The sequence below is a fragment of the Mytilus edulis genome, chromosome 14 (assembly GCF_963676685.1).
Source record: "Mytilus edulis chromosome 14, xbMytEdul2.2, whole genome shotgun sequence".
Lineage (NCBI taxonomy): Eukaryota > Metazoa > Mollusca > Bivalvia > Mytilida > Mytilidae > Mytilus > Mytilus edulis.
The window spans coordinates 27,841,391-27,913,479 of NC_092357.1; the positions used below are offsets into that span (position 1 = coordinate 27,841,391).

General features: G+C 31.9%; 1 protein-coding gene across 2 annotated transcripts; it reads left to right on the forward strand.

Annotated features, from left to right (window-relative positions):
- The first annotated feature begins 26,711 nt into the window (after nt 1-26,711).
- On the forward strand, nt 26,712-39,478 carry LOC139502712 (methyltransferase-like protein 27). Of its 2 annotated transcripts, none has more exons than XM_071292276.1 (6): nt 26,712-26,806; nt 33,750-33,897; nt 34,330-34,458; nt 35,629-35,764; nt 37,047-37,139; nt 39,297-39,478. In XM_071292276.1, the coding sequence occupies exons 2-6, from the start codon at nt 33,787-33,789 to the stop codon at nt 39,464-39,466; spliced, it is 639 nt and encodes a 212-aa protein (XP_071148377.1). In that variant the 5' UTR covers nt 26,712-26,806; nt 33,750-33,786; the 3' UTR covers nt 39,467-39,478. The 2 variants fall into 2 exon arrangements, with proteins under 2 accessions (XP_071148377.1, XP_071148375.1); XM_071292274.1 differs by lacking the exon at nt 26,712-26,806 and adding an exon at nt 32,529-32,614.
- Nucleotides 39,479-72,089: the final 32,611 nt, after the last annotated feature.

Here is a 72,089-nt window from a genome sequence, read left to right on the forward strand (position 1 = left end):
ATTAGAATCGAAATAATTCATGGAAGCCATAGATTTGTTGTAAATTTACACATGGCCTGGGCCGTGATATTCGTTAATTTTATCCCTCGCTAACGCTCAGGATAAAATTCGAATATCACGGCCCAGGCCATGTGTAAATTTCCAACAAATCTATGGCTTCCATGAATTATTTCTTAAATAAAAATTTGTCTTGTACTTTTATTCATATGAGGTAATTGATATCTTCAAAGGCACCATTGCCTTTTTGATATACTAACAGTTGTTTTTGTTTTCAAAACTTCACTGGAAGCATAACTATCTTCGGTATCACCAGCCCAGTAGCCAGTACTTCGGTGCTGGCATGAAAATACGGATTTTTTGTGTTATTAAAATTTGCTGTTTCAAAATGATAGAAATTATTATAAATTAAGGAATGTATCTCCCTCATGCAAAGCTCTGATTCCTTTCACGGATTTAGCTATACTTTTTGGACCTTTTGGATTATAGCTCTTCATCTTTTATTTAAGCTTTGGATTTCAAATATTTTGGCCACGAGCATCACTGAAGAGACATGTATTGTCGAAATGCGCATCTGGTGCAAGAAAATTGGTACCGTTGATTTTATTATTATTTCATCTACAGAGTACATTAATGATAAAGTGAAAAACTCCGAATAGCTTAAAAATAAGAGAATGTAATGTGATCCATCAATGTTACAGTTATTTTTCGATATGACCTGGATATATAAAGATAATATGCTGAGTGCGATTGTTAAATTAGAAAAAAAGGGATTTCCCCCTCAGTAATCACGGATAAAGAAATAAACATTACAATACATTAAAAACTATACTTTGTTATTCATTATACTTTAATGAAGTACATTGTACATTCATTAAATAAAAAAAAAATAGAAAAAATATTGAATAATTGAAAGAAAATTTTATTTGATGTTTTTCCTAATTACAGAGAAAGAAAATATCATGAAAATATATCAAAGATATTTTACTTTGTCATTTTGTTTTAATTTGATGGACATATAACGTAATGAACAATCAGCTTTTCATCGACAGATTTACAACCAACACTATAATTATTCATTTGCTTTTCAATGCTTTCAACTTCAGACCAGATTGGTATAAAAGTCTTGAGAAACTCATTTGTAACGGTTGTACTCCAAGGTGTTTTCAGGTTTCGAGGTAAGTGGTGTTTGAATTTTATGATTTGGTTTAGAGTACATGATGACAATTCGCATTTTGTTAGACAAAGTATACCAAATCAATGTTAAGTAGTGTAGGATAGTGTCAATTCAGTAATTTTCATAGGATACCAATTTTTATTGATCTTGTAGAACAGGTGAACAACTAATTAAAATATTAAAGTGAATACAAAGGAATAGGGGCAATAAGGCCTGGTTTTGGCCCAAGAAAATAAATTGTTTAATAACTTTTTTCAAATTGGCACATAATGTTTAAAAATGAATAGGGTCAAGACATATCAATGAAAAACATAAAGATTTTTATGTGATGACGTCACAATTACGTCATAATATGTACTGTTTTCACAAAAACGATGAAAATTACAGAATGTATGCAGTTTTCTATCTTTATTTCTGTAGTGGAAACATCGTGCGCAGCCAGAGAAACAACAAAATAATTTAACAGAAGCTTTATTATAACTATTTAAACAATCTCACCAAATATAAAGTTGGTCTTTGGTGTCCACCTATGGTCATTGGTCCGTTTAAAATATGTAGACACTATATGTGTATTAGAAAAGTAAATAGTGAGACACAGCCGTTGATTTTTTTGTAAAACAGAGTTAGGAAAACATGCAATGTATTCAAAATATTTCGCTATATTAAACATATACAAATGATATATGTTTTTTTAAATAATGTATTCGTCCCTTATTATGAGTTTTTTTATTTTGTTGATCCGTTTGCTGACACTGATAGGTTTTTAAAAATCAACAACAGTTATAACGGTATAATTCTTATCACACACATCTTCAAATTTTCTTAAATAAAAAACTGCTCGCCCGAGCAGTTGACATACCATTGGTAATATATATATAGTAATAACAAAATAAGCGTGAACGGTATACGCCTGATCGTCTTTTTTATCCTTAACATTTAAGTTTCATATATAAAGTTTTTCCATTTATAAAACTACTTAATTTAATGAATAAATAAAAAGTAAAATCACAAAAATACTGAACTCCGAAGAAAAATCCAATCGGAAAGTCCGTAATCACATAGCAAAATCAAATGACAAAACACATCAAACGAATGGACAACAACTGTCATATTCCTGACTTGGTACAGGCATTTTAAATGGTAGAAAATGGTGGATTGAACCTGGTTGTATAGCGATAAACTTAACCTCTCACTTTTACAACGGTCTAATTAAATTCCGTGATATTTACAACGAGGCATGAACAAAACAAACATAATAAATAAAGCCGCACTATTTTCCTTTTTTCTTCCTCCATGCCATCCGATGTTATGTCTACATTTGTTCATCACTTATAATTTTCTCGAATATCAATGAAGAGAAATAATTTGTCGAAAGGCCAATCAAGTGCAGTAATTTGGTAGTGTTAAAGCTATCATAATCATAAATTATGTTAAATAATGTTATTGTAATCTAAATTCTGTTGAGAATATTAAAATCTTCACTCTATTTATTACTTACAATCTTAACTCTGATTATTGCCGATTCATAGTAATAGCCCAATAAAACAAAGACAACAAACGATAGCAAGGCAAATCACTATTCAAATACTTTGTTTGATCAATTTAAAAATAAATGTATCGCACATTATAAAACATGAAGCCATATCAAGAAAATTGTTTTGGAATTATGCAACTCCGACATTTTCAGGATATAAAAAAATCGCTGGAAAAAAGGAAGAGTCTTTTGAAGTTATTAAGACAAATTTGAGTAGAATTTAAGGAAATAATTGAGACAAATTAGAATGTTACGAATATGCTTATACAGATTAGGAATCTAAAAAAGGTAAAATAAGGAAATGCAAAATCAGGTATGATTCATGCTTTTCTAATGGTAAACGCATATTTTAAAAAAAATAAGACTAGGTCCAATTGTCGTCAAGTCAGAAGCTTGTCGCTTTTATGGAGGTGGATAATATATTCGCAATAAATTTAGAAATAAGTAATTTACCAATTTCAATACATATTGGACGTTATAAGTCGAGGACAATTTCTCCTTTTGAGTAACGTAAACTACAAGATACTAAATTTTTGTGTTTGCGACACCTGTCGAGTTTGTTTGACAGCAGATATCTCAACAAAAAGTATGTACATTAATGCAAATCTATAGAATACCTTCTGAAAGAAAAAAGGAATAAGACCTATCAGAATCATGATGGTTTTACACTTCACACTGTCAAGTTACAATTTGTTGAATATAACATACGAATTTTGTATATCGTCTAATTATTACTAATTAGAGAACAATTACTCTGATAACATATGTTATTTCTCCTTAACACGTGAGTTATCTGATCATGTAGTCAGTATTTTGAAAAACATAAATACCAATTGGAAAGGTATTTGGCTATACTGTTCGATCATTTTAATTTGTATGATCTGCAATTTTGTATTTTATTTAGCCTTCCTACTCCCCGTAGATAAAATGTATATCTTTGTTGTGTTTAATAGTTATTTTCAGTACTATTCTAATGCCAGCGTTAGACATTGGCATATTGACAGGCGTGCACCAGACGTACAGAGAAAATTGAGTCCGTATACGTTAGTTGCACGCTAGAGGAACGCTAAGCAATCGTTAAACGTGCGCTGCATAAGTTTGAAGTACAATGCAAAGATATACGCTTGGTGAACGCTATAACTCCAAGATTTTTTTATGCAGCATAACAATTCTAATCCAGCTCAAGCCTTTGCCAAGCTTATACCTGTACGCTACACGCACGTAACACATACGCTACAAGCGCGTTGAAAACGATACAGATAAGTTTGAGATACTTTTAGAACACGTTGTATACGCTTCAAGATCGTTCGACTATAACTAAAACGTATGCGGGTATGTTTGTAACAAACACCCCATAACTAAACGTCCCAGACACGCCGAAAGCACCGATTATTGTCCCAGATACGTCCGGGACGCATCTCAAACACGTTCAAGAGACTTTTCCTTCGTAGCGTGCATTCCATCTACGTTAGACAAACGCCAGACATATGCCAACATACGTAACTGGAACGCCCGATAAACGCTTAGGTTCGCTTATCGTACGTTCAATAAGCGCTTAAAACTCTCTGTGAACACGATACAGATATGATTGACAGGTTGAATGCTTCCAAAATTACTAACGTATTGGCAGCGTACATGGTTTTGTTACCACGCCCGGCGTACGTCGGAGCTATACGCTAATGTGTGACGCCGGTATTAGACTGCAATCAAAATGTGTAATATACTAGTATACAGAAGATACAAAAATTAAAGCAACAGTAATAAAAAGAAAATATAAGTCTTAATGATAATATGTATACATTTTAACATGTTTAAGTTGTTGTAAAGTTAATTCTGTTTTATTTGCAGGTTTGAAAAAGCAGAAATGTATCCGTTAATTGGAGAAGCACTCTATGTTCTTATCATTAAACCGGTCCTGTTAATTGCAGTTTTAAGCACAAACATTATTGTAGTAGTAGCCTGGTTGTCGCCGAAAAACAGATCACCCGTTTCCATTATTCTTTCTGTCATTGCATTCTATGATACATCTACGATATTGTTCAGCACTATTTATACCATTTCAACTTACGTCGCAGGGAATCTTGTAAGTGTAAGTGGTTGCTATATTAACCATTTAGCCGGTTCTTTAGCATTTATTTTTCATTCTATGTCGATTTTAACAACAACGTATCTTGCGTGTCAAAGATGTGTTATTTGTCTTTTCCCATTCTCAGGACCACGTATATGCGGACAGAAAACCACGGTAGTATTTTCAATTGTATCGTTTGTATTGATCACAAGCATGGAGATGCCTTTTCTTTTAGTTCGTAGTATAGAAGGTAAGATGAAAATGTCGGATGACAATAGCTCGGTCTTATATTGCAAAGCCCCTTATATCATTAACAAAGATATTATGAATGACATTCCAGATATTATTTGGTTAATTCGACTGTTTACACTTCATCTTATGCCAGCATTTGTTGTGACTTTTTCTATGATTGCATGTGTGCTAACTGTAAACAGAAGAAAGATGGTTTCCGGACGGTCATCTGACCAGCGAAGCAAAAAGAAAACGACGGTAATGCTTGTCCTTGTAATGCTTATATTTGTCCTGGGAGAATTTCCGACAACATTTGGCATTTTCCTTGATGCGTTTTTGCCTGCAGTACCAAACTGGTTTTCAACAGAAGATGGGATACATTTTGGAAATTTCGTACTTGTTATTTCCTTTTTGTTGAATATATTGGTATATGTAGGTATGTCTAAACAGTTCCGAGATAGTTTGAAGGAATTGCTCTGTAGGTCATCGACAGAACCAAAATCACAGCAGACATTCATTACAGGAGTCAGCATATGTATTGAACGATGAAAAGGAACTTCATGCGATAAACAAAAACCTCGATACATGTATGCTTGAGAGAAAAAAACAAGAACTTATATATTTATTTTATTGTTTTGATAGTTGATTAACAATTCAGGACTCGTAAAATACAAACTGTTCTTAAAATAGCCATGTTCAACCACATAAGTATAAACATACAAAAAAATGTTATTTATGTGAAGACAACTGTATACATAAATAAATACTGGCTGTTAAAGGGGAGTAACTAGGTCAGAATATTTTTTTGGAGTAGAAATAATTATAACATTTACTGGTGTCTTTGTTGATTTATTCACATCTCAAATGTGTTACTAAATGATAAATACATTTGTAAGTTGTATTAAATTCATGTCAATGCGCAGTTTTACCTTTATCTTGAACCAGACATATCATCTCTTTTTATTTGAAACAGTGAGCCTATGGTTGCATTTGAAATTCAGCACTTTATTAAAATACGATGAAGTAAGATTGCTAATTAAACAATCTTTGGAACTAGGCATACCCGTACTACCATCAACAATGGGTGAAATCAATACCGTGCAGTAAGGTATGAAAGACCTGAAATCTAAATGTAGAACATTTCAAATGAAAAAATGTACAGACCAATAAACACATAAACAAAATTATATACAGCATCGAAAGCTAACCACAAGTTAGATGAAGGTATAGTTTTGACATGAAAGGCTAAAATGATTTCATTTAACACAGAAAGCAAACGAACCATGAATATATACTGTTATTTTCGCCCTTGCATTTTATTTAATGAATTTTTCGAGTAGTGTCAGTATCAGAACATTGGTATAGTCATCATGCAGCATTGTCAGTACATATAATACCTGTTTGTATATATATGTTGTATTATGCCTTTCTAGCACTGGGATCCCATTTCGATATTCAAGAAACCATGGAATCACCCATATTTGTCATACATTAGTCTACTCCCTAATGTATACAAAAATTGAATGGACGCAAAGTGTTAACCTTCTTGTAAACAAAACCTCATTCTGATTCGAATTGGAAGAACGGACGGAATCACAGGGCTGAAAAAAGGTCATACATTTGGTGGGTTTGAAGCACTGTTTGCTATAAATCTTTATCAGGAAAACTCAAGCATATAATAACAGGAGCCAAGAATGTATAGGCTTGTAGCCGTGATATATATATATATAACGTAAACACATATTAAACGAATAGCTACACTAAAAAGTATAAAAGAGGGACGAAAGATACCAAAGGGACAGTCAAACTCATAAATCTAAAATAAACTGACAACGCCATGGCTAAAAATGACGGAGTCTAAACTGTAGTTTCTGAATAATTTATTTATACGAAAACGGAACATGTTATATTTGTGTTTTTCGTTCATTTTTTGTACATAAAGTAGGCCGTAAGTTTTTTCGTTTGAATTGTTTTACATTGTCATTTCGGAGCATTTTATCATTTTTTGATACGATATTTCCGTGCTTGCATTTCCTATCATGATTTTCTTGATAGAGTGTTGCTGCTCACAAGGAAGCTATTAAACAAAGAGTTGAAGTTGAAATCATCCCTTCGTAAATTTTACGGACGCCATCACGAGTTGGTTGACCGTTATGGAATAACTCTTTCACAAATGATATCATATATGTTCCTTACGTCGTAACTACAATCCCTTCCCTTTCATGAATGTGACCTACCGAATTAGACTATTTACCGGATTTGTTATTATATAAGCAACACGACGAGTGCCACATGTAGAGCAGGATCTGCTTACCCTTCCGGAGCACCTGAGATCACCCCTATTTTTTGTCGGGGTTCGTGTTGCTTATTCTTTAGTTTTCTATGTTGTGTCGTGTGTACTATTGTTTGTCTATTTGTCTTTTTCAATTTTAGCCATGGCGTTGTCAGTTTATTTTCGATTTATGAGTTTGACTGTCCCTCTGGTATCTTTCGTCCCTCTTTTTTAGCTGACTATGCGGTATTGGCTATGCTCATTGTTGAAGGCTGTACTGTGATATATAGTTGTTTATTTCTGTGTTATTGTGGTCTCTTTGCAATCATACCACATTTTCTTTTTCATATGAAAAGAAGTACCGTCACATTCGGTGCTCATAATAAAGAAAAAAAAACATTAAGATGATAGCCGTTGACTTCTGATTGGGTTGCTGACCTTGAACATGTACTTCAAGACGTGGTAAAGATGTTTTGTGATTTGAATCTCTTTTTTGTGATAATTGCGTTCAATTGATATACCAACTCATAGCAATATAAACAAAATACAATAAAAAAAATGCTCACTAAACAATTGAAAGTTTTTCTTTGAATCGTTCCCCATCGTCATATGATTGTTATATTCCTACTTATTTCGCAATTTATATGGTTTTCATGATCTCTGCATGATATATGAGAGAAAGTTGGCTTCTTCTGATTCATAGTGTCACCTCTGGTTTCATTAGAGAACCGATTCAAAGAATTTATAGTTTCTAAATTCAATCGAAATAAGAATGATTATACCAGGGCACATCCGTTTCCAAAGATAGCTTACTTTACACTTTACAAACAAATAATGTTTATATGTACTGATCTTTTCAAATGAGTGACAATTAGCTACTTCCAGTTTACAAAAAGGTAATTTTCAGTGTCGCTAAAATACTTGTTTACTGTGTGCGTACTTACTTTCCTATTTTTTTTCCCTTGAAAAGTGAAACAATAAACAATGCGCTATAAAACCAGGTTTAATCTACCATTTTCTACATTTGAAAATGCCTGTACCAAGTCAGGAATATGACAGTTCTTGTCCATTCGTTTTTGATGCGTTTTGTTATTTGATTTTACCATGTGATTATGGACTTTCCGAATTGATTTTCCTTTAAGTTCAGTATTTTTGTGGTTTTACTTTTTGCTACTTCTAGTTTTCAGAAGGTCGTTAACGATTAATATTTTTTAAAGGTCATTTGTCATCCTATCCTTTGCAACTTTAGACGTTTTAGGGGTAAGAACGTCTTTTAACTGTCACCAGATCGCTGTATAATGAATGTTATTTGAACATCGCAAATCATAGACACCAGTCTAACTTTTGTAGTTTGGGAGGAGATGCACATTCCGAACTAAAAGACAACTTGAAATGTTTAGTTCTACTTTGTTTCATAAATGAAATGGCTAACGTAAAACATGCATCATCTGTTAAGAAGATATATATTCTACTTTGTAAACAATCAGTCTGAATCAAACAAAAAATTCCTTGAAACTGACATAAACAAACCCGCTGTATTTGTTTGCACCTGTCCTAAGTCAATAAACTGATTGTCGATTGTTGATGTGGTTCATAATTGTTTCCCCGTTTCTCTATCATGTCTATGTTGACATAGATTAGATCGTTGGTTTTCTTTTAGAACAGAATAACACTTGTCACTTTTGGGCCCCTTTTAGCTTGCTGTTCGATCTGAGCAAAGGCTCCGTGTTGAAGACCGTACATTGACTATAATGGTTTACTTTTACAAATTGTCACTTTGATGGAGAGTTGTCACATTGGCTCTAATACCAATCTAAAAAAAATCAACATTCGGTTACAATGTTGAATGCCGCTTTTTCTCCGAACTGGAGATTATAGATAAAACAGATACAGTAAAGTCTGCCTCATATCTTAACATTATTTCACAAATTGACAATAAGGGTCTATTGAAAACAACACGTTACGAAAAAAGAAAAGATTTCAGCTTCAAAATTGGGAATTTTTTGTATCTATGTGGCAACATTCATGCAACTCCTGCAAGTTGATATGATATCCCTGGGCTAATTTTTAATCGTGCATTAACTGATAGAGGATTGCCGTTCACAATGAGTCATAATTACAATCCCTTCTGCTTTTCACAAAGGTGACCTACCGAATTTTTCTTATTATCAGTTTTGTACTACCATGAGCAACACGATTGGTGCTACATGTGGAGCAGGATTATTAGACCTTTCCGACATTTTCTGTTCACCCTAAGTTTTACTTGGGTGTAGTTTGTGTTTTGTGTACTATTTCTTGTCTTTTGTTTTCTTTTTAACCATGTCGTTGACAGCTTATTTTCGACGTTTGCCTCTAATTTACACAATATTTAGAACAGGTTTTTTTTAACAATGGCTTTACCATTTTATATTATTTTAAGTAGAGTGTATAACTGATCCTACCTTCATTAATTTGTTCGTGGATTTCAAGATTTGACATTTTGATTATGTAAAATAAATATTGTAACCGACGGTTCCAACTAAGTGTAGCATGTGTAAACAATTTCTAACATGTTAAACGTACACAATTAACAAACTTTTCAAGGATTCATCCTTCTTTAAATTTTCAACTCTTAACTATAAGATTAATCAACCAACAAAGGAATAATTATTTGTTAATTTATAATAAATGCAGAAATAGTAAATACCGAACAACTTTCGATCGTCTCTATCTTTTTATGATAAAAACATTATACATATTAGCTTCAAATAACTATTTAGCGTCACGGATTGGTTTTTTTTTTGGGACTTGTTTTTCTTGAAGCAGCAATGCGTCTTTCCTGTGACATTCAAGACAAGAAATCAAATCGGAAATATAAGAATGTAAGATAGACACAATCGATGTCGCTGCTTTGGTTTGTTTCTATAGATAAATAAAAATCTTAATTTATATAGTTCAAAAAGTTGATATTCGTTTTTTTATTACAACTCGGGACGGGAAATTCCTTACAGAGATATGTGCCCAATGTTTCTGGGTAACAGTTATTCATATATCAAACAATGAAAAGCTTAAGGAGGTAACTGTTTGAGTTATTTTCAGTCAAAGAGTAATACTTGCGTTTTTTGTCAATTAACGCATGTTGTCATTTGATTTAGCATATAAAAAAAACAAAGCACTTTCTTTTATTTTTTCCTTTTGTATGATAAAATCTATTCAAATTAAAATTAAACTACAGATAATGTTTAATGATAAGGTGTTTTGTAACATTGGCTACATATTTTTTGGACACGTATTACAGCGCCACCACGAACATTTTAAATTATGTCCCTTTTTCCTTTTTGAACACAAGAAAACACTTTTAAATGTCATAGGCTCTCCGGATGATCGTTTACTACATTTCAATAGATTAGTGTTTCTTTTTCATTAAAGAGACATTATGCTGATGAAAGTGAGGCTCGTCCACGAAGGACCTTGTTTTCGTTTCTACAGATACGATGATATAAAAAATTGATTATGATGGACAATAGATCGTAAATGATATTTACAGTAGTTAAAACTGCAAAACATGTCTCCCATGCCTAGATACAAAAACAAACCAAACTTCAGATCTCATCGTTACCGTTCATCTGAAACTGACATTGAAACCTACTATCCCAAAGCCAAACGTATGAACACGAAATCTTTGTCAAAACCGATATCACAAAAAGCTCACACTGACAACGAAACGCCGACAAACACGGATAAAAGTGGTAGTTCAAAAAATATAACATCCGAAAAATCAACAGATGATTTATATGCATGACAATAAAATAAAACCAAGATTCTCTTCGTAATTCCTTAGAACAGAGAATGACAAATCTAGAGACTAACTTCAAGCAACAAATACAAATTAATATTGGGAAAATCAGAGATGAAATGATATTAGAATTTGGAGAATTTGATAATAAAAAAAAGCATTAGAAAAAAACTTAAACAACCTGATAATAGTGTACAAAAAAGAACACCAGAGAAAATGGTTCAATACAAATTGATTTTTTAAAACGCTAATTACACAGACGATGGTGATAGCACAGAAAGCCTAAAGTCTTATGTTGATGGTCTACTGTTTCTACAATAGAAACGTAACATTGGAAAACCGTAGTGTTATGCCGAACTACAGCAACTACTGTTAGAAACAAAAAAAAAAACAACAGAAAAAGACTTTCTAAAGTTCAAAGGAGATAGAAGAATACGGAAACAACTCGAAAATAACTATAAACTGAAAAGGAGAGAATTCGATTAGCGTTTAAGACAAGAAGAACAAAAATACACGGCTGAACGACTGAATAAAAACAATGAACACATCAAACCTGAGGAATTTTGGCGGGAAATAAATAAACTTGGTCCTGGAAAGGAACACACTAAAGATGATTGTGTTTTCTTTAAAGGGGGATATTCTAATGATCCAAATATTATCATTGGAAGATGGAAAGAAAAGTATGCTAAACTTTTTTCGGGGCATTCAAATGAAGAGAATAATTAATCTATAGACGAAATAGAAAAATTGAACTCAAGATGGGAACAAGAATAGAGTAATATTCACATTGAAACCGGTATTGAAAATGAGCACACTGCAAAGGCACTTAATGACCAGATCTCCTTAGAAGAAACTAAACAAGCTCTTCGAATTGTTAAACTTTGTGAAGCGGTAGGAATTGATAATTTTCCAAACGAAATTTTACGTAACGATAATTTAACAAATGTATTACACGAACTGTACAATATATGCTTTTGTAACGGGATAGTTTCTGATGTATGGTGTCAAAATATAATACAACCGCTTCTTAAGAAAGGGAAGGACTACCGAGACCCGTTGTCATACCGTTGAATTAGCCTTATGTCCACTGTTGCAAAAGTGTTTAATCATATCATGAATAAAAGCCTGGTAAAGTACATCGAAGAAAATGACCTCCTTAGTGAGGAACAGAAAGGTTTAAGAAAATGACGTTCCTGTTTGGACCATATTTTCACCTTTGTACAATTTGCGTAACCGAAAAACTATGAATATAGACACTTTCATGCTTTATTGATTTTAGTAAATCGTTTGACTCCGTAAGCCACACACTGCTATGGAACAAACTATTGCCAAATGGTATTCATGGAAATTTCTACAGAACTATAAGAAATATGTACTCGAAGTTGCAAAGCGTTGTACTAATATCAAGAAACAAACTAACTGACTGGTTTTCCGTTGACGCCAGTGTCCGTCAAGGGGATAATTTAGCGCCCGCACTTTTCGCGCTTTTCATAAACAGTCTAATCCCAGAAATCAATAACTTACACAAAGGATTAACATAGGGAACGACATGGTAAGCTGTCTCTTGTATGCCGACGTTTTAGTAGTTATGTCTGACAGTGCTGATGGACTACAATCGCAACTTAACTCTTTGCACAAATGGACAAATGATCATGTAATGACAGTTAGTTACGACAAATCTAAAGTTATGCACATTCGGAAAACTACTGTTAACAAGTGCGGTCATACTTTTATGTTTGGTGATAAAGTACTGGAACATACCTCAAAATATCGCTATATTGGCCTAGTCATCTGCGAACATACCAATTTTTCAACTACAACGCATGAATTACTTAACACATGCAGCAGAGCTCTAAGACCATTAACTCCAAAATACTATAATTTTGGAAACATGGACTATGATATTTACACGAAAATCTATGACAGTACAGTGTCGCCGATACTTGAATACGCATCTGCTGTATGGGGATTTAAGAAGTACAATCCACTAGAATAATTACAGTACAGAGCCAAACGGACAATTTTGGGAGTTGGCAAGCACGCTCCTCTCCCGGCTATCACAGGAGACACAGACTGGACTCCTATACACAAGAAAACTCAATATAACATGATAAAACTATGGTGTAAATTGTGTGAAATTCCTGAACATAGGCTGTGTCGCAAAACCTTTCTATGGGATTTGAACATTTCCAATAGATATAAAAAAAAACATGGAGTAATGATGTTAAAACAATAATGACTAAATGTGGTCTACAAGATGTGTATTTAAATCAAAACTCAGATCTACGACCAACGTCTCATATTGTATTTTGTGTTAAGAACAGACTCGTTGAACTGCATCAACAGGAATGGCTAAATGCATTGGAAGATATGCCTAAATTACGAACACATAAAAACATAAAAACTGACTACAATGTAGAGCCATACTAGAAAAAGTGTTTATCAAGACAGCCCGGGTGCGAAGCGGAACTTTACATTTAGAGATTGAAAAGGGCAGATTTCGTAATGTGCCTCTTGACCAACACCTTTGTAAAATGTGCAAGTCTCAATCAAAAGAGGACGAATCCCATCTCTTGCTATTTTGTGAACGCAATGAACAATTACGAACAACATTATTTAATGATATCCGAGATATACAACATACACTTGACTACGCTTCCAGCGAACATCAAATTAAAACATTTATTTTGTAATTACAGCAAGCTTGTTGCTAACTTTATTTTGAACTGTTTTACCATCAGACAATCTGTGATCAACTGATAACGTGCCTTTCTATAATTTGGATGTACAATTTGAACTATATTTATTTATTTTATTTTATTTTCAATAATGATACACAATTTCACAGTGCATCATAAGCTTTTTGGCTGGCTGAAAATTACTTGTATTATATGAATGTAATTGTTTGTTATAATTCAGGTTGCACTTTAATATTAAAATATTTATTCATTGATATGCCTTGACTGAACAGCTTATGAAACAAACCAAGTGTACCTTAAACAGGTTTATGCTAAACAATCAAGCGTAATCTACATGGTATATTGTAACAAACGAAATCCAACGAATAAAAGTTTCTGACATTGGAAAAGTACTGAATTTGGCGAGTTTTATCATGTGTGTGAGCATCCAATTCATAACTTTTTATGATACTAGTAGTAAACATGAAATAATAACAAACTGAAAAAAAATTGAAAGGGATTGACCCCCCCCCCCCCGAAAAAAAAACAAAAAAAACCCAAAAAAAATCCAAACAAAAACAAAAGAAGAGTACACAATTACTTGAAACCAGTACAGTACCATTTATCTCTTTATAACTATTTACCAATATATAATCAGGAGCTTTTCATTGATAACCAACTTATTCAAATATCATTAAACTATTTCGTGCCAATTAGTTTTTATTGGTGGAGGAAGCTGGAGTGCCCGGAGAAAAGCACCGACATTCGATAGGAAAACTGACAATCTCAGTCAATTCAGATGGAAGTCACGAACGGGTCGAACTCAAAACCTCAGTGTTGACTGGCTAGTGTTTACAGTAGTTACTACTTATACCACTCGGCCACCGCGGTCCTTTCGGTTTTGTCTTCATCAGTCATTCTCTAACCAACATATTAGATAGCAAGGGCTGTATCAATATTCCAAATTATGAGGGCCATTTGATCATAATTTTATTTTGGATGTAACGCTTCTTCTGATTGGCTAACGTTGTTATGTTTATCATCTCATAGACATAATTTTGTTATGTGACCCTGACGTCATCAACGTATTTGCATTGTTAACTCCGGTTTGGAGGACTTTAAAATTAAATTATAAAAAATGGCTATAATATTTTTTCTGTCTATTCGAAAAAGCATAAAAAAATGGTGCACACTTTAAAATACCCGGCTACGCGGGTAATCTACTGTGCACCACATGTTTGATGTTATTCTTCTTAGAGAGAAAAAATACTACAGTCAATCCTTAAATGAAAAAGTAAAAAGTATAGTCAAATTCACAAGATCTAATTTCATGAGTTGGAACTTTGGTTTTTGCCCTCAATAGAACTGTCAGACTACAAACGTCATTGTATTTCGAGTAATTTTAAATGCAGCTACAGGATCAGATGATGTTGATTATATTACGGATTTTACGACGTGGCATTTTATCTATGGTATATCTTGGGATGACGTCAGTGGGGGATTTAGCCTAAACACGAAGTACCATAGTGTGGTTGTGTTTCTGCTTTTCATATTACGATAGCTGATTTAGCCCCAATAATTATTATCTATACTCTCTTCTAGAGCACTTGATATCACCGCCAGTTTTTGGTAGGATTCGTGTTGATCAATCTTTAGTTCTAGGTTGTTTCTTGTGTACTATTATTTGTCTGTTTGTCTCTTTCATTTTTTGCCATGGCATTGTCAGTTTATTTTCGATTTATGAGTTTGACTGTTCCATCGGTATCTGTCGTCCCTCTTTTAATAATATGATAAAACATCTATTGACTGGATTTTCGTGGAATGATCAGTTTAAAGTCCCCTCTTGCCCTGAGACGGACAATGAAATTACTATTCCATACAAACCCAATCAACAAGACTGAAATGTGCCGTATCAATACACAGGCATTGACTAATTATGGTTGTTTTTTTCTTCAGAATTTAAATCAAACCAAGAAAGGCTTTCATCTCGAAACAAAAATTGGGAAATGGCCTTATATATTTTACGGTACAATGTTATTTATCAAACGTTGATCAATGAACCCTGATTACAACAAAAACATCAAATTGATGATTTGATTAGAAAATCAAGAACAAATGGAACTAGACTTTTTCAGTGATTACAAGGAAAGACATTACCATAAAAAAAAACGGAATTGGTTCTTCTTTGTCATTTACTTAATTACATGCCTTTGAAGGACACATATCGGGATAACTAATCTGCGATTCATTAATCATTTGGTGCCAACAATACAATTAGTCATTTACATTATAATGCTTTTCACTTAAGACGCGATTGGTATAAAAGTCTTAAGCACATAATTTGCTTAAGTTCAGCATCACGCTTTTTTTTTCTGCTTGCGAGATAAGTGTTTTTAAACTGTTATCGAGCTTGATATAATACATGCTGAGAAGCAGTATTTTGTAGGGCAGAATATAACCAAATAAAGTAGTGAATTTTATACCAATGCAATTCAAATTAAGATATCATAATGTCGCTAGGAAAACAGTTCAATGTGTAGATTAACTCATCATAGATACATGTAACAGAATTGAAATTTAGTATTTGAGCAAGATGCGCGTTTCGTCTACAAAACACTCATTAAGTACGCTCGAATAAAAAAAATGTTAAAAATCCAAATAAAGTACAAAGTTAAGAGCATTGAAGTGCTATTTAATTGTTCTGGTGACTGATAATAAACCCCATTTTTTATATATGTTTATTCATGGTTGGAGGCGAGTGATGTGAAGTTTATTAATAAGACTTTTTGTAAAGTGATCGTATCTACTTGAAAGACGGTAGAATTGACAGTGGATAAATTAAAGATGAAAAGCATCTTCTTCTTTTTGTTTTACTCTGATATCTGACATGAGTTAAATGCCAACGCATTATGTTCATTTTGATTTGATAAATCATGCACTATCTAAAAACTCCATTAATGTATATGTAATAAGATATGGTTCCTCTTTTAGCTAGTTCCCTTTATTTTATATTTTACTGACAAAACCTATTTTGTAATCCAAAAAAAATATATTGTTATTTTTTGTTTCAATTACTAAATACCTTATACATGATAAAAGTGTCTATTTTACGTTTACCATGTATATATTAAAAAGGAAATCACAAAAGTACTGAATTCCGGGGAAAATTCAAAAAGGAAGGTCTTCAATCTAATGGCAAAATACAAAGCTCAAACATATCAATAAAAACAATATAAAAAGGGTTAAACTCCCTGTCTGTCCTGTAAGAAGTATCTAACTTTCAACATTACCAACAAAGGAGTAGGTCCGGTAAGGGCTGATTTTGGCCTCACATTTCAGGTTCATCTAACGAAATATTTTGGACTCTTTTTAAACACTTAAGTGTCTATTTCAATTGATTCAATTCGTTTATGTGAAAGTTTTAAATGATTTATTCATTAAAAACGCTCTGATTCAAGTTTAAATATGAAAAATCTATCCAATATGCAAAAAATTGTCGCTTTTCAGATGGTTGTTGTCAAAAAAGAAAGTGGCCGCATCCGTGTTCATCCTCAACCTTTATATATGTTATGTATGATCATCAAATACAACTTACATTCCAATATTATAAATGAACACGAATGCGGCCACTTTCATTTAAGACGAAAACCGTCTAAATTTTAACTAAAATGCTAAAATTAAGAAGATATTAGTAATTTAGCATGCCTTAATGATAGAAGTACACGATATATGTGCATTGTATTTTCAAAAACAGCCCATATTCTTGTAGGAGAAGCATTCTACTTTTCAAAAAATAGCTAAAAGATTACATTTTCACAATTTTGTAAAACTTCTATATTTTTGGGCCAAAAAGGGGTCTTACTGAACCTACTCCTTTTATAAGAATACCTTTTGCACAATAAGTATGCCTAATGACAGCGTGAATTATCTGTCAATTTTTTCAGCAATCGGTAAATATATGGGAAAAGCATACGTCCAATGTACTTGACCATTTCGACTTGAATGTACTTCAACATTGTATTTTCAAACTTTCAACTGTTTCATTCGAAAGCCTCCTAACGAAGACGACACGCGTTTCGTTGTAGTGTCATATAGTGGAAATTTCGTTGTATATTTATTAGACGGCAATTCAAACGTGTAATTTAAAGCGAAGCAAAGAGAAATTGCATTAAACAATCATGATAAAACAAAAACAGGACAGTAATTCTGCAGCGTATCAATAAAAAATGCTAAATATTGTCAAATGGCTTAAAGTGTTTTGGTTTACTTGTAGGTTGGAGAAAGGAGAAATGGATCCGTTGTACAAAATTTTGTATGCAGAAAAACTCTATGTTCTTATCATAAAACCTGTACTGTTAGTTGCAGTTTTAAGCACGAACATTATAGTAGTAGTAGCATGGTTGTCACCGAAAAACAAATCATCGGTCTCCGCTATTCTTTCTCTAATAGCAATATATGATACAGCTACAATATGTTTTGGTACCATGTATACTTTTTCATCGTACATAGCTGGAAATCATCTAAGTGTAAGTGGTTGCTATATTAACATTGTAGCTGGTAACTTTGCAGTTTTCTTTCATTCTACGTCGATTTTAACAACAACGTATCTTGCTTGTCAAAGATGTGTGATTTGCCTTTTCCCGTTCTCAGGACCACGTATATGCGGACAGAAAACCACGGTAGTATTTTCAGTTGTATCGTTTGTATTTGTCACAACCATTAGCATTCCTTTTCTTTTAGTTCGTAAAATTGAAGGTGTGACGACAATAACGTATGACAACAGGTCGGTTTTGTATTGCAAAACACATTACCTAATCCACAACGATATCATAGATGAAATATCAGACATAATATGGTTCATTCGGTTGTTTACTTTCCATTTTATTCCAGCATTGTTCGTGACTTTTTCTATGATTGCATGTATGATAACTGTTAACAGAAGAAAGATGGTTTCCGGAAGGTCATCTGACCAGCGAAGCAAAACACGAACAACGGTAATGCTTGTCCTAGTCTCGCTTATATTTGTTCTTGGAGAATTTCCGACTACATTCAAGATTTCGCTTGCAACGTTTTTTCCTACGGTACAAAATTGGTTAAGAACTAGTGATGGTATACAGTTTTCGAATCTCATACTTGTTGTTTCCTTTCTGTTGAATGTATTGGTATATGTAGGTATGTCAAAACAGTTTAGAGTTAGTTTGAATGAATTGATCTGCAGGTCATCAAAAGAACGAGTCTCGTCGACGTGACAGCAGGCAATCTAAATAACCACTGAATAGTGAAAAATTACGTCATGCTAATAACAAAAACCTCAATGTATTTAACAATAAAAAACTTTACGGGATGGATTTATCGGCATCTGAAAAATCCAGCAAAATACAGGTTAATTTCATTGACGTTGACACTGTTGATATGCTTATACTGATGAGAACCAATGTACATTCGGTAATACTTTATTTTTATGGTTTGTGTAAATTTATATTCAAGAATTATATTAATTTGGAGAAAGTGTGTACTTAAAAGTGTGGCTATATAAAACTAATGCACCTGTTCAAACTAACAGCAGAAACGAGGAGAAAATGTCTGATGATATTTATGTTTTAACTACTGTATTTTTTTTGTAATGAACAATATTAAAAGGGGTAAAATAGGTTAGAACAATAGCATTCGAGTAGAAATAACACAATTCACTGGTGTCTTTGTTAAATGTATGTGTATGTTTGTTTGAATATTGTTGTCGTTTTGATGTAAGATTACAAAATAGATGCTGTTCGATTCCAATTCTTATATCATGTACCTATTATGCATTTTTTTGTAGTTCAACCCAGTTTGTTTTTATGAAGAATATACATCTGGCATACACGTGGGATGTTGAGCTAGCTACGCAAATCCCGATTTCTTCGAAAAATGCCTGAACTAAGTCAAATATATGACAGCTGTATTTCACTCGTTTTATCATTTTTATGGATTTTACAGTTTGTCCTGAAAAGTATTTTATAAAAGAGAAAAAAATCGCATATTTTCACCAATTTTTATTCTGTTTTCTTCGTAATACCCGTTTATTCTACCAATCTAGTTTCAGCTTGAAAAATAACAATGTTCGGCCTTAATGTCTTTTTCCGTACGTAGGTACGTTAATTTTTGCGTCAGGGAGATTGAACCTTTTTACACTTACACTTTTCAAATTATTCAATACAAAATGAAGAAAAATATGTTATGAATAACATCAGTTTCAATTAAAAGATAACATTGTTTATATTTTTTTCCGGACTATTTGAACACAAACAATACGTGTCTGAAGTTCACACTGTAACCCGCAAGCACTATCTCATTTCAATATTCAGTGAACTTTAAGATTCCCTAAAGTGTCATACATTGTCTGCTCTTTGGTCGGGTTGTTGTCTCTTTGACACATTCCACATTTCCATTCTTTTCAATTTTATCAAATAGTCAATGTTTCTTAATGTTTCTAAGTGCAACATTGAAGTAACAAGAACTAACATCAAATCAAAATGTTTAACTATCTTAAACCAAGAATTAACCTGATTCAGATCAAACCAAAAGAATGCAACACAGGCCTGAACATATTTAGTCATCAATTTGGTCATTCGAGGCGCTTTTCGTTATTAGGCTGTATAATGAAAACTCAAGCATAATTTCTAAGAGCGAAAGGTGTATAATTACTTGTAAACTTTACGACCCATATGACATAAACAGACCAACAACTGATAGCTAAATCCATTTTACATGTTTAAGATACACTTCATATGAAGAAGTCGCAATTGAAGTTTCCTAATCATTTCCAAATAGACAAACCTAGAATGGAAGACATGTAATAATTCTGTCATTACTAACACACTGGATATAAGCCAAAAAAAATATAAAGGTTGATGAGGTGTCTTCATTTGTCAAAATGTATTTTTTATCAATCTTTTTTCCTCAAAATATCATAAAAGAATGGGGATCACCGAACTTTTTTTTCACGCTACAGGTTGTGCAAAATTGTCAGATTTTGTAAAGAAAATGCACGGAAAATCCTGTTTTGTGAACGAAAAAGAAAACTACACCATATAATTTACAGATAAAATATGAGAAGATAGGTCTTGTAACATGCTGTCAGAAAAGAAAAAAGAACAAAATGGGGTCACCGGACTCGTTTTCTTGCTACATATTAGAGAAGGTAAATTCATTCATAACACTTCCTATTATATAAATAACTTTATTTGAGTTATCTCCGGTACACTCTGAGTTATCTACCTTTATGCGACAAAGTCAGAAAAAAGTGAATCGATCAAAAATATGATTTTTTTTCTTAGAAAATACAGTCATAAATATGACAAAACCCGTTATTTGCTATATCAACATTGATAGTCTCAATTAAGAATTACATTGAACTCTTAGCATTTGCACTTGTCATGGAGGAACAATAACCTGAAGAGAAAAAAAGGCAAAACAAATATACCGCTGTTCAAAAGTCATCAACAAATGCAGATTACAAACAAAAACCGAGGGAAACACATCAACTATAGAGGGAAAACAACGAAACAACAGAAAGACTGACGTGCATCAAAAACAAACGACAACGCAACACACACATAAACGAACTATAAGATAACAACATATTAAAAATGATACCGTTGACTACTGACGGGGTTTCTGACTTTTTGTAGTTAACCAAAACGTGGTAATGAAGTTCCTTAGGTTTGAGCCTTTTCCTTTATAGTGATCGATAGACAAACCAATTTATATACAACAAATTAAAAGTTCCTCAGAAAACGATTGTAAGCCTTTCTCTTCAAGCTAGTTCTAAAAGATGTATGGTTTCTATATAGTTTTGCTTAAAATAAAGGGATACTCTACTAATATATGTTTATGAAGTGTCGCTTCTGGTTTAAAAGATTACATTGGTTGTACTAATTATAAGAATATAAAAAAGAAAGATGATTAGCTACTATGGGTTTAAAGCAGGTCATATCCTGTTCCTCAAATAACTTCCCTCACACTGATAGCTGTATCTGGCTATAACATTGTGGAAGGAAATACACAAATAAGCAAAAGCAAGCATCTTTTTTATCTTGAACTATGACCTTAATCTCATTTCATGACGGTTCATGAGTTTTTTTTTATATATATACAACACTTATAACTATATAGATGATGTTCTCTCATTAAGTAATTAAACATTTTGTGACTTATGTTAAACCCATTTAACCCATTGAACTAGCGATAAAAGATACTAAAAATACAGTTTAGTATGGCTCATATCTTGACTCACATCCAGCAATGGACAATGAGGGTCGTTTGAAAACAAAACCGTTACGACAAAAGTGACAATTTCACCTTTTCTAATTTTGAAATTTTCATATCTACTAGAACACACCCGCGAAATCGCGAGCATTTAAAGCTTGGTTTAAAGTATGTAAAATATTGTAGGATGAATTTTTGTAAAAGATTTTATGTCTGAAAAATTTCAGAAAAGTAACCAAAAGCCCTCTCTCTTTTTTCAAAGTCCCTTATTTGTTTCCTTTCTGTTAAATTCAATTATTTTCGCGATTCTTGCCTCAGACAATTATTCTTCCCCTTTGCTACAATGCATTTTTGGGTAAAAATCAAATTAATTAAATTAAATAACTTGCTCTGCTTCAAACATGAAATACATGTAACTGCTTATAGACCATTATTATTCTAATAAAATATGCTTCTGATCAATCCATCAGTGCTTTTTTCCGTGGAGAGCTCTATTAACATGACAATATTTGGATTTGAATCTTGAACAAATGACAAAGACTTATTTCTACCCTACTTTCATTTTGGTCAAATCACTACTTTCACTTTCAACAATATTTTTTTTCACATGATTTACTTATTTCAATATATATGCAACTGATATGATCCCTTAAAAAGTAAACATTCCAAAGAAAATAGTAAATAGAATACTTAGGAAGCAATACACTATATAATAATTGGGAACTATATTCCAAGACCACAAACAAAGGGAATTAATTGTGGCCTGAAGCCTTCTTTACACTATATTGTAAATAAAGTGCATTTGCTTTAAACTATCAAATCCAAGTGTCTTCTCCATTTCTATCATGGCTATAATTATATAGAGAATCTCTATATTATAGTAGTATAATCATAATATACATGTACATTAACGCGAAAATAATTGACCTCTCTCCGAGTAAAATCATATGTAAATTGAGTACCGGAAGTCATACCTATGACTTAAAAGTCGGTCTGATGACGGAAACAATATCCGGACGCTTTTTTTTTCTCTCCCAAAATAACTCAATCTGAATAATCATAAGACTAGATGACAAATGCGATTATCCATTGTACCTATTGGACACAGAAGCATGATGACTAATTCATTTTGGAAGGAAGAGAAGCGACACACAAAATTATGTCTTCTCGTTTTATAGTATAGATATGTATGTAGCAGCATTTCAGCAGAGCCTGCATATGGAGAATACATTTCCCAACTGATACGATATTCCCCGGCTTGTATTTCCTATCATGGTTTCCTTGATGGATGGTTGCTGCTAACAAGACATTAAACCGAGAGTTGATAATGGTTAGGTTTTTACGGACGCAATCACGAGTTGGTTGACCGTTATGAAATATCCGTTTCACAGATGACAGCGATAGTTTCTTATGTCGCAACTACAATGTGTTAGTTAACTAACAGTTCTGCTGATGAAAATAAAGAGCAGTGACAACCTTGGAATAATTCTCTTATTCATGTGTCCCACGTGATATCTGTTTGGAAGAATTTTGAATAACAATTAAACGCAAACATTCGAATCGTATTTCAACTTTTATTAATTTTTCATTAATGTAGAAAAATTTCCACGCGAGAAGAAACCGATTAGTCGAGTATCATTTTGGTAGTGGATACTCGGTACTACCGAGCGATACTCGAGTACTCCAGTACCCGTTGACATGCCTAATAGATATGGATACTACTTATATAACGCACTCCAATGTAACTATAATACTGAAGGTAGCCAGGCTTCACAGTTATTGTGAAACTGCATATTCTAGAGGTGGCGTGAATCAGATATTGACACTAAAAAGTTCCAAAGATCTCTTAGAATACATACAAGATTCTTTTATCTTGCAATAGTGTTAAAACATTTGATTTTTCTACAATTTACACAAGTATTCCCATTCCAAACTAAGGACGAGGCGAGGTCAGTAACTAAGTTATTGCTAAGGGATGTCTACGAAAAGGTAGTAATATACTGCAATCCATCTGATTGTAAATATATATGATGCTTAAATGAATTAATTATCTTGAAATTATTCCATTGTGTATGTTTGCATTTAAACATTGTTAAAAGAGTTGATATTATTTTGTTTCATAGAAATATATTGGCAAAAAAAGATACAAGTGTCTTGTTATAAAATGGGATAACTCCTACTTTGCAAAGAATCAGTCTGATTCAAACAAAAAAATTCTCTGAAACTGACATTATCAAGATGCTTGATTTCTTGATTGATACCATATTTGTTACGTTTGGAGGCCGTGTTTTTCAAAAGACTGTCGGCATTAAAATTGGAACCAACTGTGCTCCTCTTCTTGTCGTCTTGTCGACTTGTTCATTTATTATTATGAGACTGACTTCATATATAAACCTCTACGGAATTAAGATAAGAAATTAGCAATATCCTTTAACTTTACTTTCCACTATAAAGATGATGTTCTCTCATTAAATAATTCAAAATTTGGTGACTAATTTGAACGCTTCTTTCCCATCAATATAGGGATAAAAGCTACTACAGATCAGTGAATATTTCCTTATATCTTGACTTTCATCTAGAAATTGACAATGAGGGTATGTTAAAATCAAAACTTTACGACAAAAGAGATGATTTTAGCTTACCAATTGTAAACATTCCAGTCCTATGTATTAACATTCCTATATCGCCTGCATACGGAGTAGATATCTCATAATTGACATTGATTGATACGATATTTCCTGGCTTGTTTTTCTTATTATAATTTCTTTGATTGATGATTGCTATTAAACTAAGAGTTCCCAACGGTGCAGTTGAGATCATCCCTTTGTAAATTTTACGCCATCACGAGTTGGTTGACTGTTATGGAATAACCGTTTCACATATGACATCGGAAAGGTTCGTATGTCGTTTCTACAATCCCCTTCCCTTTTCACGAATGTGACCTACCGAATAAGACTATTTACCGGGTTTGTGATAATACAAGCAACAAGACGGGTGTGGCATATGGAGCTGGATCTGCTTATCCTTCCTGAGCATCTGAGATCAATCTTAGTTTTTGGTAGAGATCGTGTTGCTTAGTGTTTAGTTTTCCATATGATGTCTTGTGTACTATCGTTTGTCTGTTTGTCGTTTTCTTTTTTAGTCATGGCGTTGTCAGTTTTTTTCGATATATGAGTTTGACTGTCATTCATTGATTAGAAATCCTTGAACTTCAAACATTTAAAGGCGCGATGAAGTTGTCACGTGCTGAATAATTACCAGATATATTTGGTTGTAATCGGTTTTGATAATGTGTCCTTTATATGGGACAAGGTGTAAACCAATAAACCACTTGTATTTTTACATTGATCTACTTAACAGGTGCCTTTTAAAAGGTAAGGCATCTTTATAGTAGTAATAACACAGAGTCCATTTATTGTAGTGAACTTGGTAAATTAAAAGTATTTCGAAAATAGGTATCAGCTATAGGACATAATTGTGCATGTATGTTTTTTTGTGAGATTGAAAGATAAAGGTGAATATATACAAAATGTAAACCATTGATGAAAGTTTCTATAATTTGTCGAATCATACCGATTCGTTAAAGGGGGAATGAATATAAAAACAAAGGATTTGCATCCCTTTAATGAGTTAGCTTATCCTGAAACCAGGTGTTAAAGAAGTTACAACTATAAACACTACGAGAACATGGACATTGTTACTCCTCAGCAAACGGGGTCAAATTCTAGAAGTAAAACTAGTGATTTATTCGTTTCGATGTATGTTTTTAGGTGAAATATTTTGAATAATAATTTGAACAAAAACCATGGAACTTGAACAATGCTAAATTAGTATTATGAAGAGAGAGAAGAAATAAAATCATCAAAACATCCGCCTTATAATTAACTAAGATAGGAAAATACTTACGAAAATATCTCTCATTAAATAATTCAAAATTTGGTGACTAATTTGAACGCTTCTTTCCAATCAATATAGGGATAAAAGCTACTACAGATCAGTGAATATTTCCTTATATCTTGACTTTCATCTAGAAATTGACAATGAGGGTATGTTAAAAACAAAACTTTACGACAAAAGAGATGATTTTAGCTTACCAATTGTAAACATTCCAGTCCTATGTATTAACATTCCTATATCGCCTGCATACGGAGTAGATATCTCATAATTGACATTGATTGATACGATATTTCCTGGCTTGTTTTTCTTATTATAATTTCTTTGATTGATGATTGCTATTAAACTAAGAGTTCCCGACGGTGCAGTTGAGATCATCCCTTTGTAAATTTTACGCCATCACGAGTTGGTTGACTGTTATGGAATAACCGTTTCACATATGACATCGGAAAGGTTCGTATGTCGTTTCTACAATCCCCTTCCCTTTTCACGACTGTGACCTACCGAATAAGACTATTTACCGGGTTTGTGATAATACAAGCAACAAGACGGGTGTGGCATATGGAGCTGGATCTGCTTATCCTTCCTGAGCATCTGAGATCAATCTTAGTTTTTGGTAGAGATCGTGTTGCTTAGTGTTTAGTTTTCCATATGATGTCTTGTGTACTATCGTTTGTCTGTTTGTCGTTTTCTTTTTTAGTCATGGCGTTGTCAGTTTTTTTTCGATATATGAGTTTGACTGTCATTCATTGATTAGAAATCCTTGAACTTCAAACATTTAAAGGCGCGATGAAGTTGTCACGTGCTGAATAATTACCAGATATATTTGGTTGTAATCGGTTTTGATAATGTGTCCTTTATATGGGACAAGGTGTAAACCAATAAACCACTTGTATTTTTACATTGATCTACTTAACAGGTGCCTTTTAAAAGGTAAGGTATCTTTATAGTAGTAATAACACAGAGTCCATTTATTGTAGTGAACTTGGTAAATTAAAAGTATTTCGAAAATAGGTATCAGCTATAGGACATAATTGTGCATGTATGTTTTTTTGTGAGATTGAAAGATAAAGGTGAATATATACAAAATGTAAACCATTGATGAAAGTTTCTATAATTTGTCGAATCATACCGATTCGTTAAAGGGGGAATGAATATAAAAACAAAGGATTTGCATTCCTTTAATGAGTTAGCGTATCCTGAAACCAGGTGTTAAAGAAGTTACAACTATAAACACTACGAGAACATGGACATTGTTACTCCTCAGCAAACGGGGTCAAATTCTAGAAGTAAAACTAGATTTATTCGTTTCGATGTATGTTTTTAGGTGAAATATTTTGAATAATAATTTGAACAAAAACCATGGAACTTGAACAATGCTAAATTAGTATTATGAAGAGAGAGAAGAAATAAAATCATCAAAACATCCGCCTTATAATTAACTAAGATAGGAAAATACTTACGAAAATATTTTATTTATTTATTCTTGGTCTCTAAACGCAAATATAGTTACATTGTCATTATAACTTTGGCAAATTTAGTATGAGTTTACCTATAATTTTACGTTGGGCGTATTTATACCTTAACGCTCCCCAATAAATGTTGGATGTTTTCGATACAGTTGGATACTATTTTTAGCAATATTTACCGGGGATCATACTTGGTGACGGAAAATTAGTCTAATTATGCATTAAGTTTTACGATCGGTATTTGATTTGACCCTGACACCTTTCAGTGTGTATGCAAACAAAGTTTAACTAGAAAACTGAGTTTCAATTTATCGTTTTCATAGTTAATTGGGACAACGAACATGTAAGGGAGTCTACTCTTTAATACTCAACTGAACGCTATAATAACTTACTGCTGTTTAAGAGAAAGCAAGATTCTCATTGATGAAAATAAGTGGTTGTCAGATTGCTATATGCGTGTTTTAATTTCTTGAACTTTTATGTTTTTGTCAACAAGTGAGAGAAAAATGTTATGAAAAAACCCTAACCAAACTATTTTAGCTGGCTACACCCATGCAGAACAAAATCAATGTAAATTCACGAGTTTATAGCTAACTCTTATGCTCCTTTTAGACAAGGATCATAAAATAAAATTGAGAATGGAAATGGGGAATGTGGCAAAGAGACAACAACCCGACCATAGAAAAAACCAACAGCAGAAGGTCAGCAACAGGTCTTCAATGTAGCGAGAAATTCCCGCACCCGGAGGCGTCCTTCAGCTGGCCCCCAAACAAATATATACTAGTGCAGTGATAATGAACGCCATACTAATTTCCAAATTGTACACAAGAAACTAAAATTAAAATAATACAAGACTAACAAAGGCCAGAGGCTCCTGACTTGGGACAGGCGCAAAAATGCGGCGGGGTTAAAAATGTTTGTGAGATCGCAACCCTCCCCCTATACCTCTAGCCAATGTAGAAAAGTAAACGCATAACAATACGCACATTAACATTCAGTTCAAGAGCAGTCCGAGTCTGATGTCAGAAGATGTAACCAAAGAAAATAAACAAAATGACAGTAATACATAAATAACAACAGACTACTGGCAGTTAACTGACATGCCAGCTCCAGACTTCAATTAAACTGACTGAAAGATTATGATTTCATCATATGAACATCAGGCACAATCCTTCCCGTTAGGGGTTTAGTATCATACCATCATAACATATATGAGAAGAACATAACCTGTGCCATGCCAACAACTGGTTTTTGAATAAATGTGTTTATGTTTCCGGAGCAATTCTGCATTTGACATGTTTGACCTTCATGACTGTGTTACTACATGTACCATGTGACCGTAAAACCTATTTTCTTTTTGACTGATATCAGTTTAGTCTACAAAATTCATGCATACAGTAATTACAAAGGAGGTCAACATATATGCTCGATATCAAAGACGCATAAAGTATAATACACTATCAAAGGTCAGGTCAAGAAATAGATTCGTTATCAAAGACGCATACTGTATAATACCTTATCCGAGGCGAGGTCAGTAACTAAGTTATTGCTAAGGGATGTCTACGAAAAGGTAGTAATATACTGCAATCCATCTGATTGTAAATATATATGATGCTTAAATGAATTAATTATCTTGAAATTATTCCATTGTGTATGTTTGCATTTATCTCAATTAATTCATACTAGCATTAAAGTCATAAGTTTGAAAATAAGTTGAAAAAATTCTACTAACAATTTAGCTATTTAATGTGATTTTATACTTAATTTAGGAAGGACGTATTTTATATTCAAGATTTAATTAATCCCCTTGACAGTATATGCTTAGATGTTTTGCTATATATAAAAACAGGTTTAATCCACGATTTTCTGACCATGTTAGGAAAATGACAGTTGTTATCCATTGGTTGGATAAGTTGGAGCTTATAGTTTTCTTCAGATATTTGTACTTTTTTTAACTTTTCAAAAGAGGCAATTACAACATAAAAATTATTAGAGACAAGGATATGTGATTAATACGCACAGCATTTAGATTACAGTACAAGTTATCTATATGTTCTTGTTTATACATCTATATTTTTGCAAATACATATCTTTAAGTACAACAGTTTACTTATCTAGACATATTCTTGTTCATATATCTAAAATTGCATATAAATTTGTCATGTTAGATCAAACAAATATGAGACTTTTACCTGACTTACTTGTAAGGTACAACTTTATAGTAAAATAGTTTGTGTTTGTTTAAACATAGCTTGCAGGATACAGTTGTAGTTCTCCCTGAAGGTGTGTCTATCTATGCATTGCTATGCATAATATTGCATATTTTAAAAATATTAATTCATTTGGTTCTTAAATTGATTATATTTCCACTTTGCTAATAAAAATTGAGTGAATAAAATTTACATTACAAACTGTGAACATTATATCAATATCTCTTCTTTGAAAATAGTAATCCATGTTACAGTTACAAAAAAGGATCTTATGATTAAACCTCTAATCTCAATTATAAAAATTTACAAAGATAACTTTAAAAAAGAGGATAAAGCAGTCTTCTGGAAAGTTTGTAATTAGCACGTGTAATTTTTTTGTCAATAAAAATAATCGAACGTGATTTGTCTTATAGAGAAAACATCCTTTAAAGAATGCCTTACCTTACATGCATGTTTCGTTTCTTTATTGAATCTAGCAGCCAGGAACTTTTATTTTAAGGAATAGTCTTAAATAATTGTATGTGCAATTATTAAACTAAACATATCATTAGAAATAAATATAATTATGAATTCAAAATCGTTGACGTTTGTTTGCAACAATTGCGTTTGTACTTTATCCTGCCTGTCTATTGATGGGCCCAGCCATCTTGTTAGTCATATAGTTGTCCGCAAATTTGTATATCTGAATACCGAAATGATTGAAAATGATATGCGAATGAATCTGTGGAATTTAGTTGGTTTGTGTAAGTAAATAATTTGTTCAATTATTATAATGTTTCTCATAATCGTCATCATCATTCCTAAATAAGTTCCAAAATATGTGCCTTACACATTGGCCTGTAATGACGACGATAAGCTAGACGCCAGACAAAAAAGAAGGAAACAGTTCATTACAAAGAAACATGACCTTCTGTTTTCTTGACAAAAGATTCAAGTAATTGTTGAAATAATGTCAAAAGTGTTATTGAATAATACTATATAGTTCGATGCCTTTATATCTCGACTTAATACTAAACTATTATTTCTATAACCCGTCCAATTAGGAAATATGGTATTATTCCTAAAGAGAAATCTAACAAGACACCAAAGAAGCATATAAGATTATGAAAAATGGTATCTACTAATTATGTCATAGCTTCTTTATTTATTGGCATGAAAATATAAGTTGTGTGTTTCCAGTTCGTTAGTGTTTTATTTATGTTTTTATTTGCTTATCAAATAAACATAGTATTTCAATAACATTGATATAATGACGTATGTTGTTTTCTTTTAGTCTTTTGATTTTGAAATCGGTTCAGTGTTTTTATAAATTGTTAAACTTTAAAAATGTTTATGGATAAGTATTGCTGTGTACAATAATATGAATGTTCACTTAATACGTTCTTTTAATGCATTACATTGGTTGCCATGATAATTAAAACAATGTTACTTCTTTTCACAATTATATGTTCACTTTGCTTTCAGACGCTAGACACATTTTTGCATAAAAAAAATAAAACAGATTAACTAAAATAAAAAGAAAAAAGTAATATATATGGATTGTTTTTATATTTTGATGCAAGTGAATTCATGGCAGAGATAACAAGATTCCCAAAAATGTCAATTTGGCATATCTCAAAGTTAAGAATTTTGGCCAAAAAGAACAATTTTTGAGACTTCAGATGTAAGACTTCTTAGTTTTTAATTCAAGAAACTTTAGAATTATGGTTATCTATCTTTCAACGTGTAAAACAAAAAAAATGTTTACTATTATAATTAAACATCTACCAACTCGTCCAAAAAATCCACAAATGGCTTTCATTTTATCATCCAATAAATTGCTTTTTTTACTTCTCATTTCTTTTTTGTTCGAATTAAAGAATAGAACAATCTAAAGTGATTTTGTACGGAATAGTGATCTCTCTATCTGACAGTTGTTAGTCTCTTTTAATCACTGCCTATCATGATTGTGCTACTATCTCTAACTTAAGTACAATATTATCGTATATTTTTGGCAGGATTTTTAAATGAAGACAAAAGTAGTATACCGGTGTTCAAAAGTCATCAATCGATTGATTTCAAATTTGGTGGATTGTTTACATCACCTTTAACGCATTAAATTTGAAGGTCAATACGCGTGATACTGTATAATGTTTTCTAAATTTTTACCCTTTTGAAAATTGGCACACACTTCCTTTTTTGCCCTTTAATTGTCTGAAATTTGACAAAAAGTAACTGTCGTTAACGTTTTTGACTCATATAAATTGAATTAATATATGTTAGCTACTGAAACAATTAAAGGACATTACATTAAATAAAATTAACAGTGCAATTTCCTGCGTATCTATCAGTCCTCTTAAATTTGAAAATCATGCTTTTAATGTTAAGTGTTTTTTTTTATGATTTTCAACTTAATTTTGAATATCCAACTGACTGCTAGCAGCCGGTTGGATATTGAATATCCAATATCGAATAACGAACCGGCTGCTAACTTCACACACATATATATGTTAGCTATTGAAACAATTAAAGGACATTACATTAGATAAACTTAACAGTGCAAAATGTTTCAGGTCACTTTTAAAACAAACCAAATGATATAACACTAATGTAAACAGATATTACATAACTAAAGTATAAAGAGTCACGTACTATTGAAAAATGTACTATAATTCAAACGTATATACCTTTTACACAACACAACATCAGATATTCTAATTTCTAATCGGAAGCAGCCACAAAAATTATTAAGGGGGGGGGGGGGGGGCTATTATGTGTACGTCTTATTCTCATTCTATTAAAAAAAGTTATTAAATGTTTTTTTTTTTTTTGATTTCGTTTTAACTAAAATGTTAAAGAAAACCTTGTTCAAATAACATTGATTTCAAATATAAAAATTCCTACTGCTATAAGATTATCCATTATTATCTATGACGTTTTAATTGTATTGATCCGGGAACGAGTTCTATTATTACCATAATGATTACATAATTAAAAATAACTTTCAATGTGTTGATATTTCTTCCTTGTTTGAAATTATAATATAAACTCTACTGGATATAAACACAGTGTTTTACTTACAGGTAAACCTGAACCAGTTTGTAGTCTAAACCTTTAATTTTGTATAATTGTTTTATTTGTAACATTCTTTTCTGTTGTAAAGGTATATATGGACGTTTGGGTCTAAACATTTGGCGGTGTTGGGAAAAATTAAATATATAAAGAAGTTTGAGCTTATGTTATTCATACAAAAGACCTCTTATAATTTATCTTTGTTTTTATCTTAAATCATATTTTTTTCATTCAAATACATGTGTATCCTAATTGCATAGCATTATATAGTGGACATATATATTTTGTCTTCTTGGTTGTATCATGTAACAGTATATATAACAAAAAAAGGAAATATCATTTTACTGATCACAATGGATCATAAAATCAGTCTTAATTATAAATGGTTAATTTCAAAACATTGAAATCAAAGACAACATTGCAATAATAATCATTCGGCCTATGAGTTTATTGAACATAAACGTTTACAATATAACTATGGATATAGGTCAATCAATCTGTAGACGTAATGTGTTGTGAGCATAGGTATTAAAATGAATAAATATTGACTTTAAAAAGTAGCATTCTTGTTATGCTTCTGACTGTAAAGAACTGAATATTGGATAAGTCACTCTATTTACAATATATGTAATTATTTGATCCAGATTCGTTTCTCAAATAACCTAGGAAAAAATGCCATTGACATAAACTAGAAAAAAAACTAATGACATTATTTTGCTTAAAGTATTTAGTGATTTGCTGACAGAACACAATTTGAACTCTTGTTGTTTCCTGCTATTTATTATTGTGTCATATATGTAATAAATGTTTTAACTGCCATAGGATATATTTGTTTTGCAAACAAATCATTCATTCATTCATTCGAAATTCAGAAAATGCTGTACAAATTCAAGAATATGACAGTGGTTATCCGTTCGTTTAATTTGATTGTGCTTTTGATTTTGCTTTCTGATTTGGAAACTTTCAGTTTTGAATTTACTTCGGCGTTCAGTATTTTTGTGGTAATACTCTTTTATGCAGAGAACAACGTATAACCATTTTTTTTGGTGGGGAAACATAACAATCGTTTATTTAAAAATAAGTCGTAAAATACAAAAGTTAAAATGCAATTTAACAATTAAGTTTAAATTTTGTTTCCCTTAACAGAAATAAACTTTCTATTCATAAACAATCCGAAGAAAAAATGGAAGATGATGACAGCAAAAAACAGCGGGTATGGTATTTGTCCGACGGTAATCCAACACAGGAGGAAAGGATTAAAGAATACGATAATTTCTGTACTACATATGAACAGGTTAGATTTATGTTCTTGTCATACAATCAGATGTAAATTATATACCTGCTCTTGAAGACAAATGCTGAATGACTACAATATATAATGTACTGCTTCAGCACTCTTACAATTTTATATTTGTGTCACAAGAATGTTCTTGAGGTCAAATCATGAACATCTACACGAAGTGTTTTTTGGAATACCAAGTATTACACACGTAAAACATTAGAGGCTATTAATCATTAAGGATCTAAATGGAATAAACAAATTCATCACAGGTCAAATATGACCAACGGAATAACGATTGTTATAGATATATATTTACTAAGTTGTATTAGTATAAGAAACTTTATTCAAGAACGTTTACTTTTTTGTTTTTGTGTATTTATGCAGATTTGCGTTATTACGATATATATCCACATCACTTCTCCGTTTTTTTTATCATACTTTAAGGTATTAGGAGAAGAGAATTGGCAAAGTCCGTATGTTTGTGCAGAAACAGTTGGAACATATATAACTGACAACCGAGACAAAGTGGAAATACTTGATCTAGGAGTTGGAACTGGTCTGGTTGGAAAACGCGTAGGTAAATTGTATTTAAGTCTTCAAACCTAAACATAGAATATAAGGGAGAACTCATACCTTATAACAAAGAAGATGTGGTATGATTGCCAATGAGACAACTGTCCACACGAGACCAAAATGACACAGACATTAACAACTATAGATCACCGTACGGCCTTCAACCATGAGCAAAGCTCATACCGCTTAAGCTAGATATTATTGATTAAATATTCGAACATCGTCTGAATTCACAAATGCGCGTTTTTTGATTTCTTGAATAGGATATTATTTTTAATTTCTCTTGACTTTAAGCGTAAAAATAGTTAAATGCAAGAAACTAAACATTTTTTCACGCGTGTTTTCTTTGTTCTGATTACACTTCCTGTTAAGAATGTTTTGTACTTAAGCTCATGTTTAAATCAATTGAAACAAAATCAAAAGACATTGTACTCACATAACAAGAGTCCGAGCGAAATGTCTAGTGATTGGAATACATTTATCCACATAATACCACTGCAGTTTTCGTAAACATGGTGTTTCAAAACTTATGATATCCTCTACATGTTGTGTTTGTTAATGTGTTGTAAAGCAAAATCAAATCTCTATATCACAGTTCGAAAATTGACACAAATTGATGTATGTTAAATAAAAAAAAACTTTCCATATATAAACTGTTATAATGTTGAAAACATGTATAATGATTATAATTTATATTTATTGCCAATTTTACAAAAAAAAAATGAAATAAATATAGATTCTTACATTGGTACCAGTGGATTATCGGATTTATCCAATCGAGATAGTTAAATTATCAATTTTAAAGTCCGAGCCGCTTCGGCGAGGACTTTAAAATTTTTAATTTAACTATCGAGATTGGATAAATCCGATAATTCACGAGTAACTATGAAAGAATCTGTTTCTCTAATGATTAAAAAAACATTTTCTTTTTTAGTTAACCGAAAATCCCCTTCGAGTGCCTTTCACATTGCACGAAGTTGTCGATTTCATTAACACCTGTAAGCATATTTTGATTCATCCAGTTAGCTAAAAAGGTCATGACCCTTAAAATCATCCAATGATGTTCTGAGATCACCGGCAACCACACGTTGATTACATTTTTTTATACAATGGTTTCGGAAAGCGATAAATTTCCATAGAATTAGAGAAATCATTATATATTTTTTCCAGCTGCATGAGCTTGGATTCCGTATTTTTGATGGAATTGATCCGTCACAGGGCATGCTGACCTTGGCAAAACAGAAACAGATATATCGCAACCTTTACTGTCAATTCTTTACATCAGAACCTTCAAAAATTAAAGAAGGTAAGCATTGTTTTAAAAAAAAAACAAGTTAATATTTAGTAAACTTGACAATTACAAGTATTGTCAGAGGTGTATCAGGAATAGATTACCTTAGCTGTATTTTGCAAAATTTAAGGAAATTTTGGTCTTCAATGCTCTCTAGCTTCGTACTTTATTTGGCCTTTTTAACATTTTTTGATTCGAGCGTCACTGATGAGTCTTTTGTAGAAACTCGCGTCTGGCGTAATTGTAAAATTTTAGTCCTGGTATCAATGATGAGTTTATTTATCTGAAACGACTTAACAAGACAAACTTATTTTTTAGGGCTTATTTGTCAATGTAAATAGCAATGTTATTATCTGATTAGTAACATTACTATACATATTTGTGAATAAATAGAGGGATATAAGAAACTGTTGATAAAATTAAACTTTGTATACGTAAGACGCATCAAATGATTTAAACTCAAATTACAATTACTAGTGTAGTGTTCTTTGTGCCAACTGTTCTACAATATTTCAAGAATTGAAATAGTAAGAAGTATGGATTATCGTAGCCATTTTGCTCAACCTATATCGTAATACATTGTACTTTCCAATTAATCATATTCAGTAACATGTATACTAGATAATTTCATGATTTCATGCTATCTTCGGAAATTTCAGATTGTTTTGATTCAACCAGTTTACGTATATATAAAACATCATGTGCAATTGTTTTGATTCTTATACATCCTTGACTTTAAACTATTCGGCTTTGAACCTTCCTGATGAAGGTAAATCTGGAAAAGTGCTTCGAACAAATATAATATATTGCGTTTTTCTATACATTTTTTTTGGATAATGATTGCATTCTAAAATACACAGCTACTTTTGCATAGGTACTATTTCTGTACTAAAAATCTGTAATGCTAGAAATCTACTTTTAATATTCAGTACTATTTTGTTACTCTAAAATTATTGTAATATTTAGGTACCTGTATATAACAGTACTTTATTTATACTTAAAATTTAGGTACTACAGAATTTTGGTTACTACCGTTACATTTTCAGCATTTTGAAAGTTTTTCTATTACAAATCTCTTAAAGTTATGATTTTCAAACATGGAATATTGTCTGTACCAAAATATTTAGTACAAACCAAGTACTGTAAAATACAAGTACCTAAATATTACAATAGTTTAAAAGTAAAGAATAGTACTAAATATTAAAAGTAAATTTTCAGTACTACATATTTTTAGTACAAAAATAGTACCTATGCAAAAGTAGCTGTGTATATATGCTTTATTTTTTCTATTCTGTAGGTTCATATGACGCAATTTGTATATCTGGTGCCTTTGGAAAAGGTGACATTCCGGAAGACTCAGTGTACGAAATGATAAGACTTGGAAAACCAGGTAAAACGTTTGTAAATATAACTTATAGTCACAGCCTCTATTTAGTTAAAAAGCTAGCTGGTCATGTTTGGGAATTTTGGTCATATGTTCTGAATCCTCTGGTTTTTTCGATTTAAATGCCTTAACAAATTTTGCACGGTGATCCCAATCTTTCTTTTTATAATTCTTTTACATGTATGATAATAAGCTGTTTGATAAAGTCTTTTACAATTTTTAACTATTTTCTAATAGTGTTTGAGGACTTTAACTTGTCAATGATAATGCTATGAAAAGTCAATAGAGAACATTTTCCCGCCAAAATTTCAATGGCTTATATCTCGAAAACAAGCACCGTGACTTATATATATTTGTTTTGTCTCATTTGATTCCTTAATTAATCCCCTATCAACATATGCTAGGGTTTTGAAAAGTTAATTATTTTGAAACTGAGAAGCCAACTCCCTTCAACTTCCATATTCCTGACTTGGTACAGGACATGTTTAGACAACGTGGTGGGTTGAACCTTATTTTAAGGCTAGCAAAATTCTTGCTTAAATGCCTGTGTAAATATATACACGACAAAATTACCGAAATAATCTGAACGTGTTTGCTTTATATCTATAAGAAGAGGGACGAAAGATACCAAAGGGACAGTCAAACTCATAAATCGAAAACAAACTGACAACGCCATGGCTAAAAATGAAAAAGACAAACAGACAAACAATAGTACACATGACACAACATAGAAAACTAAAGATTAAGCAACACGAACCCCACCAAAAACTAGGGGTGATCTGAGGTGCTCCGGAAGGGTAAGCAGATCCTGCTCCACATGTGGCACCCGTCGGGTTGCTTATGTGAGAACAAAGGTAAATAGTCTAATTAAGATATGTACAATGTTAGATAATACAATACATGAACGACAGGTATCTGTATACTCCCGAAAATACACACTTCCATAATCAATTTTATTAGTGTCGTAACAGAGATTTAAGCAGTTCACATGTTACACATCCATGACATCATTATCAAACTTCTTCGAGCTAAAAATTTTAAAGTTTTCAGGATTTATTATCCCGTTTTTAAGTTCATTTTCTTGACATGCTCAGACGGGTGAACACTTTAAAAAAGAACAATGTTTTTCTTACTGTTTGGTTTTAGCCTTCAACTAGATAAGACCGAGTAATCGCAAATCTGAAGTTATTTTTTTGTTAGCTTTTTTTATGTCAATCTGATGTGCTGAGCTTTCTCAGACAATATTTTGATTCTATGCCATTACACTACCGTTCAATGTCAGAAGATAATTTAGTGCCCGCAACATGTTAAACTCAGCCATAATATGTATTAACTTGTTCTTAATAAGGAGTCTGAAATGTCGTGATTGTCGTTTATTGTTGGACACAGGTATCATATTTGATTATCGGTTATTGTTTTCGACAGAAATTATGCTGATAACTTCTAATTTGAATAATGTTGCACTTGTACTTTCGGGACTTTAAAGACAGATTACTATGTAGTATTCATTTTGTTTATTGTTGAAGACAGTACGATGACCTTTAATGGTTTACTTCTTCATCATTTGGTATCAGGTGGCAGCTGGGCTTATTGTCAATTACACCACATTTATAATGTTTACAAGAGTAAGAAATTGGAAACAAATATAGCTGTAAATTAATCACTTTATCACAGAACAGTTTACGCTGTGTCTAAAATGTATAGTTGGTTTATATTGAATCAGGAAAAGAAAATTAGTGCATTAACATTCATTATATTTCGTGTATTGCAAAACCATGCCACTTAAAACCCGTAGTCAAAGAACAATGAAATTGATAGTGTAATATAAATCAGAGGGCGTTTGGAGGAGGCAAATTGAACGTCATTATTTATTAAATCAAATTAAAAATATACGTCAAAGGGACAGTAACACAACCCTAAATGAAAGAAACACACATAGAAAATGTAAATTTTCCACACAAACATAGGGTTTATTAAAACTATCAACTATTTCCCCCCGATGTCAGTCTCTTTATTCACCTATGCCTTTTTTCAAGTGTTAGGACTCATGAAATTTATTATTAACATTCTCAGGTTGGATGTCATCTAGAAAGGTATTATACATTATTGTATCCCTATTATGTATTTTGTAGATTAATGTATGTAGGTTGAATTCTATTTCAGGTTGTATTATTTGTTTTGTTGGAAGAACAGTTGCATTTGAATTATTATTGCCATTATTAGAAACATTGGAAAAGGAGAAACAACTGAAAAAAGAAGAAATTACAGAAACACAGAAATATCGAAAAGATACTGCGGCTCTCATTATTGTGTACAGAATAATAAAAGACTAATTACGCATTTTCTTTATATGTTACTCTTTCATTCTGATTCAACCTGATACAGCTTAAAGGTCAAGTGACGTATTTCCGTCTTTTAGATTCCGTCTTCGTCTGCTTACTTTTGTAAAAATCTACGATGTCAAGTTAGAGTAAATATAACAAGCCATATTCATTTCTTGGCAATTTGGATTGTCTCGCCTGCCAAAATAAAAAAAATAAGGGTTACACACAGGTTGTGTAATTATCTTGAAAAAGGCTCTAGATTAAAAAAAAACGTAATAGCTACGATGTATGTATCCACCTATTGTTTAGTTACACTTTATCTTACAGACGACTTCTTGCATTAGATTTTTGCCGTGTAAAAACGTTTTTCCATATTTTGTTTTTCTTTTTACCTATTTTTTAAAAATTTTATAGCATGTATAGATAGAGATACATTGTAATAGAATAATTGATCAGCAAGGTAAACGATCAGCAGGACAAGGTCTTCAAATAAAACAAATGAATAAAAAAGTGCATTTGTCTTCTTATTTTAGATATGACCATTACAGTGGTTTAAATATTAAAAAAACATGCATGTGTGCCATTAATATGGACAACTTAGATAGATATGAAGAAAGGTCGAGATGAAAAACGATAAGCAAGCCAGGATCTACAAATATGTCTACATATATTCAAGGATCGTTTAAGTAAATCAATATACTCTAAATAAATGTAATCTTTAATGACTTGATAACGGTAGGTTCGTCCTTTGTTGAGAATATTTCTATAAGCATGATTAAAAGTAATATCACAAAAATACTGATAATTTAAAACGGAAAGTCCCTTATCAAATGGTAAAGATGAGATGTGAAGTACCCTAACGTATAAGATGTCGATGCACGTTGATTAATATTTCCGAAAGATGTCCTTTTACCGATGATCGAAATTAGTAAATGCTTTTTTAAGTTTGCAATATCGGAAAATTGTTTAGTAATAAAGTGATTTCGTTCGTTAAAACCAAATACTTTTACATCGTATCAATTTTGTCTTTTCTGACATCGGACTCTGACATATTTACAACGGATTTAGAATGTACGTATTGTTGTGTGCTTGTTTTTTCTACTTTGACGTAAGGTACAGGGGGAGGATTGAGATCTCACTTAACATTTTCAACCCCGCGACATTTTTTGCGCCTGTCCCAAGTCAAGAGCCACTGTTTTTTTTAGTCTTGTGTGTTTTTTAAGTCTTGTTATTTTATATGTTTTTGAGTTTAGTATGCAATCCATGTTCAATGAACTAGTCCACATTTTTATTTAGGGACCAGCTGAAGACCGCTCGCTGATTTACAGGTTTTGCTCGATGTGTTTGAAACATTTTGGTGGCATGTTTTTTTTCAATTCTTTATTTTGGTTTTACAAAAAAAAAATTCGGCTGTTTTATGCTCGTTGGCCCTATTTCCATTGTCAATTTCATTTGTTTTGTTCATGTCAAACCGTTTAAATGAGTCATACAGACTAATTGCCCATCGACTAGACTATATACAAATAAGGAGGTATGGTATCAAAACTTTTATATTTTAAATGACGTGAATTTAGCAGAAGCAAAGCCGAACATGTATCAAATTGGACGTGGCAACGTTTACAATAATCTCACAACAAAAATACACCTATTGCAGATCTGACAATTCAAAAGTTAAGAACAACTTATTTATAATAGCATGTATATATGACTGACACATCCATCAATACATATCCATCATCCAATGAATATAAGACGTCATTAACAGTCAGATAAAAAACGTGACTTGTGCAATGCCAAAAATGAAGGTGTCGACAGATTGTAGTTTCATGAATTGCATATGTGTATACAAAAAAAAAAAGACCAACATAGGTTTAATTACAGTTTTGAATTGGGGACCATATTTAATATTTCAATGATTGATAAGTTTACCTTGATCGTATCTTAAATTCAGGACTGAGAAAAATCATTCATAAAACAAATGGGATATGCTATTCCGTATGCAATACGATTCCTATATGTACAACTTAACTTGCAAACCAAATTTCTGTACATGTATCTTATAAAAGATGTTGTAAAAGACTTGTTGTGGCATCGAAATAACTGCCTTAAAATTTACCAGGATTACATAGCTTTCACTCATTGAAATTAGTTTTTTTTTTCATTAATACATATATCACGCACGATGTTTAATCGATATAAATGTTTGCTTCTAACATTTATTACACAACAAAATATACCCAGATGTCGATGCCGTCGATTTCGACAATGTCAACACGATACAGAATCGAGATAGATTTTTCTAAAAACATCTATGACACACCCAAACATGCCATGTTGTTTTTTTGGCAAGCTACGTTTTTGTGTTAACATTTATTGCGGCTTTTCCGCATATATACTTTATGATATTTTATTTTTATTGACATCGCTAGTTTGAAATCAGAAACCAAATATTGCAACAATGTAAACGCCAAAGGTTGATTATAAGAGGTCATGTTGTTATCTTTGTTTTGACGAACAGATATTAGTTATGGAGGTTTTTGATGAAATGACAGCTGAAATACTAAAAACATTGTTCCACAAACAGTTTTTGATTCCTACGTTTTACGTTATTAGTAGTCCGTGGGCATTTCATTGGAAAATCTGCACTATTACCAAAGGGCTTATGGCGACAACCAGCAATAACTTCCTCAAAAGCTATTTTTCACAGGAAGCAATAAATCTGCAGCCATAGATATAGATAAAGCTACTAACTTCTTAATATCAACTGTATTTTCTACCAAGAGTATTTAACTGAAAACGTATTTCTTGAACCACAAGAAGTATTTAGATGGTTATACAAATGAAGAACATCAAAAACCAGTTAGTTCCTTAAAATACAATCTAGTATTTTTTTTGGAAGAATATCAAATGTCAAGATGTGGCCCGTGGCAGTAGATTTTCTGCCGATGTCATTTAAAGTCACATGAATGAACTTTCAAATCACAGCCTTGGTCATGTCAACCATGAAAAACATACTACTGGTTGCCGGGTAACTGTTGTTTTCTTAAAGGCAGATATATCTGAGGTTACTATGGACATAGCAATAGAGTTTTCCCGAGAGTTTTCCGAAAAAAAAACTGCACGTTTTTGGAGTTAAACTTGATATGTACAGGGAGGCAAATGAGAAGATTGTGGATATCGACTCGATATCGTCGATATCGACACCTCCAGATGAACCAAGACATCTTACTGTAGATGAAGTTCAATTATAAGTTGATTGTCGATATCGATTCATTGATTAATTGTCATACAGATAAATAAGATAATTGAAGTAGATTGTAGATGAATGGGATAACGTGATTAAGTTATTATCGATATCGTACGATATCGATGATATCGTCCATATCGTAACTACATCATTTCTTCAATATGTTACAATACGGAAGGAGGACACAATCAGTAAATACACAAATATGACGACTCTTCTTGTTTATTAATATCTAAGACTAAATTTTGTCGGTGAAGAGTTGGTACACAGATATATCAAACTTGTTGTCATGGTGTACGTAACACTTGATAATTTGTCGATATCAGTAATTCTACTTCACATTCTTATTAAAACAGAGCCATGTTTAGTATGTATGAATAATGTGTCGCTTGTCGTCTGCATTTGTCAATATCACTGACAGAATGTGAAACAGACATTTTTGTTTGTAGTAACCTTATACTCCAGTTCTGTAAGCTGCACGGAATGCCAGCCCACACTTATATATTAGTCATGAAGTGACAGGAAACGATTAATAAATCATCAACATATTTCCGTGATAAATTTTAGATCTTTCTAAAACGTTTTTGTCTGGGTCCTTGGACATGTTGGAAGGTTTCGTATCATTTCTACTTTATTTGAGTGTAAGTAGGAAAAGAACAGTGATTTTAACTATGATTTGTGCTAACTAACTAAAAAACAGAAGGTTTATGCAATTTCAAACTACTCTACGGTTCGGTGAAATTTTTGTCTTTTTACGATATTTCAGTTAAACACGAAATGATACATGGTTCAAAAGTGAAAGTTATGTGTTTCCTAATAGAAAACGTCAATGATAATCTTGAATAAAGAAGTATTATTTCATTTAATAGAAAATGATGTTTTAAGTTCTCAATGTATACACGAGCAGTTCAAAGAGTTCCTTAGTACATTGTACTACCGTAATTTTTATTAGTGTGATGGTATTGGCATCATGTCTTACAACTGTTAAAAGATCTTACTAATATAATGTACAGGACCTTTATTTTGTTAGTTAGTTTTTAAAAGAATAGGTTGTAGTTAGAATGTTACGTTTAATATCAACAGTGACATCATTCTTTTTAGTGTGTGTTGATTATCACTTTGATTGCAATTCTTTGTTATAAAAAAGTAGCGATTATTATAAAAAAAAGACGATATGGTATGATTGCCGATGAGACAACTCTCCACAAGAGACCAAATGACACATAGCTTATTAATTACAGGTAACTGCATGGCCATTTAACAATGAGCAAAGCCCATAGCGCATTGTCAGCTATAAAAAGGCCCCTTAATGACAAATGTAAAATAATTCAAACAATAAAACAAACGGCCTTATTCATGTCTGGTCGTTTAGGTCATAACATATTATATTAAGAAGTACCAGATAAAAAAAAATGAATGAATAATATGTATTTTCATGTTTTAAGAAAAATATTACATGTAATATCACCAGATGTCAATTTTATACCCTTATTGTAGTGCATTGCAAAATTTCCTCTTAAATCAAGCATATCTTATCTTTTTAGGCATTTGCACGGCTCCTTGCTTATGTTGATTTTGAAATATCTAATGACTGATTCGTTTTGCAACGTTGTAATTTTGTATGATTGTCAATGATATGTATATCCAAGCCATGGATATAAGCATTAATAGGTCAAATCATATAAGTAGCGTTCGGCATATAACAATAATAAAAACCATTATCATATACTAAGACTAAATAACATATGACTTTTACCGTTTGATTCATTCAATTCAAGTAAATTCAAAATATTGCGAATAGGTGCTTAGCGGGCTGACATTAAAAGTTTATCATATACTTCGATTATTATCACATGCCTTTCCATAACGTTATGCGGCTCTTGCGCTGATATTGAACCCATGATTGATAATACTTGCGATATCAAAAGGTTATGTACTAATCTGATAATACCGAATAGTTTACTTTATATGAAATAATCTTAATGAGTTGAACATCTCGTTATTTCGTTTACAAGAATATATCTCTTAGACTTCAAATCAATAATAGTGTGTACTTAAATCATGTTAATCAGGAAATCTATATTATGCTTTAAAAGTACTTTTTTTTTATGTTTTGTTGATACACAAATATGTTTTGATGTTCTGTCTCGCCATGAAGTACGGTTGATACGGTTTTCAAAAGGAAGACTTTAACCAATGTATTATCATTGAGTGTCGTTTAATCTGTGAATTAACTGGTGGCGTCCTGTTCCGAATTAAATCATTTTGACAGAGTGTGGATTCCTGAACGACTGTCATACAAGTAAGAGGTTTAGCTAGCTATAAAACCAGGTTGAATCCACTATTTCGAATTCCAACATAGAAAATGAATGTTCCAAGCCAGGTTTCCATTCGTTTATTGTGTTTGAGCTTTGAATTTGCCATTATATTAGGGACTTTTCTTTTAGAATTTTCCTCAGATTTTTGATTTTTCATATTTTTTTCTCAAAAAAGCTGATGATATGCATGTAAAACAAATCGATGAACCCGTTCCCGATTTTTTTAGAGTTATGCAATACATTCAGGTTTTGTGTGTTACTGTACCTTAATTTTTTCTAAATCGACTTAGGTTTCAATATCGATAAAATACTTTTGTTTATATCTAAAAAGGAAATGTCCATCAATTTTTTCATTTATTCAGATACCAAAAGATTGCAAAATTTCATGCAACAATACACAGATAAGGAACGATATTCAACCTCTTTATTCTCTATTTTATCGCACTCGTAAATGATATATTCAGCAATATTTGATAATATTATAACAAGTTTGTTCAAATTAACATGTTTGAAAAGTTTCTTTTTTTTAAAGTGAAGATTATTGCGAATAACGAATGTCATTATTATATTGATATGAAAATTAACTCGAAGGCAGATACAATGCAAGTGAACTTAAACTCATTTTAAAGGTTTTCTGTATTGATCATTATTCAAAACAAAAACAAAAAGTGAGTGGTGAAGCTGTCTGAGTGCGTCAAGTCGAAAGAAAAATGTCAATGTAATTACCATTGTTAACAAGGATTGTTATCGTTAGCAATTATACTGCATCTCCTGATGAAATGATGAATAAAATTCTTGACGAAAATACTAGAACGTATACAATGAAATGTAAAGCAGGTTCAGAAATAGGATATTAACAAAGACATCCAAAAACAACAAAACATGATTTTAATCATTGTTAATGTTTACCTTAATTTACTGGTAGTTGCTAAATTAAAAAAAAAAAATAACCAATGTGGGATGAGAATCTGAACTGATAAGTAATTATATAAATCATAAAATACTGCTTGGACTCCAAAGTTCAGATTGAACAGAAGGAAATCTATAAATCCAATTTTTTTTAATCAGAAATGTTTTGAATTGGATAATACGTCATCAACTTAAGATAAACGTGTCGATTCTGATCAGTGATGTTTCTCGACTAGATAAAGACATGAAATCAAATGATAAACAAGTAAGGAAACCAAATTACTCCAAGCGTAGACTATCGTAGATCTATTTATATGCCTAATTAAGATATAACTTGAGCCTGAATCAGTGGTAGATATCAAAGACTTAGTATATTATATGTTATTTAGGTCTCAGAGAGGGTATATACTGTGACATTCCCGGCGGAGAGTAAATATCCGCTGAGCCGATGATCCCATATTCAACATACGGTAAATTGTGTTGAACAATATTAAACTTGATAAATTTTTATGGAACGCATTAACTATTTAATGTAAAACATGATAAAATGTGCAAAATTGTTGTTATTTTAATCAAACGGTATAATTAAACAAACAGCACACAATTGGACAGTAATATCCATTAAAAGGTAAATAGGCTTTTTAAAGCTATAAAGATAACGGGAGAATTGTTAGTATGTCAAATAATTTACTCCAAAAAATGAAGAAAAAAAAAATAACGATGACATTTATTAAAACGCTTAGCGAGAAAGGATGAATGTTTTTTATTAACTGTTTATTTTAATGATCTTTACACCGCTAATTATATTTCGTATAAATATAATTGACAATTTCATGAAAGGAAATTAAATCCTTCCAAAAATTGACTCAATATTTAATTGTGAATTCATTAGATCTATTCTAAACGAAGGTGTATGTATGTGTGTGTATGTTAAGAATATTACTATCCTTTATTTCCAGCGATTGCTTGAACAGTTCCAATATTGTATATTGAAATGCAATCCTTCCAAAAATTTGACTTAATATAACGCGTCTGGCGTATATACTAAATTTAGTCCTGGTATCTATGATGAGTTTATTTAAAGCGTAAATTCATTAGATCTATTTTAAATGGAAGCTGTGTATGTTTGCGTGTGTATGTTCATGATATTACTATCCTTTATTTCCAGCGACTGCTTGAACAGTTTCAATATTGTATCGCGCTGAAAGAAATTCATTGACAAAAAATTTATTTCCAAATGAAGATGTGTCAACCATTTTGAATTGGTTTTAGTAGGCCGAATGGATATCTCTTCGAGGTTACTTGTTTTGTTGTCTATTTTCTTTTACAGTAAATGTATCTCTTGAATGTGACGAAAACTTTGATCTTAGCATCACAAGGTAATATTTGTAAAGACATGTAAATGACAAACTATATTGTGCTAATATGTTTTATCAATATTAAAAACATGCACTCTAAAGAAAAAAAAAAGATAAGTCATCAACTTTTGAAAACAGTTTTTTTTTAAACTCAACACCAATATAACATGATAACATTTTATCAAATTGTGAGGACATAACTAACCTTACAATTTAATGAATATCAGAAAATTTCGTAGGCATGCTGCCACTTCAGAAAGCAAAAAAAAAAACATAACCCGTACACTAAATAAAACTTAAAGTTCCTTATAAAATAGCAAATTCAAAAGCTGAAACACAGTTACCGACTCAGAAACACTTATCATATTCAAATATTGCACTAATCATGAATCAATGTTTAAAAATAAAATCGAATAACCTAACAATATAGACGGTATAAATGCCCTGCAACATTCGGTCAGTATGTTTTGTTAGATATGTTTCCGTTTTGTATAGTTCTGATGAGTTAAGCCTTTTTGAACTGATTTTATTGTTTATTTCTCAACAGCAACATTCTATATGAGCTTGTCTCAAATCAGGAGCCTGTAATTCAGTGGTTGTCGTTTATCGGGGTTTATCATATTTGGTTTTGTTTTCATTGTCTTGTTCAGAAATTAAGCCGTTAGTTTTCTTTTTTCATTAGTCGAATGGTTGTTACATTTGCTCATCTTCTTACGTCTTTTACTTTTACATTAAAATAATATAAACCAATTCAACTAGGAAGAATGTGATGCAAAATCAATTTACAATGTTATATTGCAGTACGTAGTAATGACTCGTTTATGCGTGTCATTAATCTACGGAGTATACAAGTATTTCAACTCCCCGTAGTTTCAACGCTAATTAATTGACAATATATAAATAACACATAGCTGAGAGGGTGATAGAGCAGATTGTTACCCCGAGAAAACATTGTCAAATGAGGCGAAGCCGAGGTTGGCAATGTTTTGCAAGGGTAACAATCTGTCTATCACCCTCTCAGCTATGTGTTATTTAAATTATTATACTGATTGTTCTGTTATTTTTATCTGAAAAAATATTGCAACTTTATATCATGATATACTTTGATTATTACCAACTTTTATTGGCTTTCTGTATAAGATAACAGTAATAAAGATATTGTCTCGTGTACACATCTACCCGACATATTTTTTCAAAGTTGATACATATGTCAAATGAAATGGAAAAACAGAAATAGTTTTCATCATTTTTTAACAAGAGAAAAAATAAAGGTCACATACAGTTTGTATATAACTACATATGAAACAATTCAACAAAGAATTAAATTTAACTGTCTGTCAGAATCAAATTTAACAAGAATAAATTTGACAGTTACTGTTTTGTTGGTGAAACAATTCAATTTTAAAAACAATTTGTGAATGTTGAAATTGACCAAACTGTTAGTAATATTCGGACGTAAATTAATTATGTGTGTGTTCCACCATGGCTGCACACTTTTCATCGACAGCTGTTAATTTGAGGAAACAGCTGGGTGTGGTGAGTTTTCCTTGTTTTTGGTTATCAGGTACACAAACATTTTGCAACCGTAATATCCATAGGCGTGACAGGGATTTATTCCAATGTGCTTTCATATGAAAATAACGCTTCAATTTCAGCTGCGATGAGCCCAAGTAATAGCTGTGCTTCAGGTGTTGTCACAGTTATATTGTGATCACCTTCAGCATGTTCAAACTGAAGTTCATGATTAATATTGTAACTTAGATTAGTATGAAGCATACTATTTAAACTGTCAGACATCTCACGTTGCTTGTTTTCGCTTAGTCTCTTAGAATAACTACGGATAGAGGCTTCACTTCGATGTCCACTGGCTCGCATTATGTGCCTAGCTTCTATGCCGGTTTCATCCATTGCAGTTATGGAAGTTGCGCGTATAGAGTGGTTCGTGTACCTTATAGAAAGTTTAGCCTTCTTAGAAATTTCTGGCATCATTACTGCTAAACTGTTTTTTTTTCCATAGGAGCTTTACAATACGTTGTGTCAGTTATATCATAGAAATCCTTTGTGCGCTGCCAAAAATCATTGAGAGCTGGGTGAGGTTTTTCCAGATACAATTTAAATGATAATACTGGACACAGAGGATCACCTACTCTTGAGTACATCCTTGCTTCACCGACGGTATCATCAGGAGTAGCTTAATCACGATGATTTTCATCATATTCATCTATTTGTTAATACATATACTCTTTTCCACTTGAATCTTTTTTAATAGCACAGTTTTATTTGTCAAATATCTCAAGTTTTCATGGCCTCTCCTACACAAATAGAACATTATATCAAATCATACCTTCTTTTGTAATCAATAATGTGTTGTCGTATTGATTGCAATACTATTAGTGTATAATGCTTTTGTAGGTCCTCTTTAGAAATAGGGGGTTTGTGGTCAGAAGAGGCATACCCTTTTTTCTTTAAGTTAACAATGACAGCCTTGAAGACATCCTTTGAACCTGCGAATTGAATATCCTTTGTAATGTCTATGGAACAATGTTCTTTCCAATATTTTGTCAAGTCAAACACCCTCGTATAACATGTATAAGCCAATCAAAATCTGGCATTTGTACATGAAGTATAATAATACGTTATATCAAATAGTGAAACACTTTTTTTTACATTTCCTGTTATTGTGCTGATATGACATACTAGTTGAGACAAAACAATCTTCTCTCTAAGGCCATTCTCTCTCAGATATATATTAGGCCCAATAAATTATCAACAATTAACTCATATTTAATCATTTATATGTAGAATATTTGTCAAATAAGATATTTTCTTAAATTGGTATTTTGTCATTCTTTATCCTCGTCAGCAGACCTTTGTCTTTTATGATGGAATTATTAGATTTTTATTTGTTTCTTTATTATTAAGAGGCTGACTTCATACAGGAACTTCTTAGAAAGAAAGATAAGAAGTTAGCAATATCTTTTAATTTTACTTTCCACTATACAGATGATATTCTCTCACTTAATAATTCAAAATTTGGTGATTATGTTGAACGCATCATTACCATATATTTACTCGCATCTATGAATTGACAATGAGGATCGGTTGTAAAGATACATTTATGACATAGAGATGATTTTAGATTCAAAAGTGTTAACTTGCCATTTCTCTGTAACAACATTCCTGCAGGGCCTGCATGCGGAATACATATCACCTAATTGATACAATATTTCCGGGCCTGTAAGTTCTATCATGATTTCCTTGATAGAGGGTTGATGCTCACAAGGAAACTTTCAACTCAAGAGTTCCAAATGGTGAAGTCGAAATCATCCCTTCGTCAATTTTACGGAGGCCATTACGAGTTGGTTGACCGTTATGAAATAACTGTTTCACATATTATATTAGAAGAGGGACGAAAGATACCAAAGGTACAGTCAAATAGATGTTTCCTATTTCGTAACTAGAATGCCTTTCCCTTTTCACGAAGATGACCTAATAAAGATTATTCAACGGGTTTGTTAATACATGAGTTACAGGACGAGTGCTATATGTGGAACATGATCTGCTTACCATTCCAGAGCACGTAGTAAGATCATCCCCAGTTTTTGGTCGGGTTCGTGTTGCTTAGTCTTTAGTTTTCTATGTTGTGTATTGTTTTCTATTGTTTGTCCGTTTGTCTTTTTCTTTTTTAGCCATGGCGTTGTCAGTTTAATTTTGATCTGTGAGGTTGACTGTCCCTCTGTTATCTTTAATCCCTCGTTTACTTTAAATTGTTGTTTTATATAGAAATAAGGAGATGTAGTAATATTGCCAATGAGAAAATTGTTCACCAAACTTCAAATGAAACAAATAGAAAAACCCTCACCGTATATAATACTGTAAACTTTTAATCAACAATATATCATATGTTAAGTCGTTAAAAACATACAACTTGTGCCTATGGTGTTAACACATGACAATTTCAGTACTCTTATAGAGCTCCAATAAATATCATTTTTTTTAACATTGATGTTTTAAGGTACTAAATGAATTTCAATAATAACATTCTTGCTTGTTTTACCATTGCTGTCAAACTTATAATGTCACTTATCTTGTAATAGACTATTATATAGACTACCATAACTAAAATCTGCATTGATCTTTTAGTTTAATTTAATGTTCATATGAGTTGAAAATTAAACACACGGGCATGGTTGACACGTTTTAACAAACTTAATGTCACTATTTAACAGCAGCACGACATCTTATGAAAATAAATCAATATATCAGCGAATGACATATAACATTTAGGTTAAACACACTGTCAGAAGACATAAGAAGTATTAACAAATTATTATAAATTTCATTAAAAATGGAATAATAAATTAAGAGAGTGCTCTATTCCGCTGACAACCAATGAGATATTTCTAGAAAAGTCAGAAACACATTATTTTGAACAGCTATATTTTACTTTGTTGTGTATTCGAAAGTAGCATTAACGCTTTTCAATTTATTACATGCCTACGAATAAAATAACTAATTGATGTTTTAAGAAGTTTACTTACAGTGATAACTCGTGTATACGCACTTTTGATTTAAACTCCGCTCGTTGCATGGTGATTTCAACAATGAACATGCGTGACGCAGGATAATTTATATAAAAATAACTGGCCCTACGACATAACCCAGGCCGTATAAGGTGGGATGAAGCAAACACAACCTGGCATACAAACATAAAAACCTATGAAAAATATAGATACTCTTGATAATCTGTCTCCGGGCTTTTATAGATTCTCGATAGTTTATATTTATAAATTCGTCTTATTAAAATTGATAATGGAAGAAGGGAGTATGTCAAAATACAACAACCCGACCATTGAGTATTGTTCAACGAATTGCAATTGCCCCTAATAGGCCTTCCACACAGAAGCGAAATTCAGATGGCCTCTAAAACAAATATGTACTTGTCAAGCGAAAACGAATGTCACATATATTCGTTTTGATATCTTTATTAATTGTAATATGCAATATTTCACAACATGCATTTTGAATTGACAAATACAATGAAATATAAATCTTAAAAAATAAATAACACCAATCATATTTATCCCACATAATGGCTAACAAAACCAACATACAAGCATCCCCGAAAGCTATACTTATAATAAAAAAATCTAAACACTGGCATTTCATCTTTACGAAGCGAATGTACCTTATATACAAACTTCTCTAAAACATTTGTAAAACATCCAGCATCATCAATAAGTTATTAAACTATGCGTTCAAATCAGAAAAAAAACTTGAAATACCAACGAAAGAACCACGTTCACAAACAAGAATGGAAAAATAAACATCAGTCGAGAAGGAGCATATAATTTTATCAAAAGTATAAACATCAACAAAGCTACAAGGCAAGATTATATTAAATGCAAACAAACTGACAAAACAGGTCGAAATAACCTAATATATTCCATGTATTCTAACATCCATCTTCTGCAAATCGCTAGAAACAGGCAGAGTACATTCAGACTGGAACCAAGCTAATGTAACACCAGTATTTAAAAAGGGAGACAAATAATCTGCCTGGAAATTACAAACCAATAATACTCACATGCATTTCATGTAAAATATTTGAACATATACTAGCTGGTAACATGTTGAAATATCTTAAAACAAATTAAATATCATGTGAACCAGAACACGGATTCAGAGCTTAAAGAACTGATGAGTCACAAGTATTTTCTTTTGTATACCAACTTGCTCAGAACAACGATAAAAACACACAAACTGATATAATATTCATTGATTTTACCAAAATACTTGATAAAGTGCCGCACAAACGCCTACTTTAAAAATTTAAACAACTATGGGATCGAATCGTTCCTATCAAACAGAACCCAAACAGTCCTTCACGAAAACACAACTTCTGAAATAATTCGAACTTTCGTAAGAGCACTGTAATAGGACCAATATTCTTTTTCATACATATTAACGACCTGAATATCTTACACACATGTAATTAAGACTCTCTGCAGACGACATCTTTATTTATCGGCCTATAAACTGTTTATACGATTGAATTAAGCTTCAAGAAAATATCAAAGCAGTTATAAAATGGGCGAATGACTGATTCATGTCACTCCACCCGAACAAATGCAGCAACCTTGTGTCATCAAAGAACAAAACCAAATACATTCATATTACAACATTCATGGCCATATCTTAGCACAAGTCCAATAAGCAAATTATCTATCTGCTCGAGGCACAAAATGTAACACACTTTCTTCAAATTTCTTACAACAATCAGCAGAAATCTTCATCATTCATTAGCCGAAATGTAAAAATTAACTCGAATTAGTATACTTAATAGTATTAAACTATAGCATGACCACGATTGGATTGTTGTTCAAATTTAATATCGATATAACACAGAAAATATATACATATTGGAAAATATTGGAACAAGTGCAAAGAAGAGCTGAACGATATATTTGCAATACATATCACAATACAAGCAATATAAATGACATACTAGAAAATCTATACTGGCAAACCTTACAAGAACGCAGTGTAAAAACCAGACTTCAATGATTCCACAAAGTCATAAACAATGATCTTGCAATACCATCGCAATATTTACCCATAAAAAGCCGTCTAAAAAAGATATACCCATCAACAAACATACAGAAAACTTCGATGCTCTGATATATAAAAGACAGTTTCAAATTTCATTCTTCATCCGAACAATTAAAGATAGGAAAATTCTACTACTACCTGATATCTCAAACCAAATCACCATAGATAATTTTGAGGATGCACTCACTTATATCCTCACATATAATTCTGTTAACTAACTAAATGTTCCTAGATGACCTTAAAACAGCATCAACCAGACATGAGACGGAAAGAAAATACCCAAATGATGGTATGTCGTAATTAAAAACGAAAGAAGAAGACTAATGATAGCAAACAATCATATTATAATTTTCAAATTGCTGTAAAGAAATGCTTGAAAATAAAAAGAACATAAATGATTGAAATTAAATCTATAGTTTCCTCAAGGTAACTTTAAATTTTAACGTCATCATAATGCTTATACACACAATATACGTTCTGAGGTCACAGAGGTGCACACCACACTCGTCAACAGCAATACACAAACGTAATCCGGCAGTAGGCGGATCTTTAGAGCATTATCTGTATAGGGGCTAGCGATATCTGCTGACAGAACACCTCATATATTCACTTATAAATGCATACATTGCCTTCAAATATGGCCGGTTGAAAGTACATGTATCTAATTAAGACACAACCTTATTAGTGATAAATATATATGATTGTACTTTTTTTGTACACGCATTCTCTTCAACAGTTCTCTTCAAAAGGAAAACAGATTTCTCTGTAAAATTAAATAGTAATTGCGTTCAGGAATCGTTTGTTATAAAGTTAAAGTACTTGTAGACATAACGCGTGTCTGGTGTCACATTAAGTTAGCCTGGTATAAAAAGCTATGACGTCTGGTGTCACATTAAGTTAGGCTGGTATAAAAAGCTATGACGTCTGGTGTCACATTAAGTTAGCCTGGTATAAAAAGCTTTGACGTCTATTTTCACTGAACTAGTACACATCAATATTTAGGGGCTAGCTGATGCCAACCTCCGCGTGTTTGGTTTTCTTGTTGCCCTTATGACCCAACGGTTGCTTTCGACTGTTGTGTGCTCTTTCGTCGAGTGTTTGTCTCTTTAACAGATTCCCCATTTCTATTTCCAATGTTTTAGCTATGATGAGTTAAGGTATGCTATTAGTTTCTATGTCAAAATCTATTTTATGTCTGTCTTGAATGTAATATTCAAATGGTATACCACTCAGTTCTCTTCGTCTACTTTTATTTTCAAAATTAAAATACTTAAACTGATAACCGAAATCTCTATTCCACAGCATAAACATATTTAAACTAATTGCCGTCAGCCAGATCTTTGAAATTGACAATTGTTTTGTTATAATTTTGCCTATAGTACTTCAAAAAGTGTTTGAAATGTTAGCATGTGTTTTAATTGAACATAACTGATTTTCACAAGCAATACAAATAATCATTATGACGTGACATTTGGTATTATCATCCCTCATCTCTGTGTAATGACACTAATTGGTATTGTAAATGCAGAATAATTGCACTGCATATAATAGTAAACTACAAGCTATCTATCGTAATATGTTTTTTTGTGCGTTTTATATTCATTTAAACGAGATATTGTTAGATAATCGAATAAAAACACATGGAGAAAATTTATCAGTTCGAAGAAATAATGAATCAAACTGACAAAGAATACCATCAAAATTATGAAGTAAGGTTAAATCAAGGCAAAATGTTAGCTTTTACATTATTGTAATGACTACTCTTTATGTTAAAGTCACAGTGATTACCTCAACATGGCGCAAAACAAAATTCAGCTTACTGCAAGTAAAAAAGTGTAAAAAAAAAACAGTTTGAGCAGACTTCTGCATTTTTAAAGATTATGATAGACTTTGTAAAATGAAACACCAAAAAATATGGAACGCCACAGCTGTCTTATGTTGAACTCTGATATTACTTTATGTTGTGTTATTATTACTTAATGATATTTTGTCTTTACTTAATATGGTTTTGACGTTACGTAATGATGTTTTAATATAACTCAATATGGAATAGTCATTACCTAATGATATTTCGATATTACACGATATGGTGTCGTATTGACTTGATATAGTTTTCTCATTATTCAATATGGTTTTGTCATTACTCGAAGTGGTTTCGCCATTATTTAATATGGTTGTGTCTTTATTCAATGTAGTTTTAACATAACTTGATGTGTATGCGACTTAACGTTATGTAGTTGTTTCATTACATGATGTGGTTTAGTTATTTCGTAATGATGATATGCATATTCTTTAGTATGGTTTTAATATTACGTAATGATGTTTCAAAATTTGACGATTTTACACTACTTGATGAGTTTGTTTTATTATTTGATGTGGTCTTGTCATTCTATGATGTGTTCCTGTCATTCTTTGATGTGGTTATCCAATTACTTGATGAGGTAAAACCACGTGACCAATTCGGAAAAAAAAATTGTTCTATTTTTTAACAGATTTCAATATGTCGTTTGTTTAATGTGCTTTGGATTGATATCGCCAAAGTTAAAGTTCAAATTGAAGTTCGAGTGGTTATTCAGAGGTATTTGGTATGAATAAGTGGAGCGTCAGACAATAAATGTTTACAGTATTTCGGATTTCCGACATAATTGGGATATCGCCAAACCACTTGGTCCTGGGATGTTATCCGAAGTTCTCAATTAGAAACAGTATAATAATAAATTTGTAAAATATTCCACGGAACGCTGTGTCTCGCCAGATATTTCTGCTTTTAGTGTAAAAGCGTAATGTTGATCGGCTATACATTCATCGGTAAAAAAAAGAGTTTTTCTGTAGATGCTTTTTCTTGATATAAAGGAACAACCCCTATGTATACAAGTATTAACACTTCATGGAGGTAATACATTTATCATGTCAAAACAGTTTAATTCGGTTTTATTTCACTAAAAAAAAACTGTATGGTTTTCAACAATGAGCAAATCACATACCCCATAGTAAGCTATAAAAGGTCCCGAAATGACGCCACCCTCGACGACGTTGTTGTGCTTCATTGTCACTACATTAATGTCACAGGCTTGACACAAATTAAAAGACTTATACAAAGCATCAATACTATAAAATAAGAATTCTCCGATTTATTTTTAGCGTGAATGATCATTTAAACATATATACAAATATCAATCTTTTATTTTTAATCAATTGAATTCTCTGATATGCCTCACACTAATTGAAAAGTAGGAATATCACTTTGGGTTCTTCATCCTTCCTATCAGATCAATACCTTGTGTTTCTCTTTGAATTTTAGCACAGTTTTATTAAACTGTGACCGTATAACATCTAACTGTAGGGTATATATATAAAAAGAAGATATGGTATGATTGCCACTGAGGCAACTCTCCACAAGAGACCAAAATTAAGGTTATGCCTTCTTGAAAATATCAACGGCAGTCCATCATCTTTAATGTGTATGTACAGTTGACATACATTGAAGTCAGAATTACCCTTTCTTGCACTTCGCTAACCGCGTCTGTATTAGTCATTGCAAGTTGATAAGAGAAGTTAGGATAAATTTAAGAAATAACTATTACATTTTGATTTGTATGTTTAGCAAGAGGAGTCAAGATAATGTATTTTAACAAGAAAGAAAAATAATGTCATACATGAGCTAGCTAATACAGCTATATAACCAAAACAGATGCATGCTAAATGTTAACCATGAATCAACATTGAAAAAACGAACGCAATAATTTTAAAGTAAAATAAAAACTTTGGTGGATATTTTTCTAATTTTTAATCATACCACATCTCTTCATTTGTATATTCAAATAAAACTTAAAAGTGTAGGAAAATAGACCAGAGGGACACTCAAACTCATAAATCGAAAAGAAACTGACAAACGCCATGGATAAAAAAGAAAAAGAGAGACAAGCGAACTAACGACCAATAATACAAAAACAACAACATATTAAACTAAAGACTAATCAACGAAAACCCCATCAAAACTAGGGTTCATCTCAGGTGCCCCACATGTTTTGCACATCTCAGTATAAACCAGTTAACAAGCCGAAAAGGTAGGTTAAAAAGGAGACGGAATTTTTGTTACGACATTAGAAACATATCTGCTACCATATGTAATAGTCCATCACTGATGGCGTCCGAAATATTTACGAAGTGATGCTTTCAACTTGACCAATTGAAACTCATAGTTTATCTTATATAACTATTATCATTCAGATGTCCTATTTCCGCAGTTATTGATACGTATAGCATACTGTCAATGACACAGGCTTCGACTGCATTTGATGACCAATCCTACACGAAGTATCTTATATAAAGCAACAGTGGTGTACCTGTGTTCAGTGTTGACAGTTTTTTGATACATTGTTCAACTCTTAGACAACTTAGTCACTCTGCTTAGAAAATTATATACAACAGTTTCTAAAAATTTAAATTCGGAATATGTTTTTTATAAATTAATATCAAAATATAGGTTTTCACAATAATTGATAAAGGGTCTGTAAACTTATGTAAAATAAAACTGAAATTTTGGGGTAAAAAATATATCAATTTATTTTCCAGCAATTCAAAAAGGCCTCTCAAATTTTAGCATTTTAATGAACTTCTCTCATCATCATGATCATGCTCATTATGAATTAACATTGGAATTCGGAATTTTTATATAAAGCGTTCAATTATATCTAAAAAAATGTATACTTGAAACTAACTCATTTCACATGTTTTTAATGATTCGATAGTTATAATTGAATAATGTTTGAAGATAGACGAATTATATAAAAGGGATATTCAAACACATAACCCGACAGCAAACTGACAGTACCATGGCCAACATGTCAATTAGTGTTGGCATCCTCCTAAGACAGACGGTCACCAAGTTCCTACAGGCTACTGAATCATTAACAGCGTCGTGGCTAACATGTTAATTATCGATTGCATCCTTTTAAGAGAGACGGTCACCAAATTCTTACAGGCCACTGGTTCATTAACAGCGTCGTGGCCAACATGTCAATTATCGTTTGAATCCTCCTAAGACAGACGGCACTAAGTTCTTACAGGCTACCCATTTAACAACAGCGTCGTGGCTAACATGTAAATTATTGTTTGTATCCTCCTAAGACAGACGGTAACCAAGTTCTTACAGGCTACTGGTTCATTAATAGCGTCGTGGCTAATATGTCAATTATTGTTGGCATCCTCCAAATACAGACGGTCACTAAGTTCTTACATGCTACTGATTCATCAACAGCGTCGTGCCTAACATGTCAATTATTGTTGGCATCCTCCTAAGACAGGTGGTCACTAAGTTCTTACAGGCTACTGATTCATTAACAGCGTCGTGGCTAACATGTCAATTATTGCAGGGATCCTCCTGAGACAGACGGTCACTAAGTTCTTACAGCCTACTGATTTAACAACAGTGTCATGGCTAACATGTCAGTTATTGTTTGCATCCTCCTAAGACAGACGGCACTAAGTTCTTACAGGCTACGCATTTAACAACAGCGTCGTGGCTAACATGTAAATTATTGTTTGTATCCTCCTGAGACAGACGGTCACCAAGTTCTTACAGGCTACTGGTTCATTAATAGCGTCGTGGCTAATATGTCAATTATTGTTGACATCCTCCTAAGACAGACTGTCACTAAGTTCTTACAGGCTACTGTTTCATTAACAGCGTCTTGGCTAACATGTCAACTATTGTTGGCATCCTCCTTAGACAGACTGTCACTAAGGTCTCACAGGCTACTGACTTAACAACACCGTCATGGCTAACGTGTCAATTATTGTTGGCATCCTCTTGAGACAGACGGTCTCTAAGTTCTCACAGGCTACAGATTCATTAACAGCGTCGTGGCTAACATGTCAAGTATTGTTTGCATCCTCCTAAGACAGACGGTCACCAAGTTTTTACAGGGGACTGATTCTTTAACAGCTTCGTGGCTAACATGTCAATTATTGTTGGCATCCTCCTGAGACAGACGGTCACCAAGTTCTTACAGGCTACTGATTCATTAACAGCGTCGTGGCTAATATGTCAATTATTGTTGGCATCCTCCTGAGAGAGACGGTCACTAAGTGCTTACAGTCTACTAATTAGATAACAGAGTCGTGGCTAATATGTCAATTATTGTTTGCATCCTTCAAGACAGACGGTCACTACGTTCTTACTAGCTACTGTTTTAATAACAATACAAAGAAGAAGTGAGAGAAACATCAATCAAATCCAGTTATTAGAACGGTCCAATGACTCTACTTTTCCAACAAAGGTTATAAGACTAGTATTGGTACAATATATTCACTTAACGTATAGTATTACTGATGTTTTATCAGTAGACCGTACTGAATTACTACAACAAAACAAATCAAAAGAAAAATAAAATAAAATATTTTATTAGTTTTAATAACTTAAAATAAACCATATATACGTAAAATAAAGTAACGTATTATGAAACACTGGCATTTATTACAGTTTTACAACAATTGTGTACAAATATGCAATACAGCACCAATAGTTGCGTATAGCAATCACAAGTAAGAGTTTTTGATATATGCTTAGTAGATCAAAGTTAAGGAATTTAATATAAGATTAGCCGTTGAACACCTGATGATGGCAGATCGATCATGATAACTAAAATCTATTGAAGAAGAATTAAAAATATATACATGAATAACTTTGATTATATTCAAATAATACATCTTAATATGACCATTTCAAGGTTAACTGCCGAAACACTAAATCAGTGTCGGATCTTATCATGCAATATGGGATGCGTGGTTGCGTTGGTGTTGTATTATAACAAAAATTATATTTGACATGTCTGCCCTTTACGACAACACGCAATTAATAGACTATTATAATGTCCGAGTTAATTATAGGACTGTAAACTTCAAGCTTTTTTTATCAATGACACAGATAGAGTTCTGTTTTGATATAATACAGACAAAATCTCCATGATATTACCATTGAAATCCTATATGTAGCAAATAAGAACATCCACACGCACCATTGACAATATTCTGCTCTTAATTTCGTTTCATGCATTGGGTTATATTTTTTAATAATATAAATTTTCTGACTTAAATACATCAGGTTTAATATAGTATTGTTTTACTATTAAATAAAAAAAGTCCCCCAATACCACCAATACGTTCTATTGACAACATATTGCTTTTAATTTCTAACATGAATAACATTTACTCAGTGACATATTTGAGTCTTTATTTTTCTAATCTGTTTGATCGGTGTATTCGGGTCGGGTTTTGTCTCTTTGACATATTCCCCATTTCCATTCTCAACTTTTTGACTGTATTGGCTACACAGTAGCTTATTCTTGCTCACAACTACCTAATTTGAACTTTGATGGCTGGTTGTTTTATTTTCAATCGTACCACATCACTTGATTTTTATTTTTCAAATAAAACTCAAAAGAGGGGCGAAACATACCAGAGGGATATTCAAACTCATAAATGGAATATAAAATGACCACGACATGGCTTAATCAGAAAAAGATACTAACAACATTCATAGAAAACTAAAAACTACGCAACACAAACACCTCCCATAAAAAACAAGAGGTTATCTCAGGTGCGTCCGAAGGGTAAGCAGATCCAGCTTCACGTTTCTGTATCATGTGAAAACAAACCCTTTAACATGTATAATTAGGTAGGACACCTTCATGAAAAAAAGAGTTGATCAACTGTATCATTAGCCTGTCAACACTGAGGTTGTGTGTTCAACTAACCCATGATGTAGATATTCACGACTTTGTTTCTAAATGATCATAATTGTCAGTTCTATATTCGTGCACTCCGACGTCTTCTGCTAAAAAAATATCACCGCCATAAAATAGCACAGTAAAGCAGCATGTTGCGTTTTAATTTAAATCGATTAATAACAGAGGTTAAATTCAGACTGGTCATTTGGCTGAGCAAAATGTTACACAACAAACTTTTCTCTGGTTTGATGTATTTGTTACACATTATTTCAAATCAGTACTGAAATAAACTTGCGTGCGTAAAAATTATGCATATAGTAATTGATTATATATTACAATAATGGAAACTGAATCTGCTCACAAACAATTACAATTTTAAGACATGAATTATTGACATGTTTTTACTTCATGGCAGCATGCACTTCAATAATATTTGAAACATTATGATCAATGATACAGTAACATATCGATTTGATATAATACAAACCATAATTCAATGCTACACCCTTTGAAATCATATATGTAACACATCTTTATAATTCTTAAACAAAGTCCACTAAGAACATCACCACGAAACATAGACGAAATTTTGCTTTCAACTTGGTTTCATGTATATACAAACGTTTTCTATTAATGTATTTTGTCTGACTCATAATACATTTGATACATAAGTTCTAATATATACCGTTCTTACTGTTATAATAACAAAGTCCATTAAGACCATCAATATGTTATATCGATAACATGTTGCTTTTAAGTTTAGTTCAATGAAAACAACACTTTAAAAATTGCATTCGTGCGATTGATTGATAAATTTATTTGAATGTTTGTTATAAAGCCATTGTTAGCCTCTATTGACTCTTTCGTGGAGGTAAGTGTTATTGACGAATGGAGGCAATGTCCTTGCAGAGAACCACAAAAATTCTGCCTGAAAGCAAACATTTGTAGTCAACTACGATTGAATTCGAATGAACCGTGTGGGATTCGACCTCACAACATCAGTGTTGACATGCTAGTGACATATCAGTTGAACTACTAAGACCGATAGACCACCGAGTCCGTTTTTAGTTATAAGAAATCAAAGAACAAATCATATAATACATTATATACTAAGACAAGATAAAATTCCGTGGTATGTACAGCATGTACAACATAATATAAATTTGAAGATTTTTCTTGTCGTAACACACCATAGAGTGGTTCGATTTTCCAATAATTGAACAACTGTAGGGAAGTTTCTCGTTGGGCCATCCTAATATTCAAAGTCGTGTCATTTAAAAAAAAACTGAAAATATAAATGACTAATATACGGATATGTAACAACGTATTGCTTATTTGTGTCATGTATATTGTTTGCACTGTAGCTATGTTTATTTTGAGTGTTGTAATGAAATAGTTCGTTGTATTCTGTTTTACCAAAGGTTTTATATGAATTGTATTTTCTGAGTTAATTCCATTGTAGTTTCAAATGTTAAAAGTCGATTTTTCTGGATAAGGAAGTTAAGTATTTTTAGCCAATAAAAGAAGATAATAGAAAAATTGAAACAACTAAAACATTTAAGAATCTGTCATTAATATTGAACCTCCTCTAGAAATTTTTGCAGTGGCAAACTTAATATACGTTTACTTAAACAGTTAGTAGGAAAAAAGTGTTTTATTTCATTACACACATTTCACAACTTGCATGCTTCACTTTTGTTGTTTACACGTCTTATTTGTTCCATCCTTTCGTTGGTTAAGTTCGATTTTGTAATTTTGTTTAAGTTCCCCATTATGAACTAACCGTGAATTTCTGTAATGTTATATTACACTTCTAATCATATTTACATAACGTGTTGTGAATCAAACTCATTTCATTCTCTGTAAAGGATTCCAGGGCAAAATAACATTAGAACAAAATCCCAATGTTAAAGACGTGCAAATAATTCCAAAGGGACCTCATAAGTCAAAAATAACTGACATACTTATGGCTAAAATGTCAATTATTGTCAGCATCCTACTGCAACAATTGCATATAAGGTGACTGAACTAATGCCATTACATAGTAGTGGTAAGAGGACCATGAATAATATTCATTTACTAAAACGCGTTGCTGAATGTATACTTTTCCAACATAGAAGCAAGTTCACGGTACACAACATGTATAAGAATTGACACTTTAACCCTTGATAACATTTAACAAATTTTATGTAAAAATCATTTTTGAAAAAAATATTATTATAATGTCTAACTAATAATAGGAAATAGTTTATTCCGCAATTTTCTATAGCAAATATATATACTATTTAAATAACACAATCTTAGAAATAACCGAAGTTTTAGAACACGAGTAATTGATCAGTCGATTATTTTTTACCTCTAGTTTAAGTCATATTGCCTAGTTCGTGGCAGTTTGCTTTTATTGTGGAATAAAGCAGGTGTACCCGGAGAAAACCTTCGACGGTCGGCAGGGACATTGACAATTCTAGATTTGAAGTTGAATGTACCTACAACTGTTACATTGCTTGTCTCACAACCTCAGAGTTGACAGGCTGGTCATACAATTGTTCCTCCTTAGACTGTACTTCCACAAGGAGTGTCATTTGAAAAGAGCAACCTACAATTAAAAATTAACTGACCTATATATTCATATTGCTATATGCATTTAAGTTTAGTTCATGTATATATGGATATACAATTGCGCTGTTTAGTTTTTACACGGATTTTAGAAGGAAAAATCGGTTATTGATTTGGGAATATACGGTGAGTGACTATCGCGGCGAGTGGCTGCCAATAAATGTCCGTGTATTTACGCATTAACTGTGTAACTTAAGCTGATAAATTTTTAATATGTTTTTGAATAACCTTGAAAAACCTTATTTTCCTATTACGCGGTTAATCATATCTAACAAGACAATTGCGTGAATCAAAATGCACCTTAACGCTTTAAAGGATTCCGTTGGAATATTTACTTTTAAAAGTCATAAAGAGGCGTGAGCGATACTAAAGGGACATTCGAACTCATAATGCAAGTCGAACACAACTGAAAACTTCATGGCTTAACTCTCAATTAACGTCAGCATCCTCCTGATAGAGACGGTTGCTAAGTTCACACAGGCTGCTGAATAAATACTATAACAGAGTAGTGGTGAGACAAACATCAATGAAATCTATTTAGCAAAGTGTTCAGATGACTCTACTTTTACATCAAAGGTTACAAAAGTAGTTCACGTTACACAACATGTATTAATATTTGAACTATAATCTCTTTTTAAATACGTGGAACATCACAAGTATTTTCTTTTATGGTTATGGCCTATTATCTATTTCTTGCATTGAGATATGTTTCTCGTTCTAGAATAACAATGTATCACATGCAGACCACACAGAGTAACTGTGTGATTCGAAAACGGCGTTGATTTAATTTACTTATTATACTTATCCAGCACAATTAGACGCTCTAACAACATTTGCATGCGTTAGGTCATTGCTAAATTCCAAAAAGAAAGATGATTAACATCATAGTCCATAGTTATTTGCATATGTGGTTTCTTCCAAAATACGAAACACTCACATCATTCAAATATAGAAATCTACTTTTTTTTCAAAATTTATTAAATTCCGAAGCGAAACGAATGTTTGAAAAATTTGAAAATCAAGTTTGACGCCGTACTTGTTTGTGCAAAAGACTATAACAACAATTCGAGGATTATTTTAACTTTTCATTGTGAGAGTGTTGACCATCAATGAAATAGGTTTAACAATTTTTTTTAAATTGGATATCGTTGGATTTTAACTCTCGTCTACAATTGCAAACTATCAGTAAACTCGCTATATGCTCGATTATTATTGTATTATAGTTAAATAACTGAACTTGATATTAAGCGATATCCAATTTTCACAAGTAAAGAACATCCTGAATGACTCTATTGCAATGGCAAAAACCAATATAAAATAACGTAAACTGCTAGTTGGAATTGAGCTGTTTATTATCATTAAACTTTTTTTCTTACTTGCATCACTGTCAGATACACCATTTCATTTTACGAAGGAACATTCTTGAAAACAATCGATTTCTCAGTATACGTAATTAACAAACGTATTATATCATAAGTTTTGAACAAAGACAACAGTCAAGTTCCCGGCTATATTGTGTGTATCATCAAGGAAAATCATCAAGACAAAACTATGAAATGTATATCCTTATTCATTCATCGCTTTAATAAGAAAAAAATGCTACATGAGTGTTTAGCACATTTGTAACTTGCGTTGCCATGGATATGTTAAACTTGAACGCTTATCGACATTGCAATATTTGATTTTGAAATTAGTATGTTTCTGACAAAAAAAAGTATAAGCATCATAAAACGGTCATCTAGACAGAATGTCTATAATCAAATGTGAAGAAAATATGAAAAAAAATATTTGAATGGTGTAAACCCTTTAATGGAACAAAATTCGTATAGCGTAAAGCATATATTTCTTTTTCATTTTGACCAAAAAATCTGAATAATATCTTTAATCGCAACTTTCCTTTTGAAAATGTCAAACATTTATAAGCTTTATGATGTTTCTTTCTCGTGTTATTTTATCTTCATGTTATCTAAACAATGATCTGCCGTTTCGAATCAGATGAAAAATCGTCCGCAATATGTATTTTTACTTCGAATTTCCATAAAAATGAAAAGCGTTCGTAAAGTGATCGTTATTTAACATTAAAACACGAAACGAATTACATCATCTCCAAAGTATGAAATTGTATCTGCAAAATTAAACCTCGTTGTTTAAAAAATAGGCATATTCTCAATTTGGAGAATAAATTCATGAAAATAAAACAAAACAATAACAAATGTTTATCAAATGAAAAAAAATCAACATCAGGAAAATAATAAAAAAAAAAAAAATAGCAGACAACCATAGCTACCAATGTACCTTTCAACATGTTATTAATATTTAATATTAATAATTGAAATGCAGACAAAACAGTTATATCAAATGAAAGCAAAATAAAAACAACAAAGCGTAACAAATCGAAGGCTCGACTTTTTAAAACAGGTTTACATAAAATGTAACATCTCTCTCCGTGTAGAGTTGTTTCACAACAAATCATACAAACAAAGATTATACGCAGATTGAATCAATACCATCTTTCTCACTCTAAGTTTGAAATAATTTCAATTCCAGTCATTTACCCAGCGTTCCCTAAGCTAAGCACTCAATAGTTGTTAAATGAAATAGAAACAAATGTTATTCACCAAATTATGAGCTTGTTTTTCAATCAGCACACCATGTGATGAGCAATAAAGAAAGAAAGATGCATCAAACACGTATTGTTTTAGTTACTGGCTAACTTTGAAGAATGATTTTCGTCCTTCACCTATATATTCCCCGAACTGTTAATTTATATTCTTAATGTTTACTTTTGTAAGAGATTGTATAAATAGGAAGCATACACAATCACATTCATTACAGAAGGGTTGTTTCAAATATAGGTCAGCAAAATCGACATATGCGTATCGTTTATGTTGCCTTGTGTCGACGAAATTCCATAACTATTTTTTTCAATATTTGTGTATTCGTTATAAATTTTCGAGATAATATTTATCACTTCCTATCACTTACTACATGTTATAATAAACTATTATTATCGGCAGTTTAATGTCATTATTGTACAAAATCAACAAATAAGCACCGATTTTACAGGGAACGAAATTGAATTACTGTTATCATATTTCACTACGACGGTTTCGTGTATTGTTTCATACAAATAAACAATTTTCTAGATTAGTTTAGGCAAACATTAATCTTGTTTCTGAAAATTCCTTCTCAACCACTCATCAGAATATCACGAGACTCTCTCAGTCTTTTAATCCTGTTAATATCAGTTTGCACTCAAAGATATAGTTTGAATCATTATCATTTTTGAATTTTTCTTGGTTATCATTCGAGTAAGCAATTATTTTGTCTGTGATGTATCGATTATGTGTCAACATCTCATATGAAACCCGTTTGCAATGTATCGCAAATGTCTCTGTATATTTACCGTAGAAACAATTTTTGTGACACCTATTGCGTATCAGATCTGAACTATTTTTTGAATTCCGTTACCAATTCATAGACTTTCGATTGCCTCGTCTGATGAATAGTCATTTTGCATTTTCAACTTCTTCTGAACACTTTGTTATAAACATACAATATTTTGCGTTATTATAACATGTATAATGTGTCGTTACAAAAATGTACACTAAATGAGGAAAATATCTTCCTTTTGCAAAGCTGATATTCTTTGTTGTCATTTTTTTGTCAGTTTTTCATACTTCAAATTAGCTTTGGATATCTTTTTTATATTTTGCTCCGAGCATAAATGAAGATACATGTAATGAAAAAATGCTCATTAAGGAGAAACATATATTGGTGCAGATATGTTTTTACTACCACTTTATCGATGCATCTGCTGGTGATCAGTTAGTCCTCGTTGGTATCATAAGCGCAGTAGCCAGTATCTGTGTACTTGTATGAACATACTGATTTTGTGTTATTCAAATGTTTCGTCCGAAAATGTTTCGAATCATATTAAATTAAGAAATATTTTCCATTCATGCAAAACTTTAATTCCTTGCATGGGATATACGCTTTTGTTCATTTTGGTTTATAAACTCATCTCATTTTTATAAGTTTAGATTTAAAATTTTTTTTGGCCCCAATCATCGATGTAAGACATTTATAGTAGAAATGTAGACTGGAGCATCGATAAAGATAATGCAACACCTACCACAGGGTCTATGTATCTACTTGTGAACTGTTATTCTCGGTTGTGATCACCAGCCCAGTAGCCAGTTCTTTGGTACCGGCATTAACATAGTGATTTCTTTTATTTTTATTTTGGGAAATTGTATTAAATTAAGGAATTTATCTCTGCCATGAAAAGATCTGATTCCTTGCTTTCTTTTGAATATACTTTGTTGTCATTTTTTTTATAAGCAGTTTATATTTTCAATATGCTTTGAATATACAAAATATTTGGCTAGGAGCTTCGCTTAATTACATTTAATGTCGATATGCAAATACTGAATTAAACCCAATAGGTTAAAGAAATTGACATAAACGTCCGCCAACATCGAAATTGACGTATTTGATTGTAAAAGTAGAGCTCCTGGTTCACCATAATGTTTGTGGTGGGGTTTGTGTTGCCTATACTTTTGTATTCTATGTTGTGCTTTGTGTATTATTGTTTGTTTGTCCTTTTATTTTTTAACTATGGCATTGTCAGTTTATTTTCGATTTTGTTTGAATGTCCATCTTGTATTTTTGTCCCTCTTTGATACAAAATACACTGCAAACTGCTCTGAGTCTGAAAAGACAAGTTTGTGTGCTCGACAAGTAATGTCGAGCACACATTTTACTAAGACTCATCAGTGACGCTCATATCAAAATATTTATAAAGACAAACAAGTACAAAGTTGAAGAGCATTGAGGATCCAAAGTTCGAAAAAGTTGTGCCAAATACGGCTAAGGTAATCTATGCTCGAGATAAGAAAATCCTTAGTTTTTCGAAAATTAGGGCTTTCTTTTTACCTGTAAAAAACACATGTACTGAAGTAATTTAACCATGCTTCTGATGTGACAAAAACATATTTTAAGATTTGATTAAAATGAATTTTTACTGTAACTTTGGAATATATTTCCTTTTTTTTAAGGTTATCAAGGATTGATATGAAAGTTTATGGTATTAAATTCTTGTTTTAACAAAAAAAGGTAACTTTTTCAAATCAGCTTGGATTGTCATGAAACTTGTAAGCTATCTTAATTATATATTTATCATAAAAAAAACAGTTTGTTTTGTATATTTATGTATCGCTGTCAAATTTAATGACTTAGTTAATAGGTGATAAAAGACTAAAATTTTCAATTTTGACAAAATTCAGATAGATACCTATTATCTAAATAAATTTGACAGCAATTAACTAAATAACAAAATAACCTGTTTTTGTAAAAATAATATATAATAAAGATAGCTGTATATTTGGATGAAAAACTAAGTTGCTTTTAAATAATCTTAAGTGTACTATCTGAATTTTGTCTGAACTACAAATTCTAGCTTTTTTTACATGAATTTAATTTTTAAATTTTACATCAATACTACAAATTACATAACAACCTGGGATTCCGTAAGATCAATATGTTACCAAGGTAGCTGTTTAGTTTGATGAAAATCCAAGTTGATTTGAAAAAGTTTAAAAAAAAAATAAAGTGTACTATCTCTATTTTGTTCGAACTGCAAATCCTAGCTTTTTTTACCTAGATTAATTAAAATCTTAAATTTGACAGCAATACACCAAACTTCATAACAACCTGCGATTCAGTAAGATCAATATATTACCAATGTAGCTGTATACTTTGATAAAAATCCAAGTTGATTTGAAAAAGTTATTAAAACAAATTAAAGTGTACTATCTGAATTTTGTCCGAAATTGCAAATACAGCCTTTTTTGCCTAGATTAATTTAATTCTTACATTTAACAGCAATACACCAAACTACATAATTCAGTACGATCAATATATGTCTAAGATAGCTGCAAAGTTTGATGAAAATCCAAGTTAATTTGAAAAAGGTATAAACAAATTAAAGATGCCTTTCTTAATTTAATCCTTTTTATTTTTACCTATTGTAAAATTAAATTCTTTCAAATCACAGCAAAAAATCAAACTACCAAATAAGCTGGAATTTTGTTATATCTATATTTACTTTAGTTAGATGGGCTGATTTACACCAGTCAAGACTAAATTTGAAGGTCGAGACTAGTCAAGACAGGTTGAGACTGAGTCGAGACAGGTCGAAACAAGTCGAAACAGGTCAAGAGCATTTCAGACTACATCAAGAGCATAAAGTACAGAATCAGGTAAAGTAAAATTCAGTAAAGTCGAGACGTAGTCGAGTACAATAAAGTTCAGTTAAGTACTTTCGAGACAATGTCGAGACTAGTTGAGTAAAATGTAAATGTCGAGCACAAAAACTGGTCTTTTCAGACCCTGAGCAGTTTGTAGTGATGCCAGACTCGTATTTTGTCTTCAAAAATGTAACCAATCGTGCCAATATTAAAACAGTTGGAATTACAAACAATCACCCTGTTGAAAAAAGGATTGCAATTTTAAAAAGCAAAAATAATTGGTCAACAGCGCCTTCTTTCGGATTCAGCAGCAATATATATGTCAATACACAGATATTTATCTATTAACTATGTTTTGGACGACTAAGCTGATGATACCACTTGGGGACTAACAGTCCACCTGAATACCGACTAGATGATACCACGTGGCGACTAATAATCCACTAGAGTATGCCAATAGAGCTGATGATACCATTCTTTATCAGAATGTTTACATACAATGAAATAGATAATTAACCTCCGTCAACTGTCAAATGCAAGATATCATTTTTTTTTTACCCTTTTTCGTGTGCAACTGAATGTGACATTCAATGAATTAGTGATATTTCACCTAAAAGTCAACGAGAGTATTGACTACTGAGTTGATGATGATATTTCACCCTTTAAGATTAATAGTTTACCAGAGTATTGTCTAATGAACTGATTATACTCTCAGTTGTTAATTTGTTAAATATTTTTGTGGCGTTTGGTCTCTTGTGGAAAATTGTCTCATTAACAATCATTCTACATCTTCTTTGTTTATATTTAAAAAAGCTGTGTACAAATAAGAACACAGAAAACTACAGACTGAGCAAAACGATCCCAATGAAAAACCGAAGTATATTTCCGGACTTCGGAAGGGATATCAGAATGATCTGGTACATCTTGAAGTTTTTTCTTGAATTTAAATTGTGGACACAGAGATTGATTTTCTGATATTGACGATAACCATTTAACGCTGAATAATTTTCCTAAGAGTTTTATCGATATTTGTAATGTTAAGCTTGTTAGCTTTATTTATATATTTGACCTTATATCGTTGTATTAAGTCTTATGCGACGAAAACTGCAATATACTGTTATGTTGATGCATATCATGCTGTTACATCTGATACTAGATATAATGTGATTTACTTTTAATATAAAGCCATACATTGATGTAAATTCACATTTAATGACAATAAACGAAATCCTTAAAGTGATTTATTGAAAAGGTCAGCGTCTAAGGCGTCTTATAGAAAGAAATTGAATTATGGTCAAATACAAACAATTACCGTTGCGACAAACCTTAATGTAAATTTTGTACTGATTTATTTCCTCCCAGACGAATTGTAAATGATAGTAGTCAGGATTCATATATGTCAATTACAAACGTCTGTTTATTGACACGAGTCTGAAAATCAGTTCACTTGTATAGGAAACTTGAAAAACATGTAAAGTTAAGTTAGAGTTTTAAACATTCTGTTAAGCTTATCACTTCTTTTAATTTTACCTTAATTATATCATATATGACATTGATATTTAGACATATGTCCACGAAGTACATTGGAACC

Bases quoted from the DNA above. Each gene is read 5' to 3' on its own strand.
- LOC139502712 (XM_071292276.1), top strand. From the start codon at position 33,787: ATGGAAGATGATGACAGCAAAAAACAGCGGGTATGGTATTTGTCCGAC. The intron at 34,459-35,628 runs GTAGGTAAATTG...TATTTTTTCCAG, and splicing joins CTGGTCTGGTTGGAAAACGC to CTGCATGAGCTTGGATTCCG. The intron at 35,765-37,046 runs GTAAGCATTGTT...TCTATTCTGTAG, and splicing joins ACCTTCAAAAATTAAAGAAG to GTTCATATGACGCAATTTGT.